Source organism: Rhinoderma darwinii, chromosome 1, assembly GCF_050947455.1.
Source record: "Rhinoderma darwinii isolate aRhiDar2 chromosome 1, aRhiDar2.hap1, whole genome shotgun sequence".
NCBI classification, from domain to species: Eukaryota; Metazoa; Chordata; class Amphibia; order Anura; family Rhinodermatidae; genus Rhinoderma; species Rhinoderma darwinii.
The window spans coordinates 390638551-390710639 of record NC_134687.1 but is presented as its reverse complement, the minus strand read 5'-3'; the positions used below and the strand labels follow the sequence as shown (position 1 = coordinate 390710639).

Genomic DNA, 72089 nt, shown 5'->3' with positions numbered 1-72089 from the left:
GTGTGGGAGCGGCGCATGCGCCGTTCCCACACAGCGGCGTACATGTTAGTGGATGGAACGGGCCCCGTTCGCAGTCCCTATGGGACTGGAGCTGCCGTATTCCATGTCTGTATGTGTCGTTAATCGACACATACAGAAATGGAAAAAAAAATGGCAGCCCCCATAGGGAAGAAAAAGTGTAAAAATAAGAAAAAGTAACACACAAACACACAAATTAATCCAAACGTTTTTAATAAAGCTCTAACATCTTTAACATATAAAAAAAAAAATTGTGGTAACACTGTTCCTTTAAGACACATACAAGTAAACAACTCGCTTAGAATCATACAATTTATTACTCAAAGGGCACATTCAGATGTGGCGAAATTGCTGTTGAATTCCGCTCCGGACAGTCCGCAGTGGAATTCTGCAGCAGCCGTTTTTTACATTTGTTTCTATACATTTTTAGGAAACTTAATTCAGACGTTGCGGAAAATAACAGTGCGGAAATCAGGCTGCGGTGCAGAATTTTCCCTCCGCAGCATGCACATTATGTTGCGGAGAAGAAGCGGAATTTCACTGCGGATTTCAGCCTTTGCAATGCAAAAACTGAAATCTGTGGCAAGTCCGCTGTGATATCTGCAACGTCTGAATTACCTGTCAAATATGCAAATGTTGCTGCAGATTCGTTGCGTAATTGCCCCAAATCTGCACCAACATTTGCAGCGGAAAAATTCCGCCACGTGTGAACATGGCCCTACAGTGGAATACCTCTTGACATATAATTATTTCATGTTCAATGCTCAATTTTATTTCTAAATAATAGGTGCATCATAGGAACTACCACCTTGACAGAGCCCAACAGATCCAATGTAAGTTGGGTCCGTTATAAACGGTGATAACATCATATTAGGATATTTATGCAATTCTCTAATACAGTATATTTCGGGTAAGCTGGCTACACAGTGTACTTTCATCTGAATAACATTATGTTTGTCTGAAAAAGAACAAATGTTTTGTTTCAAAGCCTCTGACACTAGGAAACAAAAGGTAATGAAAAGCAATGTTTTCCAATCATCATTTATATGTAGTAAGGGAATTCCTGTATTCACTTGCTTCACATGGGGAAAAAATCTTGCTGCAACTTGATCTTGGTTCTTTATAAGATGTGGAGTCTGTAGTGAAATCATATAGATACATAACTTAGCAGCTTCATCTACATGCAGACCGTTAACTGACCTGTCCTATGACCTGGTGTACTACCATGAACGTAAGTGGTCAAATATTTCATTAAACAAGTCCACTAGCTCCAAACCATAGACTTATTTAGGCTCAACCCCATAGACTCATTCAGAGACAGTAGAAACTTTAGACTCATTAGCAACTAAAAATTTTTGCAAAAAGATACACTAAAAAGTATGCATCGTTTAACTTACAACAAATTGTAAACTAACACTGATTATAACTTAGAAATAGTGTTTTATAGGTTTGGGATATGCATTCTAAATGAAATAATACGTGGAGCTCCCACTGAAATAAACTCTTATTGACCTTCGAGATTTCTCCCCTCTATATATCTCTCTCTCATACAGGGCAGTTTAGGGTCATGGATAGTTGTTCAAATTCTTTTCTAAAATTTATTTTTTAACTACACTAAGTAGCCAACCCAGTGAAATATATGCCTGGCAGTTTTTCCTTTTACTGTCTTCTGGTGACTGTAAAGTATAAATTATTTTTCCAGATTCTCTAACATTCATTAACCATTCTCAGCAACAGCCATGAATATATATGCATCCATATTACAGCTTATGTTATAGAGTATAATATATCACTACAGTTATTCTGACAAGTTGGAAATTTAACATAATAATATTTGCTAGAAAATTTAATATTAGGATTAAGTAAGAAGTATTGAGTAATGCAAAACATCACCCTACACATTTAGCATCATATATATATATATAATTTAACTTTTCTTAAAAATAAATCTGTATCTTATGTGTGATGCAAAATTCTAAGAAACCTCTCCTCAAACCTATATCAACACTGGTTTTTCTTTTGACCTTTATTTAAAAGTATCTTGTTATCAGTGTCCAGTTGGTTGGAAATAAGAATACAACTGGATATGTAATATATCTTCTTTCATTGCCTTCTTAATTATTTATTAGCTTGCACAATGTATTTAAAGACCCTGTCAGAAAAATACACTGCCACTTTAAGAGGATTCAGCCGTTTCTATTAATAATTACATTGCTGCCCTATTATTGTCTAAGAATAATGAGGGAATTAAAGTTCTAGCCCCCAACCTGAAGCTATCCTGAAATGTTTTCAATTAACTCTTGGCACTAACAGGAAAGCATCAAACCTTTCCCATGCTGAAATATGGAAAGTCTGCAGGGAACATCTCAGCAGGAGAGGAATTTCATTAAAACCAGCACATCATAATTCAACGACTTCTACTCTCACTGAAGCTGCTCTATTGATAAGGACTCCAAGACGATTTTATGGATTTGCAAGAAGAAATGATTTCATAAGATCTTTCCAGGCAGTTTGTTTTGGCATTCAGTCTCTGTTATCCGACCTAATGAAGAAAGAAGAAGAGAGAGAAAGAAAAATGACATTTAAGGTCAACTTTCCAGCATGAAGATATTAAGAAAGAATTACAAGCATCAGGGAAGGACAGATTCCACAAACTTAAATATATTCCATTATTTTTTGTGCTATTTTCTAATAATTCTTCTTTTGATAATCACTCAAGGTCTCCCTGTGTTCCGCATTCTGACAAATTTTCCATTCCATTTGCTTCAAAGCAAGTAAGGGCGGGTTAATATCTGCGTTCGGGTTTCCGTTGCTCTGCTCCATCATAGGAGCAGCACAACGAACATAATGAAAGCTTGGAAACCGTTGAATGACGGAAGCCATAGGTGCCTGACGACACCTGTTGACATACTGCACTATTTTGTATGGCAAAAACAACGGCATCTGTGACAAAATCCCCGAAAGGAGCCTCCTATGCAGATGTGAACAGCCCCTTAATACCTTGGTTTCTTTGCAGCAGTCATGGTTGGCCCTAAACTTTGGTCACAAAAACTAGCTATGAAAATAAGACACACACCACACGTTTTCTTGACTAATCAGAAGTAATTATGTGAGGCAAACACTCTTATCGTTAAAGGAAAGCTCCAACCAAAAGTGAATTCCATATGTCAATCTCTATTTCTTGCTGCTTCTTTCACAGTTCATTCGGAAAGTCTTCAGACACTTTCACTTTTTTCACATTTTGTTATGTTGAGGCCTTGGGCTAAAATAAAAATCATGTTTTTTCCCATTATTCTCCACTCAATACCACCTAATGAGAAAGTTAAAACAGAATGTTAGAAATTTTTGCAAATTTATTAAAAGTGGAAAACTCAAATTTTGCATGGATATAAGTATTCAGACCATTTGCTGTGACACTTGAAATTTAGCTATAGAGGATTCCCATTTCTCTAGATCATCTTTGAAATGTTTCTATACCTTGATTGGAGTCCACCTGTGGGAAATTCATTTGATTGGATATGATTTGGAAACACCTGTCTGTATAAGGTGTCACAGTCTGTGGGAATGTGGACCCACTAGGCCGCACCGCTGTAGCGGGGAGGCAGCTGGCCAAACAACGGAGCACCCCAGCAATCCAAAGTCCTGCACTAGGGTACCTGAATAGTCCAGACAGCGGCCGAGGCTTTGGCGCGGATGGAGGTGGATACAGCAGGTTACGCCAGATGTGGCGGATGACAGCAGGTGCAGCAGGTTACGCCAGATGTGGTGCATCACACTGGACGTGGCAGATGACACTGGACGTGGCAGGAGACACTGGACGTGGCAAACGACAGCAGGTGCAGTGGGACACGACTCCAACACTAACAGGCTCAGGAACAAGAACACAGCACGGGATACAGGATGCAGGTAACAGGGCACGGGTAACAACAGGAACGGGATAACACTAAGGAACCATTTGCAAGACTGACATGGGATAAACTAACAACGCTCAGGCAAGGATTAGAAGGGCAGGGCCCTTTTTATAGTCCAGGGAATCATGGGCTGTGGATGATGATGATTCCATTTGCGCTGGCCCTTTAAGGCCGGGCACGAGCGAGCGTGTGCGCACCCTACGGAACACAGCGGAACGGAGCAGAAGTGAGCACTGGTGTCTCTTGGGAAAGAGAAGCCAGCCAGCGCTCACAGATCCATGGCTGCGGCCGCCGGGGGGTGAGTAAACCCGACAGTCCGCAGCCAAGAACTGCCTGTATAGCTCAGAGACAGGATTGTGTGGATGCACAGATCTGTAAAAGGGTACAAAAAAAATTCTTCCGCACTGAAAGTTCCCAAGGGCACAGTGGCCTCCATAATTCTTAAATGGAAGAAGTCTGGAACCACCAGGACTTTTGCTAGAGCTGTCCGCCCCACCAAACTAAGTAATTGGGTAAGAAGGGCCTTGGTAAGAGAGGTTACCAAGAAACCAATGGTCACTCTGGCTGAGCTCCAAAGATCCTGTGCGCAGATGGGAGAAACTTTCAGAAGGTCAACCATCACTACAGCACTCCACCAATCTGGGCTTTATGGCAGAGTGGCCAGAAAGAAGCCTCTCCACAGTAAAATACACATGAAAGCCCGTATAGAGTTTGCAAAAAAGCACCTAAAGGACTCTCAGACTGTGACAAACAAGATTCTGTGGTCTGATAAAGCCAAGATTTAACTTTTTAGCCTCAATTCTAAGCGTCATGTCTGGAGGAAAGCAGGCACTGCTCATCACCTGCCCAATACCTCCCCTACAGTGAAGCATAATGTTGGTAGCATCATGCTGTAGGTGTGTTTTTCAGCGGCGGGGACAGGGAGATTGGTCAGGGTTGAGGGAAAGATGAATGGAGCAAAGTACAGATATATTCTTAATGAAAACCTTATCCAGCATGATCAGGACCCCAGACTGGGCCGAAGGTTCACCTTCCAACAAGACAATAACCCTAAGCACACAGCCAAGACAACACAGGAGTGGCTTAGGGACAACTCTGTAAATGTCCTTGAGTGGCCCAGCCAGAGCCCCGACTTGAACCCAATCGAGCACCTCTGGAGAGAACTGAAAATGGCTGTCCACCGACAGTCCCCATCCAACCTGACAGAGCTTGAGAGAATCTGGCAGAGAGTCCCCAAATCCAGGTGAACAAACCTTGTGGCATCATGCCCTAGAAGACTGGAGGCTGTTATCACTGTCAAATGCGCTTCAACTAAGTACTGAGTAAAGAGTCTGAATACTTATGTCAATGCAATATTTTAGTTTTTCCTTTTCAATAAATTAGCAAAGATTACTAACATTCTGTTTTCTAACTTTGTCATTATGGGGTATTGAGTGCAGAATGATGGGGAAAAACTTTTTTTATTTTAGCACAAGGCCTCAACATAACATAATGTGAAAAAGTTGAGGGTCTGAAGACTTTCTGAATGCATTGTATATCACTAAATAATACACTGGAGCCGTTGCATAGCAGTAGTATGACTCAGGCTTTGGTGATATCTTTTTTCTTCTTGAGTCAAAGGGGATAAGGCTGTGTCACTCATACAGGCACCAGAACTTCCTGTATGATGAAATTGCTTGGACTGTTCCACACAAGTTCTCCACATGGGGGGGGGGGGTGGACAAACTCCCATCACAGTTACGGCTGATAATTCGACAGGCTTCTGTCACACAGTTATAATTAAAGGAGATCACAGTTCAGCTTCTTTGACTATATACTTATAATCTTTTAGCTAGTTTAGGAGAATATTAAGCTAAGGGATAACACTGTCCTAGCAAGCAGAGTTGATACTAGCCCTAGCTGCTCATGTGGTGTCATCATGGGATTGGTAGCATATTCCTATTGAACCCAACAGAAAATAATTGTGGCATGCTCCATCAGATGCCATATTACAGAGGTGCTCTAACCTAGAAGTAATACGGTGCTGTTAGTACCAAAAGTTACATTGTAATTTAGTAACATAGTTTGTAAGGCTAAAAAAAAAAGACATAAGTCCTTTCAATTCAGCCTTTTATCCTATAATGTTGATCCAGGGAAGGCAACCCCCCCCCCCCCCCCCCCAGGCAAAACCCAATTTTCACTAGGTGACCAAGATCTCCTGATAGAGCCTGAAATTAAGCCTAATAGTGGTTGGCTGAGCCTCTCAGCCTATCAGTGTTAGGGTTCTTCTTGCTCCGGCCACTGAGCCTGCCAGTGCTTTTACTGTGTGGTGTGTGTGCTGAGCGTTTTGAAGGGGACTGACTGAAAATAAAAAGAACTAGGAGGTAGTGGTTGCTGCCCTGTCTGTAGAACTTGTTTGGAGTGGAGCTCAGTGGACAGATAAAGGTGTTTGCCCTTCTTTAACATTCATGGCATATCCACAGGAGCGTCTGTCAAGCTGCGGGATGCAAGTGAGCTTGACAGAGCAGGAGATGCCGTCAAAACAATCCTTCTGCGCTGTGATTGGCCAGTAAGTACAGACTGGTTAATCACAGCGCTTGCCGGCACAGGACCCTCATGATTGGGCTCATGCCAGCATATCCTGCCCCGCAACTCTGCTTTAGAGCTGAGTTGCCGGTTCTGTCACTGTGTCGCTTGACACAGTGACAGTCTAAAGTTCTGACGTGCCTTGTATGTTGGATTGCACCTGCAATCCCGATGTACCAGGCACGTACATCGTCATACAATTAGCGTCATACACTTCTCTCCATTCATTTATTCTGCACATAGTGATCTTGCGTTGTTCACTATGTGCAGTCACATACACACACATTAACGTTACTCAAGTGTCCTGACAATGAATATACATTACCTCCAGCCAGGACGGGATGTGTATTCAGAATCCTGACACTTCGCTAACGTTTGTGGTTGATTTACAGCACAGCAGGCGTAGTGTCGCTGTAAATGACAGTTTACAGCGTAATCTCGCGAGACTACGCCTGCTGTGCTGTAAATCAACCACAAACGTTAGCGAAGTGTCAGGATTCTGAATACACATCCTGGCTGGAGGTAATGTATATTCATTGTCAGGACACTTGAATAACGTTAATGTGTGTGTATGTGACTGCACATAGTGAACAACGCAGGATCACCATGTGCAGAATAAATGAATGGAGAGAAGTGTATGACGCTGATTGTATGACGATGTACGTGCCTGGTACATCGGGATTGCAGGTGCAGGTGTGTGTATATGTGGCTGCACATAGTGATCTAGTAAGATCACTATGTGCAGAATAAATGTATGGGGAGAAGTGTATGACGCTGATTGGTCAGCGTCAAACACTTCACTCCACAACGCCCACTTGGTCAAAAAGTAAAACACGCCCAGTTGGGCATTAAGAAAGTCATTAGCATAAAGCTCATAGGTCATAACTCAAAAATGATAGTTTTTCTAAATAAAAAACACTGCTGTAATCTACATTACAGCGCCGATCATATTATTTAGGAGATAGGGCACTTATAATGTGGTGACAGAGCCTCCTTAAGTGATTCGACAGAGGGCGGGGGATCCCTCTGTCACGCATTGGTGGCCCGTGATCGCATTTGCGGGCCACCGATGGGTTGCCATGGAAGCCGGGGATCTGACAGAGGCCTCAGGCCTGCTATGGCTGTATGCCTATTAGGCTGTGCCAGAGACACATCCTAAAAGACTGCATGTCAGTTTTGCATTGCACTATAGTATACCAAATCATTATATAAGCAGTCAGAAAATCGTATAGTGATTTCTCCTAGTGGGACTTAAAAAAATAATTTAGGAGAGTAAAATCAAGTTTATAAAAAATTTTAAAAAAAGGACACATTAAAAATGTGAACATAAAACCATTTTTTCTTTAAAAAGTGGTTTCATTTTGTAAATGTCCAAAAAAAATAAAAAATACATATACATAGTATTGCCGTGATCGTAACAACCCGAACTATAGAGTTAACATGTTAGTTAAACCGTAGGATAAACAGCGTACAAAAAAAAAAAATGCAAGTAACAATGGCAAAATTCCTTTTTTTTTTCATCCCCTCCACCAAATAATAATAATAATAATAATAATAATAAAAGTTAAGCAATAAATTCCATTTACCCCAAAATGGTACCAATAAAAACTACATCTCATCCCGCAAAATACAAGCTGACATGGCTATATTGGTGCAAAAAACTAATTATTTGAAAAACGTTTTTTTATTGTGCAAAAGTAGTAAAACACCTAGTTATATACTTGGTATCGCCATAATCATATCGACCCATAGAATGAAGGTAACATCTTATTTACACTGAACAGAGAACAGTGTCAATTTAAAACGCAAAAAACATTGGCGAAATTGCTTTTTGTGACATTTCCCCACAGAAAGAGGTGATAAAACTAAAAGGGGTTTTCCCATCTTGGACATTTATGGCATATCCGCAGGATGTCTGAGATACAGCAAAAACCCGGTGACGTGATCAAAGACCAGGGAATCCCTCTGCAGTCAGCCCTGTGGACCTAGAAAGGACCCCAGGGTTGGCTGTTCTGTTTGCCTGCTGTTACGGCACACTATGTGCTACCCTAACAGCAGCCCGTGTCAAAGTGACATAGTGTAATGTATTAGCATACAAGAGTGAGTAATACATTACAAGTAAAACATAAAGTTGAAAGTAAAGTTTTCCCTTTAATGGGATTAAAAAAAAAGTAATAAAAAAATGTAATTATTTTGCTTCAAATATATATTATTGCCCCTACATTACATAAAAACTAAAAACCTACACATGTAAGGTATCTACATGACCATAATAACCTTAAGAATTAAATTAGCAGGTTATTTAGCATGAAACATGAACAGGATAAAAAAGAAAAACGATTCAAAGAATCGTTTTTTTCTACATTCATGCCGTAAAAAGAAATAATTTGTACCCCCAAACTGCGAAAAAAAAGAAAAGAAAATTTCTTCCGCATAAAACAAGGCCTCATACAGCCACGTCAATGAAAAAGAGAGGCAAAAACAGAAAACTTTAGCTGGTCATTAAAGCCTTTTCAGGCCCGGTCATTATGGGGTTAGTATTTTATACCGAGGAATACAAGGCCAGTATAGAGATAGTGTAATAATGTTTGTTTGTTTTTTCACTATAAGAGCAATAAAACGATGAACATTTTTGCAATTGGAATGTGTAATGATGTGTGACTTTAAAGGGGTTGTCTAGTTTAGAAAACCTTTTTTCAAATTAGATTAGGGAATTTTGAGTTAATAGAGGGAGGTCTTCTGTTCAGGATCAGAATGGAGAATTATTACATCTCTCTGGAAGACCTAATGACTTAACAGAAATAAACGTAGATACTACACACACTTTCTAAATCAGGGGTCCCAAACTCAGCCGGGTAAATGGGCCGCACATAGAAAAACTGGGAAGTTGACGGACCGCATTACTTTCAAATTTGATACAATACAAAATGATTGTTAATCAATTAGAACTACTATAACAATACTACATTACTATAATAATACTACATTACTATAGCAATACTACATTACTATAATACTACCTTACTATAACAATACTACATTACTATAATACTACATTACTATAGCAATACTACATTACTATAATAATACTACGTTACTATAATAATACTACATTACTATAACAATACTACATTACTATAATACTACATTACTATAACAATACTACATTACTATAATACTACATTACTATAATAATACTACATTACTATAACAATACTACATTACTAAAATAATACTACATTACTATAATACTACATTACTATAACAATACTACATTACTATAATAATACATTAATATAATACTACTACATTACAACAACAATAATACATTACTATAACAATATTCCATTACTATAATAATACTACATTACTATAACAATATTACATTACTATAATAATACATTAATATAATACTACTACATTACTACAACAATAATACATTACTATAACAATACTGCATTACTATACCAATACTGCATTACTATAATAATACTACATTACTATAATACTACATTACTATAATAATACTACAATTCTATAACAATACTACATTACTATAATAATACTACATTACTATAATAATATAGATTACTATAACAATACTACATTACTATAATACTACATTACTATAATAATACTACAATTCTATAACAATACTACATTACTATAATAATACTACATTACTATAACAATACTACATTACTATAATAATACTACATTACTATAGCAATACTACATTACTATAATAATACTACGTTACTATAATAATACTACATTACTATAACAATACTACATTACTATAATACTACATTACTATAACAATACTACATTACTATAATACTACATTACTATAATAATACTACATTACTATAACAATACTACATTACTAAAATAATACTACATTACTATAATACTACATTACTATAACAATACTACATTACTATAATAATACATTAATATAATACTACTACATTACAACAACAATAATATATTACTATAACAATATTACATTACTATAATAATACTACATTACTATAACAATATTACATTACTATAATAATACATTAATATAATACTACTACATTACTACAACAATAATACATTACTATAACAATACTACATTACTATAACAATACTACATTACTATAATAATACTACATTACTACAATACTACATTACTATAATAATACTACAATTCTATAACAATACTACATTACTATAATAATACTACATTACTATAATAATATAGATTACTATAACAATACTACATTACTATAATAATACTACATTACTATAACAATACTACATTACTATAACAATACTACATTACTATAACAATACTACATTACTATAATAATAGCGCTAGGTTTAAACTTACTGTAAATTTGTGAGTTTACTCCACGTGCTTATTTCAACAATCCAGTCTTCCAGTTAAAGTGTCGCTAAATGAAGTCTGGCGGCTCAGTTGGCAGCGTCTGGCAGACACAAGAATATGAAGATTGGGCAGCCCGTTTTTAGATAGTGCCATAGTGCCCTCTAGATAATGCCACGGTGCCCTCTGTAGATAATGCCACACCCCCTCAGAGGAAGTCACAGTGTCCTCTGTAGATACTGTCCCACACCCACCCCTAGATAATGCCACAGTGTCCTCTGCAGATAATGCCACAGTGCCCTCTGTAGATAATGACACACACCCCCTAGACAATGCCACAGTGCCCTCTGTAGATAATGCCACACATCCCTAGATAATGCCACAGTGCCCTCTGTAAATAATGCCACAGTGCCCTCTATAAATAATGCCACAGTGCCCTCTGTAAATAATGCCACAGTGCCCTCTGTAGATATTGCCACAGTGCTCTCTGTAGATAATGCCACAGTGCCCTCTGTAAATAATGCCACAGTGCCCACTGTTGATAATGCCACCCCCCAGATAATGTCACAGTGTCCTCTGTAGATACTGCCCCACACCCACCCCTAGATAATGCCACAGTGTCCCCTGCAGATAATGCCACACCCCCTCAGAGGATGTCACAGTGTCCTCTGTAGATACTGTCCCACACCCACCCCTAGATAATGCCACAGTGTCCCCTGCAGATAATGCCACAGTGCCCTCTGTAGATAATGACACACACCCCTAGACAATGCCACAGTGCCCTCTGTAGATAATGCCACACATCCCTAGATAATGCCACAGTGCCCTCTGTAAATAATGCCACAGCGCCCTCTATAAGTAATGCCACAGTGCCCTCTGTAAATAATGCCACAGTGCCCACTGTTGATAATGCCACCCGCCAGATAATGTCACAGTGTCCTCTGTAGATACTGCCCCACACCCACCCCTAGATAATGCCACAGTGTCCCCTGCAGATAATGCCACAGTGCCCTCTGTAGATAATGACACACACCACTTAGATAATGTCACAGTGCCCTCTGTAGATAATGACACACACCCCTAGATAATGCCACAGTGCCCTCTATAAATAATGCCACAGTGCCCTCTGTAAATAATGCCACAGTGCCCTCTGCAGATATTGCCACAGTGCCCTCTGTAAATAATGCCAAAGTGTGCACTGTAGATAATGACACACACACACACACACACACACACACATAGATAGTGCCACACATACCCCCCTGTAGATAGCTCCATTGGGGCTCCCTCTAGGAGTGTAATCCCCAGCCAGAGCTTTGCCTAGGTTTAGGCCTGGTATTCCTCTGCTGGAGGAGCCCCTGACGTCACTGTCCATAGACAGTCCTGAGTGTGATGTTCTAGAACTCCGACTGGGACTCCAGTTCAGCTCCTGACATCACTGTCCATATATGGACAGGGATGTCAAGGGCTTCCCCAGAGCAGGAGTCCTGGAGCAGAGCTCTAGTATAGGCTCTGCTCTGGGACTGCGGCTCTGGGGAAGCCCCTGACATCACTGTCTATATATGGACAGTGACTTCAGGGGCTCCTCAAGCAGAAGAAACCATGGCTAGATTGTCGGCAATGCTCTGGCTGGGGTTTCCACTCCTAGACCGAGTCTCAATGGAGCTATCTACAGTGAGGGGTGTTTAGCGCTGTCAACAGGGTGGGGTGTGTGGTCCACTATCTAAAGGGGGGGTGCACTATCTACAGGGGGCTGTGTGGCCATTGCTCACCTACCACCAACGATCCAGTGCGGGAAAGGGACTGCGCTCCTCCATAACGTCATGAAGGAGCGCCGGCACGCTCCTCCTTCGGCCTGCTCTCTCCTCTCCTGAGGGAGCTACGGTGCCACGTGGGCCGCAGATGACAGCCTCAGGGGCCGTATGCGGCCTGCGGGCCGCGTGTTTGAGACCCTTGCTCTAAATAATGGTCGGAGCAGGCGAAGTAAAGAGTCATCCAAAACTCTCCTAAAATTCACAATTAACAATAAAATATATGCTTAGCCGCTCAAATGGCCAAATTAGTCCACAAAAACAAGTCCAATGGTCTGAGAGTAAAATCCCTCTCTTTTTCCACCTTGAGGAACAGTAATGATACGATGTGCCGGCTTGTTAGATGTTGGTTAACTGGGCTTTGTGGTTCTATCGCCAGCTCAATCACTTCAAGAAGACCTGATTTGAGAAAACTGACAAGAGAGTAGCACCGCCAGCATAACGAAGTAATTCAAGGTTTCATTGGTACTCACAATAGGAGATATAAAAACAGCATATAGTAATATGCCACGTTTTATTGCTATATGGGAAAATGAAATTATAGCAAAATATCTCTGTATTTATGATGTTTTCAACTGAGTGTGCAAATAACATTCAATTAATTTCAGGGAACTATATATATAAAAATTTGCATAGATTTATTCGTTTTGTTTTTCCCTTCCTTTGGATAAACACTGCACTATAACCTGCAAAAAAAGTTGCATTGTATTTGTTGTTTGTAATATTTGCTAGTGTGTGTTTATAATATGGTTTTATTTTCACTGATACCCTGTTAAATATTGTTGAATATAATTTTTTTTGTCTATCGTACTAAATAAAAACGTAAAAAAAATGTAATAAAAGTCAGAACATGTGGTAGGAATGTTTTATCATTTCCATATTTATTCATTTTTTTTCCTGTTATTTCTTTGCAGCATGTGTTTTATATTATTAGGATAACAGGGGGAAAAAAAGCAACTGGCTCTCATTCAAGGTATGCATTATTCGTATAAATGGAATTTGCACAATAGAATGACTCATAGTAAATTGTTTTATTTGCAGATGGGAGCAATACAATTGGATCTCTTGAGTCAGTAAAGAATAGTCTATGGGTCTGGCTGTCACTTTGGACACTAAGACACAATAAAAAAAATGCAAAACAACATTATAACAGAAATTGCTATAGATATTGTGTCACATCCAAGAGGTTATCACATATATAGTGCATGGACAAAATTATGTGAACAATGAAGCAGCACATCCATGAGTTTGTTCTGTAATTCCAAGACCTTAGGCATTATTATAAATCTAGATTTGCATCTAAGAGCTGCTGCTCACTTGGGAAGACTTTTTACTAGATTTTGAAACATGGCTGTGGGGATTCTCATCCATTTAGCCAAAACAGTGAAGACCCATTTACACCTAGCAATAATCGTTGTCACGTTGGGTGCGTGGACCCACTGGGCGGTACCGCCTTGACGGTATAGCAGCTGGCCAACAGGGTACAAGTCAAAGTCAATAGTTCGAAAAGGTTTACCTGTGGTAACCTCTGACAGTAGCGAAGACAGGCTCTGATGGGACCTTGGCAGCAGGCGGACACTAGGCGTGGTGTAACAAGGAAGGTGTAGAACACAGCATGACACAACTCCAACTCTAAACGACACTTGATCCAGGATAGCAAGGGACACAGGATACAGGAAGCAGGAACGGGAACACTGCGAACTAGGAAACACTTAAGGGACCATTTGCAGAGAGGAACATAGCTAAACGACTACTATACTCAGGCAATGCAGGAAGGGGCTGGGCCCTTCTTATAGTCCAGGGTGCTCATGGGCTAATTTCGTTATCTAATTCAGTGAAGCGATAGTGAGCGCTGGTGTCTCTTGAGGAGGAGATGAAGGCCAGCGCTCACTGATCCATGGCTGCGGCCGTCAGGAGGTGAGTAAACCTGACGGCCCGCGGCCATGGGTGTTACAATCATTATGATTTTCTCATTTCCAAGTGAGCATAACTAGTATTATCCAGTCTAAATGATAAAAAAAGATCAACGATAAAAGTAGCATTTATCTAAATGAATTGTGCATACCGTACAAAAACTTGGTATTGGTCAATGTATTTGTCGCTTATCCAACATTTACGTACTCTAACGTTTTCAAAGAACCAGACAGGATTCCTTGTAGGTGCTACCCCTCCTGCTACCTTTCCTTCATATAAATTTGTATAATTAGTCTTATTATATGTGAAGCAAATAATGAAGTCAATCATTTAGGAGCAACATTCTCCCAATCATGCTCAAGTCATTGCTGGGGCCACAGGTCACTAAATGCCCGTCTACAAGGGCCAATGATCAGACGAATGAGCGTTCATATGAATGCTAGTTCCCGATCATTGCCCTGTGTAAATAGGGCAACAATCAGCCGACGAATGAGCAAACGCTGTTTGCTTCTTTTATGCAGCCCTAAAAATCATTGTTGTCAGCAGCACATCTCCCCGTGTAAACAGGGGATGTGCTGCTGACAATATGTAAACTGTATGGCGATTGAATGATCGTATTAACAATCGTTCATCCCAATACAGTTTGCATTGGCCCGTATAAAGGACATTAAAAGAGAGAAAATCGACCTGTTATTATCAGCGCTTGTTATTGGTCGGAATGCCCGTGTAAAACAGCCTTAAGGAGCTACTAAGATGTTTTATAAAACTTCACTTACATACTAAATCAGTCCCAATGTAAGACAAGTTGGTTGTTATGGCTTGAGGCTGAATATTTACATGCAAAAAACAAAATAACTGGTCTTGTCTTCTTGTTCATATAAAACATGACCCAACAAGTTAGTCTATGAAAAAATCCCATAAAAAATTATTTATATTTTCCTTATGCAATTTTATTATTATTGTGTTCCCAAGACGGTGCTCCTTCAGTAACAACATTTACAGTGGAAGATGGAAGATTTCCCCATGCCATTACTCTGGATTTAATTATAAGGAAGTTCACATACAAATAGCTCTGAAATAAAAACTGCCACTTCGATTTCATCACACCAAAACCTTGTTGAGATCAAACCTTTGAAAAAAAGAAAAGATTTCTAATCCATTTAGAGCAGCTGAGTGCCAACTCCCAGCGTCTTTGGAGAGTGTCAGGATTAGGATTCCTCAAAGAGCTCCCTCGGATAGTACTTGAACACAGCTTTAAAATAAATAGTTGCAGAATGTAGTCTGAATGATTCCACTCTCCGAACATGGAGACTACTTTAGCAGAATAGTGGAAAGGACTGAGTGAAAGCAATTCCATGTGATCTTTATGCTGGAAGCTGTTGTGTTGCAATGCGGTGGGACAAAAGCTCATGACAAGCGGTTGTCCTATTAGTGCTAAAGAGTACACATTACATGTCAATGAAAGGGCATTAAAATAATTAATATCACATTAAGAGAGAGAGATACAAAAATGAGTTTAATATATACAGAGTCTTCCTAGTGCATTAAACCGTGGTGTTTCTTGCATGTACCAACATATCATGGGTGTGTTTCATGTAATTGCTTTCATTAATTCACATTATTTTCCTACTAGAACTGTAGAAAAACTTTTTAAAGAAACACATCGAAATTATTTGTACAATCCCATAATGTCTATCTGTGCGTGTTACTCATAAATCTGATAATTATATGCACAATTTACATGGAGCAAAAGAACTGGACAGCACTCTGCATTGCATGTAAACAGAAAAAAATATAAAATGGTAAGAGGATCTGTAGAAAAAAACCTATGTGGATCTCTGTATAATATCTGAGGCACATGGAGGCACACTTTGGGCTCATAGTTTTTTTTTTTTTATGGGTGTCCTATTCTTTGGGTGCCCAAATTGGGCACCCATAGAAATCTATGGGTCTATGGTGTGCATGAGACCTTTAGGAAAGGCATTCATTCAATCTCAAAGCAAGATTTCATTTTGTTGAACATTTTCTTGGTCTATCAGAACATTTGTTCCTTTTTTTATTAGGCAGAAAATACTTTTTAAAGTACCAAAATGGAACCAACAAATTTTAATTTTGCAAAACTTTCATAGGTAAAAATAGTCAGAAACTGAGAAAATACATGTAGTTGGTTTAACCAATAGAGTGAGAAAAAAACACACAAAAAGGTCCTTATTGAACTTGATCAATGAATCAACCATCACAAAATTGATTGGCAGAGAGTTCCATAGTCTTACTGGCCTTACAGTAAAGAATCCCTATCTATGATGATGGTGAAACCTTCTTTCCTTTGGATGTAGAGGATGCCCCCTTGTCATGGTTACAGACCTAGGTGTAAAATTATGATTAAAAAGATGTCTGTACTGTCAATTGTTACAACCTACGGGTGGTGGACCCACTGTGCTAATACACCGATGAGAGTAGTGGCTGGCCCAGCGGACCAGGTTAGTATGGTGTAGCGCACCGTGGGTACAGGCACTGGCAGATAATGTCTTGGCAGATGGATGCAGATAAGAAGTCACAGTTCATAATAGGCAGGAAGCCTCAGACTCGTCACAGGAAGTAGGATGCTGACTGGCAGCAGGATGCAGACTGGCAGTGGATAACAGATGACAGGCTGTAGTGGGTAGCTGGATACAGGCTCGTAGCGGATAGCTGAATACAAGCTGATAATAGAAATGTGGATACAGGCTGGTAGCGGACAGCTGGATATAGGCTGGTAACAGATAGGTGGATACAGGCTGATAAAATGAGAGCTAGATACAGGCTGGTAGTGGATAGATGCATACAGGCTGATAACCGAGAGCTGTATACAGGCTGGTAGCGGATAGCTGGATACAGGCTGATAATAGGTGCGGACTGGAATCAGGATATGAACAGGAACCTTTGCATGACACAACATGGTTGCACCAAAGTTGCTTCGACAGGGTGTGTCCAGTGAAGCAGAATAATATACCTGGTGATTGACAGGGATAGGCTGGGGAAGGATTTGGGTTTTCGTGCTCTGGCCCTATAAGATGCAGGAAGTGAGCGCACGCCCACCCTACGGGCATACCCAGCAACACGAGCAGCAAGTGAAAGTGCACGTGCGCGGCAATGTGGAGATACAGGAACCGTACAGCCTGTACCAAAGTTAACTTGGCAGCTGTGCCTGCTGGGAAAGGTAGTACACCGGTGAGCAGAGAGTGCTGGCGTTATATCCTATCATATATTTGTACATTGTAATCAGATCGCCCCTAAGCCGTCTTTTTTCTAAACTGAATAACCCCAAGTTTGATGACCTTTCTTGGTCGTGCAATTCACCCATTCTTTTAGTTACCTTGGTCATTCTCCTCTGCAATCGCTCATGTTCAGCTATGACTTATTATATATAGGTGCCTAAAATTGGGCACAATATTTCATGTGTTGTCTGACTAGTGATTTGTATAGAGGCAAAACTATGTTCTTGTCATGAGCATCTATGCCTCTTGTTGCATCCCATGATTTTATTTGCCCTGGCAGCAGCTTATCCCAAAGTCTTCAGTCGCCATTTAATGCATAATTATAGAATTGGTTTTCTGTCCCAATGAGGATATCATAATATCACATAGACAGAAAATACCCTAAGTTCTAAAATAAATTGTCAGCTGTCAGGTCATCAAACATACGTTTCCACTGAACAAAGTCCAGGTACGTAGCCTGGGGCGTTACTAGGGTCTTAAAAGATCAGGGGCACAAGCCCCAAGACATATATTTAACCCCCCCCAAAAAAATATATATATAATTTTTTTACATACAGTGGAGGAAATAAGTATTTGATCCCTTGCTGATTTTGTAAGTTTGCCCACTGTCAAAGTCATGAACAGTCTAGAATTTTTAGGCTAGGTCAATTTTACCAGTGAGAGATAGATTATCTAAAAAAAAAATAAGAAAATCACATAGTCAAAATTATATATATTTATTTGTATTGTGCACAGAGAAATAAGTATTTGATCCCCTACCAACCATTAAGAGTTCAGCCTCCTCCAGACCAGTTACACGCTCCAAATCAACTTGGTGCCTGCATTAAAGACAGCTGTCTTACATGGTCACCTGTATAAAAGACTCCTGTCCACAGACTCAATTAATCAGTCTGACTCTAACCTCTACAACATGGGCAAGACCAAAGAGCTTTCTAAGGATGTCAGGGACAAGATCATAGACCTGCACAAGGCTGGAATGGGCTACAAAACCATAAGTAAGACGCTGGGTGAGAAGGAGACAACTGTTGGTGCAATAGTATGAAAATGGAAGACATACAAAATGACTGTCAATCGACATCGATCTGGGGCTCCATGCAAAATCTCACCTCGTGGGGTATCCTTGATCCTGAGGAAGGTGAGAGCTCAGCCGAAAACTTCACGGGGGGAACTTGTTAATGATCTCAAGGCAGCTGGGACCACAGTCACCAAGAAAACCATTGGTAACACATCACGCCGTAATGGATTAAAATCCTGCAGTGCCCGCAAGGTCCCCCTGCTCAAGAAGGCACATGTACAGGCCCGTCTGAAGTTTGCAAATGAACATCTGGATGATTCTGAGAGTGATTGGGAGAAGGTGCTGTGGTCAGATGAGACTAAAATTGAGCTCTTTGGCATTAACTCAACTCGCCGTTTTTGGAGGAAGAGAAATGCTGCCTATGACCCAAAGAACACCGTCCCCACTGTCAAGCATGGAGGTGGAAACATTATATTTTGGGGGTGTTTCTCTGCTAAGGGCACAGGACTACTTCACCGCATCAATGGGAGAATGGATGGAGCCATGTACTGTCAAATCCTGAGTGACAACCTCCTTCCCTCCACCAGGACATTAAAAATGGCTCGTGGCTGGGTCTTCCAGCACGACAATTACCTGAAACATACAGCCAAGGCAACAAAGGAGTGGCTCAAAAAGAAGCACATTAAGGTCATGGAGTGGCCTAGCCAGTCTCCAGACCTTAATCCCATCGAAAACTTATGGAGGGAGCTGAAGATCCGAGTTGCCAAGCGACAGCCTCGAAATCTTAATGATTTACAAATGATCTGCAAAGAGGAGTGGGCCAAAATTCCATCTAACATGTGTGCAAACCTCATCATCAACTACTAAAAATGTCTGACTGCTGTGCGTGCCAACAAGGGTTTTGCCACCAAGTATTAAGTCTTGTTTGCCAAAGGGATCAAATACTTATTTCTCTGTGCAAAATGCAAATAAATATATATAATTTTGACTTTTTTTTTAAATATAATCTATCTCTCACTGGTAAAATTAACCTAGCCTAAAAATTCTAGACTGTTCATGACTTTGACAGTGGGCAAACTTACAAAATCAGCAAGGGATCAAATACTTATTTCCTCCACTGTATATATCAGAGATAGCATATCTATAAGACAAAGACTCCAATAGCTACATCGCTGGATAGAATTGGATGCATTGTCTCAGCAGACAGTATCACACATGAGAGACTTAGGGCTCATTCAGATGAGCGTAAATCTCCTCCGTGTGCTGTGCGTTGAAATAACGCACATCACACGGACCCATTGTTTTCAATGGGGCTATTCACACATGCGTGAGTTTTCACGCAGCGAGTGTCCGTTGCGTGAAACTCACTGCATGTCCTATATTAGTGCGTTTTCACGCACCTAGTCGCCCATTGAAGTCAATGGGTGCGTGAAAACAACCGACAGCACACGAACGACATCCGTGTGCTGTCCGTGTTTCACCCATCAATTAAATTGAAAAAAAAAAAAAAAGTGTTTGTAAGTGCGTGAAAAACACACATGCCACACGCAAAGCAAACCGATGCAAAACACAACGCACACGACCAGGTTTACGCACGTTTTTTATGTGCGCAAATTTGTCACGCTCGTGTGAATGTAGCCTTAGATACAGGGCCCCAGCAGTAAGTATTATTGTACTAAACCTCAGGGTCAAATTTGGCATTTCTGGGGCCCCAAGCAAAGTTAATGGCTCGGGGCTCTAATCAAAGACACCTGTAGAGCGTTCCCCACACAATGCCCCATGTACATAGTGTCACAACTCCCCTGTATCATTCCACACACAATCCCCCTGCCATACATCCCTCTTGTAGACAGTCCCATGCACTCCCCTGTAGGTAGTCCCACATACCCACCTTTACTTAGCAGGCAGTATCATACATGACAGGCTTAGATACAGGGCCCCAGCAGTAAGTATCCTTGTACTAACATATGTCCACCCCCCCAAAAAAAAATGTGTGTGCGTGTATGTATTCTTTTTTATGTGTTACTAATTTTTTTTGTGTGTCTGTTTTTTTTACAGGTTCGGTTGTTGGACTACATCGGATTCGAGGACTACTTCGATGCCCAAAAACAGTGGCCCTTCCCATCCTGGTAATGCTAGACTGCTGCTGCTATGTTGTATCTGGCTGGTTATGAAAAATTGGGGGAGGGCCATATAGTTTTTTCCAATTATTAAAAAAATAAATAACCATAACCAGCTAGAAACAACACAGCAGTAGCAGCCTAGCATTATCAGTGTGTGAAGGGCCGCTGTTTTTGGCCTTTCCCAGCCTAATAATACCAGCCTGCAGCCGCCCCAGTGCCCGACCATCGCTACAGATGTCAGGTACTGGATCGCACCCTGCTCTTCCCAGTACCCCTGGTGGCGGTGTGTACCAGGGTAATAATGGGGATTAGTGTTAGCCTCTGCACCGGCTAACACTAAGCCCCGCCTTATTAATGGATGCTGCCAATCGGCCAGCGGCCATTACTAAGGCGTTAGTGATAAAGTTTAAAAGAAAATACAAAGACATAGATCAAATATATTATTGAAATAAAAAAAACCCACACAACCCTCTTTATTTATTGAAAATTAAAAAAAGCTGTCATTGAAGTAGTCCTCGAATCTGACGTAGTCCAACGATCAAACCTGTACAAAAACACAAACACAAAAAAGAAAATATTAGTAACACATGTGGTAAGCTTAGATACAGGGCCCAATTGTGATAAAGTCTGTTAGACCATGTAGCTAAGCCTACCACAAGGTAGGCTTAGATACAGGGCCCCAGCAGACAGTAACCTTATACTGTATAAGATTACAGTCTACTGGGGCTCTGTATCTAAGCCTAATCTGTGGTAAGCTTAGTTACAGAGCCCATCAGACAGGATCAGACATGGGCCATGTATCTAAGCCTACCACATGCCATGATGAAGGACATTTCACGTGTCTGAAACGCGTAGGTGAAATATAAATGCGATACACCCCTTTGTACTTTGATTTATAGTTTTAAATTTGATATGCAATAAAATTGGAACTTTGATTTCTTTTATTCAAGCACAAGCGCTGGATCACAGTTTCTTTTTTCCTGTTATTGACCGCTGGCCGTGCGGAGATCCGAGTGCTATCCGAACAAGAGTCTACAAACGGTGAGCTGGAGGATTCCCCCCCCCCCCTTCCCCATATGGGCCTTGTATCTAAGAATACCATGTGGTAGGCTTAGATACAGCGTCCATGTGTGACACGGTCTGTCAGACCCTGGATCTAAGCCAGGGGTGGGCAAACTTTTTGACTCGCGGGCCACAATGGGTTCTAAAATTTGACAGAGGGGCCGGGCCAGGAGCATTTGGAGGGAGTGTTTGGGCCGGATATACTAAAGCATTAAATGTAGTGTGTGCAAACCTCATAGCACAGTAAGAACACTACAACCCAATTTATTAACTGTCTTTCAAATGTGAAAAATAGCCCTTATCAGTTAATAAATTTGTCTCAAGGAATATGCAAGATATGGCATTTACATACTATTTCGCAGATACTGGGAGAAGGAAATGTAAATAGATTAAAATAACATACGCACTGTGATTTATCAAGAAAAAAGTTCTGTTGACTCTGTAAATTAGCTGCCAACCTCTGAGCAGTAGCCGCCCGTTCTTGTGTTGACTGCTTGCTAGCATAGTTTGCATGCTTCGTGGCAAAGTGACGGCTGATATTGTACTCTTTGAAAACCGAAGGGCTTAATGGTGACGTGAAACGAAGTGAAAATTAAAGTGAAATAAAGAGAAATACGCGCCACATTAACCCCTTAATGACCGGGCCATTTTGCACGTTAATGACCAAGGATTATTTTTTGTTTTTCCACGGTCGCATTCCAAGAGTCGTAACTCTTTTTTTATTCCGTCGACATAGCCGTATAAGGGCTTGTTTTTTCCGGGACGAGTTGTATTTTGTAATTGTACCATTTTTAGATGCTTATAACATATTGATTAACTTTTATTAACTTTATTTTAGGAGAGAATTGAAAATAAGCAGCTATTCCAGCATTAATTTTCACGTTATAAATTTACGCCGTTTACTATGCAGCGTAAATAACATGTTAACTTTATTCTATGGGTCGGCACGATTACAGGGATACCAAATGTGTAAAGGTTTTATATGTTTTTTCTACGTTTGCACAATAAAAACCCTTTTAGAAAAAAATTACTTGTTTTTGCATCGCCGCGTTCCAAGAGGCGTAATTTTTTTATTTTTCCGTCGATGTGGCCGTACGTGGGATTGATTTTTGCGGGACAATGTGTAGTTTTCATTAGTACTATTTTGGGGTACATAGGACTTATAGATGAACTTTTATTTTATTTTTTATGGGGGGAATGGGAGAAAAGAGAGAATTTTGCCGTTGTTTTTTGCGTTTTCTTTGGACGCCGTTCATCCGGCGGTTTAATTAATGTGTTCATTTTATTGGTCAAGTTGTTACGATCGCGGGGATACCATATATGTGTATGTGTGATTTGTTTTGACCGTTTTATTAAATAAAACCACTTTTTGGGGCAAAAAAGTAGTTTTATTTGACTTTGACTGTAATTTTTTTTATTTTTTTTTTCACAAACTTTATTTAACGGTTTTACTTTTTTTTTTTTAGTCCCACCAGGGGACTTCACTATGCGATATGCCGATCGCATATATAATGCTTTGGTATACTTCGTATACCAAAGCATTATTGCCTGTCAGTGTAAAACTGACAGGCAACCTGTTAGGTCATGCCTCTGGCATCGCCTAACAGGCAGATGCTGAAGACAGACCTGGGGGTCTTTGTTAGACCCCCGGCTGTCATGGAAACCCGACGGCGACCCGCGATTTGTTTGCGGGGGCGCCGATCGGGAGACAGAGGGAGTTCCCCCCTCTGTCAAACACATTAAATGCCGCTGTCACTGTTGACAGCGGCATTTAATGGGTTAAACTGCCGGAATCGGCGCGTGCTTCGATTCCGGCAGTTGCAGCAGGAGCCAGGCTGTGTATAACAGCCGTGCTCCTGCCGCTGATCGCGTGGGTAAACTGTCAGTACCCGCGCGATCACAGGACGGATATATCCGTCCTCCTGCGCGAACTAGCAGCTGCTGAGGACGGATATATCTTGGACAAGTTCGGCGGGCCGGATTAAAAAGCCTAACGGGCCGTATGTGGCCCGCGGGCCGTAGTTTGCCCATGTCTGATCTAAGCCTACCACAAGGTAGGCTTAGATACATGACCACAGCAGACAGTAATCTTATACTATATAAGATTCCGGTCTGCTGGGGCCCTGCATACAAGCCTAACATGTGGTAGGCTTAGATACAGGGTCCATGTGTGATACTGTCTGTTAGACCCTGTATCTAAGCCTACCACTAGGTAGGCTTAGATACAGGACCCCAGCAGACTGTAACGTTACACTTACCCTCCTCTTCTGCTCCGGGTGCAGCAGATGTCCCAACACCATCTAGCGTCGTGACATCATCCGCGGCGCACAGCGTCGTGACGTCATGACACAAGAAGACATCAGGAATTCCGCTGTGCTCGGGAAGGAAGATAGATAAGTATGTGTCGTTACTATAGTAACACGGCCCCTGTATTTTATCACATAGGTCCCAGTTACTATTGTAACTTTTCTAGATGTGGTGCGGGCGGCCACAGCCCGGTCGCAATTGCGACTGCTGCAACCCGAATGTGGCAGTCGCCGGGGATCCAGGGCATCGGACCAAAGATCCGGGGCATGGGCACCGAAGGCCCAGTGCTAGCGACGCCCCTGTACGTAGCTCTAGTCAATCTTCCAAAAAAGTATTGGTTCTAATCTATATATCAGTCTACCTAATGCACAATATCATGTTTGTTTAAAGTTGCTTCATTATTATATGTTTTGCTACTCTTATGGACTTTGTAGTTTTTTGAGATGGTCTGATGTCAAATTTCTTTGGGTACTGGTATGCAATGTTCTTTGGGTACTGGTGAAATCTCTACATTATTGCTCTTGTGCTGTGGCTCAAGATTCGACAAATATTTCTGTAATGGCCGCGGTCGCTTCTGTAACGGCTTCTTGCCAGCTTCTCCCACCTCAGAGTCGCCAGCACATGCGGCCATGCTGCTCTGAAGTGTCCTCTAGGGTGCACGCGGTCATCCTCGACCTCAAAAGGCTTGTGCGCGCACATACAAAGAGTTACCTAATTATCCTCAGATCACCCTGGACTATAAAAATGGCCCTACCCTTCCTCCCCTTGCCTGAGCGTTGTTGTATTCCCATCTTAGTCTAGCAAATGGTCCCTCAGTTGTATCCTGCTCCCTGTGTTCCCGTATCCTACTTCCTGTATCCCATAACTGTGCTTGATCGTGAGCTGTATCTAGTGTTGGAGTCATGTTGTGATCTGCCACGTCCAGTGTCGTCTGCCTCGTCTACTGTCGTCTGCCACGTCCAGTGTCATCTACAACGCCAAACATCATCTGTGCCAAGTGTCTACTACACCACGTGCCTGCTTGTCCGAGTATCTGCCAGATCATCTTCCCAGGTACCATTACCCCAGAGACTGTTACTGACTGTTGTTTGGCCAGCTGCTACTCTGCTACGAAAGAGCGGCCTAGTGGGTCCACATAGCCCACCGACGTGACAATTTCTTCATCATACAGTACTTTGCCAGATCATTTGAAGAGGATCTGTCACTAGTTTATTAATGCCATATCTCCTAACTAATCTAATAGGCACTATGATGCGGATAACTACATTGTAAATTGGGTTTCAAAATGTTTATTATTTTCAAAGTTATTAGCTTTTTCCTAATTATGTTCTAGGTTCCACTGAGAAAAAAACGACATTGGTGGCTTCAAACAATGGGGACCTCTTGCAATATCTCTTTATAGGCCCTGACAGATGTTCCTTTCGTGGTATTTTTTAATTGGTTTATTTTTTAATTTTTTTATTTTTTTGGAAAAGAAGGAACAAATACTAGACAGAGGTGAATGATAAAGAAAAGAGAATATACGGATAGGTTAATATGCTTCCTATGAAATTGGCCCCAGTGTGTCTGTGTATGTTTAAGATAGGGAAGTTAGATTGTGGGCCCCATTGGGTACTGGTTGTCACGTTGGGCTCGTGGACCCACTGAGCCATACCGCCTTGGCGGTATGGCAGCTGGCCAACAGGGAGCAGGTTAAAGTCTATAGTTCGTATAGAGTACCTGTGGCAGCTCGGACAGTAGCAAGGCAGACTCGGCTGGGACTAGGCAGCAGGTAGACATGAGGCGTGGTGAAGCAGGACAGGCGTGGATACAGCACAGCACGACTTCAGCTCAGCACGGCACTAGACCACAATAACACGGGATACAAGATATAGGATACAGGAGCAGGGAACTCTGCGAACTGGGAAACACTAGGAGACCATTTGCATAGACAAACTTAGGGTACAACAACAATGCTCAGGCGTGGGAGGAAGGGGCTGACCCCTTCTTATAGTCCAGGGTACTATGGCCAAATTAATCATGAAAGTCCGGTGCGTGCGCTGCCCCTTTAAGAGCGGGGACGAGCGTGTGCACGCACCCTACGGGACCAGGCCGAGGTGAGCGCTAGCGTCTCCTGAGGAGGAGACTGGGGCCAGTGCTTGCAGATCCATGTCTGCGGGCGTCAGGAGGTGAGTGACTATGACGGCCCGTGGCCATGGGCATGACAGTATCCCCCCTCTTACGCCCCCTCTTCTTGGGACCAGAGCGAGAGAGAAACTTCTTCAGAAGGGTAGGAGCATTGAGGTTCTCCTCTGGTCTCTTCAGGACCAAACCCCCTCCAATCCACCAAATAAAAAGTCTTTCCTCTTACTTTCTTGGTCTCCAAGATCTCCTTAACTTCGAAGGTGTCAGAAGGGCCGCTGGAGGCAACCGCAGGGCTAGGAGTCTTGGTAAAGCGGTTCAGAACCACCGGTTTCAGGAGGGAGACATGGAAGGAGTTGGGAATCTTGAGGGTTGGAGGCGACAGGGTTGATCTGCTGCAGGATCTCGAAGGGTCCGAGGAACCTGGCAGCAAACTTGTAAGATGGCACCCTCAGTCGGATATTACTGGAGGACAGCCAGACCTTCATGCCAGGGAGAAACTGAGGCGGTTCTCTTCTACTTTTGTCCGCCTTCCGTTTCATGTGGCCGACCGCCAGCAGGATGGAGGATTGTGTCTGCTGCCAGATCTGCAGAAAGTCCCTAAAAGCAGTGTCAGCAGCTGGTACCTTGGACGTATCGGCACCGGGAGAGGAATTTGTGGGTGCTGGCCATAGACAATAAAGAACAGTGTCTTCCTTGTGGACTCACTGGTATGATTATTGTAGGAAAATTCAGCCCACGGGAGCAACTGCACCCAGTCATCATGCTGTTTGGAGAGGAAATGGCGTAGGTAGTTCTCCAAGATCTGATTCATCCTCTCGACCTGACCATTGGACTGAGGATGGTACGCTGAAGAAAAGTCCAACTTTACACCTAGGAGTCCGCAGAGGGCTCTCCAGAACTTCGAGGTGAACTGAACCCCCCGATCAGACACAATATGCTGCGGCAAGCCGTGCAGGCGGAAGATGTGTTGGATGAAAAGTTTGGCCAGTTGAGGAGCAGAAGGAAGACCGGTCAGAGGAACGAAGTGGGCCATCTTCGAAAATCGGTCCACCACCACCCAGACAGTATTGCATCCAGCAGAGAGAGGCAGGTCAGTGATGAAGTCCATAGCTATATGCTGCCAGGGAGCATCTGGCACAGGCAATGGCTGGAGCAGGCCAGCAGGTCTGGAGTGTTGTTGGAGTCTTGTTAGTTGCACACACTGAACAGGAAGACACATTGTCCATAATGTCTTTGGGCAACGTGGGCCACCAGAAATGACGTGCAATCATATCTTGGGTCTTATGGGTACCTGCGTGACCTGCCAGTCTAGAGGAGTGTTCCCAGCGGAGGATTCTCCCTCTGTCAGCCAGGTGCACAAAAATCTTCCCTGGAGGAATGTCCCCAACTTGCAGGGGGTTGACAGAGACAATGGATCAATAATGTTCTGTGGAATCTCCATGGTGTCTTCTGTCTCGAAAGACCTGGACAAGGCATCGGCCCCCACATTTTTGTCAGCCGAGCGATAATGGAGCACAAACTGGAACCTGGTAAAAAACAGCGAATACCTGGCCTGATGAGGATTCAGTCGTTCGGCCGTCTGGAGATAAGTGAGGTTCTTGTGGTCCGTAAAAATTAGGAAAGGATGAGCTGCGCCCTCTAGTAGATGTCTCCACTCCTCCAGAGCCAATTTGATGGCCAGTAACTCCCAACCCCAATCGAGTAGTTGCGTTCTGCGGAAGAGAAGAGCTTAGAGAAATATCCACATACCATTGACTTGCCATTGGAACCTCTCTGGAGCAGGAGTGCGCCAGCACCGACAGAGGATGTGTCCACCTCAAACGAGAACTTTAGGGAAACATCTGGATGATGGAGGATAGAGGCTGACGTGAAGGCATTCTTCAGGCTATTGAATGCGGACTCTGCCTCAGGAGTCCACACCTTGGCGTTTATGCACTTTTTGGTGAGGTTAGAGATGGGAGAAGTCAGTGAGGAGAAGTTTGGAATAAACAATCTGTAAAAATTGGCGAATCCCAGAAAGCGCTGTATGGCCCTCAATCCTTGAGGACGTGGCCATTACAGGACGGACTTTACCTTTTCAGCATCCATCTCGAGGCCTCGATTCGAGACGATGTAGCCCAGGAAGTGTAGAGTATCTCTCTCAAACACGCACTTCTCCAACTTGGCGTACAGACGATTCTCCCTTAACCGCAGCAAAACTTGACGGACATGTCTCTGATGAGTCATAGGATCTGGAGAAAAAATCAAGATGTCATCAAGATAGACCACAGCACAAACATAGAGGAGGTCACAGAAGATGTCATTAACAAACTCCTGGAAGACCGCAGGAGCATTACACAGGCCGAAGGGCATTACTAGGTACTCATAGTGTCCATCACGGGTGTTAAATGCAGTCTTCCATTCGTCACCCCGGCGAATCCAGATTAGGTTGTAAGCCCCACGCAGGTCCAGCTTGGAAAAAATCTTGGCACCACGTATATGATCAAACAGTTCTGAGATAAGAGGCAACGGATACTTATTTTTCACCGTGATCTGATTGAGATACTGGTAGTTGATACAGGGACGTAGAGAACCATCCTTTTTCTTGACGAAGAAGAACCCGGCTCCTGCCGGAGAGGAAGATTTCCGTATGGAGCCCCTCTCCAAGTTCTCCTTAACATAGGCGGACATGGACTGAGTCTCTGGTAAGGAGAGAGGATATACCCTACCACGGGGAAGGGATGCACCAGGAATCAGCCCAATAGGGCAGTCATACGCCTGGTGTGGGGGCAGCGTCTCCGCCTCCCTCTTGCTGAAGACATCCGAAAATGCAGAATAATGACCAGGCAATCCTGCCAATGACTGAGGCAGAGGAGACTGAGCCAAACTAATTTGTCCCAGGCAACGGTTGTGACACTCGGGGACCCACTGGAGAACCTCTCCAGAGTTCCAGTCCAGGACTGGGGCATGTAATCGGAGCCAAGGCAGGCCCAGCAGCACGGGATAAACGGCCTTGGACAAGACAAAGAACGATAACAACTCGGAGTGAAGGGCTCCCACTTCCCACCAAGCCTCAGCTTGGTCACAGCAGTAACTGGATCTGACAGAGGTAGTCCATTCACAGATGCAACAGGAGGTGTAGTCTGAGGAACAGTACTGCCAGGAGGTGTAGTAGGAGGAACGGCAGTTTGTGCCTCCTGCCAATGTGCGAGAATGTTCAAGGCCTGGAGGAGTTGATCCTGTCGAGACCAGAGGTCCAGCATATCCGACCGCATCTCTTTTGACGTCGTCATGGTCTTGGATTGACCAGCGGGGTCCATGGCCTGAGCGTACTGTCACATTGGGTTCGTGGACCCACTGAGCCGTACCGCAGCTGGCCAACAGGGCGCAGGTTAAAGTCTACAGTTCGTATAGAATACCTGTGGCAGCTCGGACAGTAGCAAGGCAGGCTCGGCTGGGACTAGGCAGCAGGTAGACGTGAGGCGTGGTAAAGCAGGACAGGCGTAGATACAGCACAGCATGACTTCAGCTCAGCACGGCACTAGACCAGGATAACACGGGATACAGGATATAGGATACAGGAGCAGGGAACACTGGGAACAGGGAAACACTAGGAAACCATTTGCATAGACAAACTTAGGGTACGACAATAACGCTCAGGCGTGGGAGGAAGGGGCTGACCCCTTCTTATAGTCCAGGGTACTATGGCCAAATTAATCATGAAAGTCTGGTGCGCGCGTTGCCCCTTTAAGAGCGGGCACGAGCATGCGCGCGCACCCTACAGGACCCGGCCGAGGTGAGCGCTGGCGTCTCCTGAGGAAGAGACTCGGGCCAGCGCTCGCAGATCCATGGCTGCGGGCGTCAGGAGGTGAGTGAGCCTGACGGCCCGCGGCATCATTACCCACTATTTTTTTTAAAACATTCTTTCAGCAGCTATTCCATTCCCTTTCTGGCATGCAGGAAGGATTTCATGTTTTTTCTTTGAAATTAATAATTTTCTGAAAATAACCTTACAAAATGTGATTTTGCGGTGATATCATTTCTTTATGCTACATTCTATGATCAATCTTCATATGTGCCAAGAAAAACAAATCATGCAGCTAAATTAAGAGGTAAGAATATTTGTGTTACTGTTATCTACCACTAGACATGTTTTATATTACATGTGTGGTCCAATGCTAAGTTTATATAGGTTTATTCAGCCAACGGATATAGTCTAGGCGATTTCCGAAAAAGTAATGAAAATCATGTCAAGCATCATGCTCCTTGGGGGAACTTTCCTTTTCCCAGTAGAAAATCTTATTGCAATAGATGCTGCTTAGAAGGCCCTTGCTTCACTAAAACTGCAAATGAGTATACGCAAAGTATTTATAGTTAACAAATGCTGACACTGCCGTCTATTGACAACCTAGCTGCCAGTACGTGTCCTAGAACTTCATTAACTCACATTTCTTTTGCAGGTAATTGGGAAGAGAAGAATGATTCATGGTTTACCTATAAATATTGCCAAAAATAGTGTTTTGCTCTTTGGTCTGAATACATGAAGAAAGTGATATGGACAAAGCTCATTCACTAACAGTTTTCCACTGTAATTATTAATTAGTGAGTCTGGGTGACCTTTATCCCAGGTTAACGGACCATGCTATATACAGCAACCATCAGAGCCAGCATTCACCCTCAAACACAAAGGACCTCCAGTGATCCTGTGGCCATTGGAAAGTATGGAAAGGTGTTCCATTACTGCTATGTTTTTTGATGAAGGCATTGCTCAGATGTTGCTTTCCCAAATGACATCACTGTCCTTCAACAAGGCCCCATGAACCAGACCCTTCTATAGCAGCAACAACCTCCTATACAGTCCACAATCCACCTGGAGATTCTTGCCATTTTCCTTGAATGGCCCTGGCTGTTTTGCCTATGAAGCTAGCCTAGTATGGATGTGCCTCAGCCCCATCTCATGTGCCTAGCCAAGTGAAGCCTTATGCAAGATACATTCTATCAACAGGGTTAAATATCTATGCCTCATTTGGCAAGGCTAAATAGTGCCCTACATGTCACTAACAACATGGGCCCAAGCTGGACTGGTGCGATTTTAACCTCCACTATGGTCATACACCCTCATGCAGTGACTTAGAAAATTCAAGATGTATCACTCAAATGTACCTTAAAGGAATATTCACATCTTGACATTTATGCATATACACAGGATATGGAGAGGTGGCCAGAAATTACGGAAACAGCTGAGCTCATTGTGTTCTGCTGTTTACATAATTCCCACAGAAGGGAATAAGAGTTACTGAACAGCCGAGCACAGCAAGCTTGGGGGTTTCTATAATTCCCAGCCCTTTCCATTGATTCTCTGCCTAGAAACAGCGGCCAGCAACCACCTCACCAGGCAGGATGGAGTCAGGGGACTCCCGTTCTGGTCATAACTGCAGGTCCCAGAGACGGGACCCACATCTGTTAGACACTTATGGCATATCCTGTGGATATGCCATAAATATCAAAATGGTAATAACACTTTAAAGGTAGTCTTAATGTGTAGTTGCATGTTTCTGGAGGACCATTATCCGCTGCAAACAAAGGGATGGCGGTCTTGTCATATCCTTCTGGTTCTCTCCAGTGATATAAATGCCAATGTCATTGCTCCCACATTAAGTCTGCTATTGCTTTACTATTTTCTTACTTATATGTTTGCAAGTTGTGCCGATACAGTATTGACAGAATTGGGCTTTCCAATGAATTTTAACTAGTCTTTCGTCTGTGTTATAGTCTCCTATGAACTAATTGTAGGTGCCAGTATAACCCGGGTGGAGGTAACCTTGAAATGTCCCCCTATTTATGCTTGTCCGAGCAGTACTGTTGTACAACCCTTTTCATATTATTTTTACTGAATATTTATGATCCACATTTATCTTCATAGTTTGATTTGTGGATGTATACAATTTGTGCAACTCTAACCTTCTTTCTTACCATTATATACTTAAAACCCAATAGAAATTATTAAAACATAAAACTATTGGGATTGTCCATAGCAGATAATAGGATTCCAGCTGTCAGCTTTCTAGCTGGTTTAGGAATTAAAAGAATTTGTATGATCACTTTGTATAGGCAATTACCCCTCCATTATCGATTTGCCTACTAGAGTTTCCTTAGAAATGTTTGTTTTACCTTTAGTAACTGCTTGCCCTTATTGAATATTAACACTGCTTCTGTAAATAAAGCCACAAACATCATCTATAGTTAAAATAACTTGGTGACTCCGCAACGAATGAGCCATAATGCCTTACTTATGTCAGTAGGGGGATTCTACCTACTTTCTACTGAATTTGAATTTAAGGCATGAAACTGATGATTTGTTGCATCCTCTGCATTTATATGGGGACACTTTATTATATCCCTAGACATGTTTTCAGGCACTTGATGCATAGCTGCTTTTATATTGCCTTTTCTCTTCTTTAAGGCTTATGAGATCCCTATACATACAATGCTAACCCTCGGAAGGCCTACTCACCCCTAGCCTCCCATCCCCCCTGCAGCCTTTTTTGGATGTGCACTTTTCAGCAGCTTAGAGGAGAGAATTGGAGACTGAAATAAGGAGACAGATCTAGAAAGAGAAGGAGAAAAGAAGAAAAAATCTTGCTGACACGGGGCATAACTTAATTTTCACGGTGCCGGGACAGCTGTATCGTGTAATCTGCCATGGCATGCCATTAAAACTTCAATGCCTTTACTGACCCAGAAGGGAAATTCAGACCGTGGAGAGTCTTTTGAAAAGAAGTGGTGATCTTTCACGATTTATGAGCTTGTCTTAAAGAAACAGACTCTACTCACTTTAAATTAATCGCCTCTTTCAGGGTACATTGAATTTGGGGGTCTTACTTCTGAGAACTGTGAAAACCTTGCTTGTGAAAAGCACAATGATCACCAATGTAATAATTTTCATTTCATTTATGTATCCTGCTGAAACAACACTTACACAATTTAACACAAAAGGTGCATTAAATTCCATTAATGTGAGTCAGTTTTAGAACAAATCTCTGAGCATAAGGCACACAAATATTTGCATAACTTGGGTGCCTGTAAAGAGAAACATATCACATGTATATAGATTAAGTTTTTACTGTTAAATAATCCCAAACTATTATGTCTAAATTACATAAAAAGGGTAAGACCACACAGCCCATGAAAAAATGTAATAAAAAGGGATCAAAAAGTTGCATGTACCCCAAAAATGTACCAATAAAAACTACAGCTCACTCGACGGAAAAATAAAAAAGTTGACGACACAGAACAATTATTTCTTTAACAAATGGTTTCTTCTTTGTAAAAGTAGTAAAACAAAAAAAAATAAAAATTTGGTATCGCGTAATCATGTTGACCCACAAAATAAAGTTAACATGTTGGTTTTTACCACATGGTGAACACCGCAAATAAAATAAAAAAAAATAAAAAAAAGAGCAATGGAGTAATCACTGTTTTTTTTTTTTACCATTCCACCCCACAAAGATTTTTTTTTCCAGTTTCCCAGTAAATTACACTACCGTTCAAAAGTTTAGGGTCACTTAGAAATTTCCTTATTTTTGAAAGGAAAGCACAGTTTTTTTCAATGATAACATTAAATTAATCAGAAATACACTCTATACATTGTTAATGTGCTAAATGACTATTCTAGCTGCAAACGTCTGGTTTTTAATGCAATATCTACATAGATGTATAGAGGCCCATTTCCAGCAACCATCACTCCAGTGTTCTAATGGTACATTGTGTTTGCTAACTGTGTTAGAAGGCTAATGGATGACTAGAAAACACTTGAAACCCCTTGTGCAATTATGTTAGCACCGCTGTAAACAGTTTTGCTGTTTAGAGGAGCTATAAAACTGACCTTCCTTTGAGCTAGTTGAGAATCTGGAGCATTACATTTGTGGGTTCGATTAAACTCTCAAAATGGCTAGAAAAAGAGAGCTTTCATGTGAAACTCGACAGTCTATTCTTGTTCTTAGAAATGAAGGCTATTCCATGCGAGAAATTGCCAAGATACTGAAGATTTCCCACAACGGTGTGTACTACTCCCTTCAGAGGACAGCACACACAGGCTCTAACCAGAGTAGAAAGAGAAGTGCGAGGCCCCGCTGCACAACTGAGCAACAAGACAAGTACATTAGAGTCTCTAGTTTTAGAAATAGACGCCTCACAGGTCCTCAACTGGCAGCTTCATTAAATAGTACCCGCAAAACGCCAGTGTCAACGTCTACAGTGAATAGGCGACTCCGGGATGCTGGCCTTCAGGGCAGAGTGGCAAAGAAAAAGCCATATCTGAGACTGGCTAATAAAAGGAAAAGATTAATATGGGCAAAAGCACACAGACATTGGACAGAGGAAGATTGGAAAAAAGTGTTATGGACAGACCAATCGAAGTTTGAGGTGTTTGGATCACACAGAAGAACATTTGTGAGACGCAGAACAACTGAAAAGATGCTGGAAGAGGGCCTGACGCCATCTGTCAAGCATGGTGGAGGTAATGTGATGGTCTGGGGTTGCTTTGGTGCTGGTAAAGTGGGAGATTTGTACAAGGTAAAAGGGATTTTGAATAAGGAAGGCTATCACTCCATTTTGCCATGCCATACCCTGTGGACAGCGCTTGATTGGAGCCAATTTCATCCTACAACAGGACAATGACCCAAAGCACACCTCCAAATTATGCAAGAACTATTTAGGGAAGAAGCAGGCAGCTGGTATTCTATCTGTAATGGAGTGGCCAGCGCAGTCACCAGATCTCAACCCCATAGAGCTGTTGTGGGAGCAGCTTGACAGTATAGTACGCAAGAAGTGCCCATCAAGCCAATCCAACTTGTGGGAGGGCCTTCTGGAAGCATGGGTTGAAATTTCTCCCGATTACCTCAGCAAATTAACAGCTGGAATGCCAAAGATCTGCAATGCTGTAATTGCTGCAAATGGAGCATTCTTTAACGAAAGCAAAGTTTGAAGGAGAAAATTATTATTTCAAATAGAAATCATTATTTCTAACCTTGTCAATGTCTTGACTATATTTTCTAGTCATTTTGCAACTCATTTGATAAATATAAGTGTGAATTTTCATGGAAAACACAAAATTTTCTGGGTGACCCCAAACTTTTGAACGGTAGTGTATATCTTACAATAAATGGTTCCGTGAAAAACTACAACTCGTCCTGCAAAAAACAAGCCCTCATATGGCTATATCGACGGAAAAATAAAAAACTTAGCTTTTGGAATGCGGGGAGCAAAAAACTAAATTGAAAAAATGAAAAATGGCTGCAACAGCAAGGAGTTTACACTCTCATAATAACTACCTTGTTAAACAAAAGAAATGGCAGTTATAGGAGGTGTTGTGATGCGGAGGAAATGTTAAAGTTCTTTTCTCTCTTTAACTAAATAATGGAGCTTCAAAGGGCTTATGATCAGTGGGAAGTGAAGATATTTTCTCTTTCTTACATTTATAAATGGCTGACAAAGCACAACATTCAAGCCACAGAGTAATATTATCTTGTTTCTTTTACAAACAATTATTGGGTGTCCAAATCTGAGCATTAGATCTTTGCATTTCATTCGGCGTATAATATTATAGTATGTGTAAAAGCTGCAGTATATGACAAGTAATTAAAGGCTATCTACACCCTCGAAAGCTATTTAAAAAAATAATAATAATCATGTCTGTCAGTGTGTTTGGTGAAACTTTCTAATTTGTTTTTAGTTTAGTTTTTAGCTGTATCGTGCGCTGAGACCTGAATCTGTCAAGTCAGCGGGAGTGACGGGTTCAGTGACAGCGGGTCCTGCGTGTCCGATCCACCTGTAATCTAACACATCTAGGTTATCAACTTAGATGTGATCGGTAAGGCCTCGTGCACACTTCCAACACCGTTTCATGGCCGTTTTTGAGGGATCCGTGTGCCCGTTTTAGCGGCCGTGTGCACTCCGTGTTTCCGAGCGCCGAGCATGGTACTGTCCAGGGTGCTGAAAGAGCATGGTTGTTCAGCGCTAGTCACTGTACAGGGTGCTGAAAGAGTCAATGGACTGCACTGATCGGCGGTAACTCTTTGGCTGGATTCACGCGAGCACATTACGTCCGTAATGGACAGAACGTATTTCGGCCACTAATCCCGGACCGAACTCACTGCAGGGAGCCTGGCTCCTAGCATCATAGTTATGTACGATGCTAGGAGTCCCTGCCTCGCTGCAGGACAACTGTCCCGTACTGTAATCATGTTTTCATTACGGGACAGTAGTTCCACGCAGAGGCAGGGACCCCTAGCATCGTACATAACTATGATGCTAGGAGCCCGGCTCCCTGCAGTGAGTTTGGTCCGGGATTAGTGGCCGAAATACGTTCCGTCCATTACGGACGTAATGTGCTCGTGCCTATCCAGCCTTTCAGCACCCTGGACAGTGACTAGCGCTGAAGAATTACCATGCTCGGCGCTCGGAAAATACAATTTGAATTAAATAAAAAAATAAGTTCATACTTACTTTCCTCCTGTCCGGCCTCTAGGGATGACGTTTCATCCCATGTCACCGCTGCAGCCAATCACAGGCTGTAGTGGCGGTCACGCACGTCAGGATGACATCAGAAGGCCGGCCTCCAGGGATGAGGCTTCATCCCACGTGACCGCCTCTGCAGCCAATCACAGGCTGCAGCGGCCCCTGCAGCCATTCACAGGCTGCCGCATCATACAGGAAGGTCGGATTGGAGGAAGAAGAGGGACTCGTCACCAAGACAACGACCGGGTACGTATGAACTGCTTTTTATTTTATTTTTAATCAACAGCCTCTTTTCTCTATCAGTGATTGATAGAGACAAGTGGCTGCCGATTAGTATAATATATCTGTAATGTAAATAGTGGTTCAGAATGCACTAGACCAAAGTAGGTGCACGAATAGGGTCCCAACCCAATCGTATTTAAAGAAGTATTCGGCACACAAAATAAGGTTTTGAAATGCTTCAGATTTATTTTGCAGTTGTATTTGATGCCAGAGGCTTAGTGCGTGTGACGTTTCGGTCGGGAAAAGACCTTCATCAGGCACTATTGGTGTAAATTATATTACAAGTAATTATATTTGCATCATATAAATATGTATATAACATGTATATCATATACCATAATATAAAGGAAAAAAAGAAAAATTCTTGTAAAAAAGGGAAATAAAATGAAATAAGAACAGAGTCTATAACAAAAGTACATATAAAGCTCCTACGTCGTATACATTTTCATATCATACACATCATACGATAGGTAATGTAAGGGCATATTTATACAAGTATATGTACATAGGTGGATGACATCCTAACTCAGGGGACAACATCCCTGTTTAAAGCAAAGGTATAATGTAGTACCTGGTAGAATATCTAATAGAAATTGTATAGAATATTGGCACAGTATACTGAATAAGAACATCCTTTATAGTGCAACATGCCGCATAGGTTCAAAGAGCGGAAAACTATAAGTAGGTAAAAGGAAACATGAATAGATAGTCAAGTTTCTCGTGGATTTTTATATACTGTATATATCTGGTCTCGGTATATAAAGAGAAGAAGAAGAAAAAAGAAAATAGAAAAGTTGTTCTATAGGTATGCTAAGTAGATATCATTCATGGCATGGTGTCAAGTTAGTAGAAAATGCATATTTGCATGTAGTATCTATCAGGTCTGTGAGAAGTGAAACTTAATATGTGGATTACCATGTGGTATGGTACCTCATGTATTCTGAGGGCTGTATGTGTGCTGTCAGAGAAATGTATGATTGCCCCCTGGTGTATCCGTACAATTGTTCTATAGTATATGCGTGTGCTGTTTTGAAATAGCTGAATCCCGCTGTGGTTGTGTCATGATCCCTATAGAGTAAAAAATTGCATCTTGTAGCAGACTACTGCAGTCTTACCTTTGTCCTACTGGTCGCTGGTGTATCCAGTCATTGGCGCTATCGTCCGTATGGCGGTTAACCGCTATTTTTGGCGCTAATTGTAGTGGGCAAGTCCGCTGTTTAAATGCTAGAACTGTGGGTTGGGCGGTAGGCGGTCCTCAGTGTGCGTTGTGCGGTCAGCGTCACAAATTGGGCGTTGTATTGTGAGGCCGGAGGAAAGCTGAGGGCGTGAAGCTGTGAGGGATGACGTAATCGATGGGGGGCGTGTCGTTCAGAAGACAGTCTCTAGTGTCGTAAGTCTGGCTTGTAGTAGGGTCTAATCAGATCGGGAGTAATGTTTTCCTGATGTACTGTATCGTGGTTTGTCGTGGCATAGTAATATCTCACACTATGTCAGCAAAAAGGATAGTGAGTGTTACTGTAGCTGTATTAGCTCAGATCAGGGGTGGTGTTATCATATCTTGCACTGTCTCATGAAATAGGATATTATAAAGGAATGGTATCGTGGTTTGTCGTGGCATGGTAATATTTCACATTATATCAGCAAAAAGGATAGTGAGTGTGACTGTAGCTGTATTAGCCCAGATATGGGGTGGTGTTATCCAAACTTGCACTGTCTCATGAAATAGGATATTATAAAGAAATGGTATCATATCAGTTTGGTATACACTTGTTGTGAGTGTGCAGGGATGTGTAGTTTGTCATTATGTTGCAGGGTGCATTTTTATTTGTATGCAGTAATATTCTTTCAGTATACATATATCGTATGTATGTCCCAATGAGTCACATAATAATCAGGACCTAATACTCTCAAGGATACCGTAGCCTGGATTTGTCGGATGGAGGTGGTTTGTCACCATATAACAGATCAGCGTGTCTGGCGTGGGATAATAAAAGAGACATTAGTATGGGGTATGGAGGAACATAAAGGAACATTTCTAGTCGTCATTATATGCACTTCTCTAAGGTTATTCTTTTATTATATAAAGCTACTGACTTCATATTCCCTATTCAGGTCTCGGGGCTCCAATGTTTGTAACCTGTGGATCCAGTATGCTTCCCTACGTTTCAGAGTCTTAATTCTATCTCCTCCTGGGGGCCGGTATATGTTCTATGACCTGAAATTGCAATTGTGAGATGTTGTGTTTTCTTGATAGGAAGTGTACTGGGATTGGCAGTAGTGTTTTGTTGCAGCGTATGTTGCTTTTGTGTTGTCCAATTCTATCCCGTACGCATTGTGTTGTTTCTCCAACGTATGCCAGTCCACATGGGCATTTTATCATGTATATAACATAATTAGTATTACAAGTAAAATATTCCTTCACTGGTATACGTTGGCCAGTTTGTGGATGTTGCATTGCGTCTCCCTTTATCACATGGGAGCACTGTAAGCAAGATCGGCAAGGAAAAGTCCTTTTCTTAGGAGTGTTGAGGAAGGTTTGTCTTGGAGGTCTCTTGGCTGAGCCCAAGTCTGCTTTTACCAATTTGTCTCTAAGGTTCTGTGGTCTTTTAGTACATGGGAGAAATGGGGTTTGGAACTCTGTAACTTTAGGGTACGCTTCTTTTAGGAGGGACCAGTGTTTCCTGATGATGTGGTGGACTTTATATGCACAGGGATGGTACGTGTGTACAAATGGTATACATTTTGGTTTATCCCTGGCCCTGTTACTGACTGTATTTTGTTGTGCTTCCAATAATGTTTTGATAGGGTAACCTCTGTCCCTAAATTTTTGGGTCATGTTAGCGGTTCTCATGGCCCTATTGTCAGTATCGTCCACTATCGTGGTAACCATGGTGTCCAGGAAACTGATCCTTGATTTGTCATAATTTAGCGTGAATTGTAGTTCTGGCCAAACGCTATTGAGATACATCGTGAACTCCAGTAACGATTCACTCATACCCTTCCATAAACAAAAGATATCGTCTATATATCTTTTCCACAGTAGCACTTGTTTATTAATACAGTTGTTGGATATGCAAAACATTCCTCAAAATAGGCCATGAAGCAGTTTGCATATGGTGGTGCCACGTTGGACCCCATAGCAGTACCCCTTTGTTGGATGAAATATGTATCCTCGAAAAGGAAATAATTATTAGTTAAGATAATCGTGAGTAGATCAGAGCTGAGGTATATAATATTTGTATCTTTGCCTGCTTTGGTCAGTATTTCCTTGACTGCTGACAACCCTTTTGAATGTTCGATAGAAGTGTAAAGACTACATACATCTAGGGTCACTAGAATAGTGTCTGGAGGGAGTTCGTCCAGTGTGTGGATTGTTTCTAGAAAATTTGATGTGTCTAACAAAAAGGATCTTGTATTCTTCACTAGGGGAGTAAGTCCCAGGTTTGAGGCATCCTTTTGGTCCACAGCCTCCTCAATGCCCGCGTCGTTCATTCTCTGCTTATGCTTCAATGACAGACCTGTGTCGATACTCAGTGAGGTATCGACACAGGTCTGTCTGCATAATAACGCTTGTGCACGAGAGTGTGTCAAAGAGAGAAAACAGTATGATGAAAAGCAGAACTTCCAGCCGGCCAGAATTAGGGGGAATAGGAACAAATGTGTTACAATTTTTGACAGAATGTATATTAGGAAGTTTAATTAATTTTTAGATAATGTATTAGAACAAAAATTTTCTATCCCTGGAAAACCCCTTTAAGGACCACATGACCTGGCTGTTGGCTGTGAATGTCAATGAAAATGGTTTACAACGGAAACAATAATAGAGCAGCACTTGTTCAAACTGCGTTCAAAATTGTGTGTTGTCTACTAAAATACAAGATATTCATAATGAATCCAAACTACTTCACAAGTTAGTTTCATATACTTTGTCATGGCCATCCAATAATCCAGAATATTTGATAATTCGGCATTAGAGGAATTTTACTGTAGTAATAATAATTATGTTTATATTATAAATGTATAAAGATCTTCTGAATCATGACGCACAGTTATACATAAAGGTAACTAGTGCAATTACATAAACATCTCCTATTATTTCTTTGCAGGCTTACCAGCTGGGAGATCCACACATGTACCAGAATATTTCAACCATTATGCCAATATTTCAACCATTACGCTGCGGAATTCTGTGCGGAAATTCCGCAGCATTTACAGTAGCAGCAAAGTTAATGAGATTTAGAAAATCTCATGCCCACATTGTGGAAAAAAAATGCACAAAATTCAAGCAGAAAGTGTTCCTCCGGTGCGAATTTCAATTCCGCAGCATGTCAATTTATGCTGCGTGTTCTGTGCGGAGATGCTGGGTCTTTGGCCCATAGGCTTCAATGGGGATCATAAATTCCGCAACAATTGAATTTTGTTAAAAACCTCTGGAAATCAGCATGTGCACATATACTTTGCTATAATCAATGCTTAACACTAAATCCGCAGGTAAAACCGCTGCGGAAAAAAAATGCAGCAATATGCTCAGCAAAAACGCACTATTTGGTGCGGATTTTTGTGATAGATTTACCAGCGTTATTTTAAGATTCCACTGCAGATTTCCTGTTGTAGAAAATCTGCAGCGTATCCTGTGTGAGAACATACACTTATTGATGCCATCCATGCTCACTGGAGCATGGTGGCTCAGTAATTACCACCTGTCTTGCCATGCTGTAGTCCTGGGTTCAAACCCACAGCATCTGCAAAAGCTTGTATATACTCTTTGTGTTTTCTTAAAGTACTCTGGTTTCCTAAAAACATCCTGATAGGTGAATTGTCTCTAGAATGTGTAATCCTATGGGTATGTTCACGTGCACAAGTAAAAACGGCTGAAAATTACAGAGCAGTTTTCAATGGTAAACTGCCTCTGATTTTCAGTCATTTTTGAAGCAGAAAACGTTTTTTGTAGGGTAAGGCCACACGGTGTGTCGTTGACGCGGTTTTCTTGCATTGAAAACCGCATGCGGTCAACTGCATGTGTTTTTTGTCTCTGTAAGGCCTTATTCACACGGACGTGTCCGTTTTGCACGGGCAAAAAACGCTGTGTTTTGCGTGCGCAAAAGGTCCGTGTGGCATCAGCATATGGTGCGTGGCTGCGTGATTTTCGCACAGCCGGCATCATTATGACACTGTTTTTATGTTTACAAACAGAAAAGCACGTGGTGCTTATCTGTTTTCATTTATTTATTTTACTACTGTAGCGCACATCACGCGCGGCACCCGGAAGTGCTTCCGTGTGCCGCGCGTGATTTGCAAGCACCCATTGACTTCAATGGGTGCATGCTGAGCGAAACACGGGCAAATATAGGACATGTCTTGAGTTTCACGCAGCGCACATACGCTGTGTGAAATTCACTCACAGTCTGAACGGCCCCATTCACTAACATAGGTCCGTGCGAGGCGCGTGAAAATCACGTGCGTATCACGGACGTATAACTCGTTTCTTGTGAACATAGCCTAATGCTGCAGTTCTGTTGTGTTTTTACAGGAAACAATTGATGGACATAGTTTTTCCCCGTGTTGAAGTTTGTTAGGCGCTGCCTGTATATAGTTTATTACTAGGCATTGCAGAACTGTTAAAACCGAAAACACAGAGAAAAAGGAGTCGTGCACTATTAGAATATAATTTGCCAAAGGCATAGAAAAATAAATTTTATTTGACAATACAGGTTACATATAGATTAAAAAGTAGACTACAAATCAGGCAACTGTATATTTCCAAATAACGTAGGAGAACAAGGAGGAACCACTTCTATATAGCACAGTAAAAGGAAGAAAACTTCCAACAGAGGATATAGTGTGAACTGTTGCTGAGACAAAAGTTAAGTGACAATGAATAAAGCAAAGGCAGGAGGCCAGAATACGGTATCTAAGTAGATCGCATAACCGGCACAACCAGGCTTATAGTAACGTAGGTAAGAAGCAAAGTATAAACTAGACATTTATCAATAACAGCAGTCATGCTTGCTAGTATACAGAGCACTAAATAGCAAGTTCAAAAAGTCACTAAACCTAAGTAAGGCACATAGATATTCCCAGAGTATAAATATAGGTGTGGGAACTAAGTAGATTACTGTAGAGCACAGCAAGTAAAATTACTAACCCATGTGGTTCCTACGATCCAGTAGCATTCCAAATGAGGAGAAACCCCAACGCGCGTTTCGCGTGGATGGCTTTTTCAAGGGGTATACCTGTATTGTCAAATAACATTTATTTTTCTATGCCTTTGGCAAATTATATTCTAATAGTGCACGACTCCTTATTCTCTGTGTTTTCGAATGTATTTTGGAGTTTCTATTCTGACATCAGGGAGGTCTAAATCCGCACTCACTGGTGACCTAACCATTATAACAATTTTTCCTGTTGAGACATATGTTTATATTATTGCAGAACTGTTAGCAAAAACGCAAGCAGTTCAGCAACAACATTGGCAGCGCGGTCATTAACTGCATGCGGTCGGACATTATGAAGATGCGGTCAACCGCATAAAACACATTGTAATATAATAGCAGCAGTCTGTCCATAACAAACATTTCACCATTGACTTCTATTGAAAAATGGCATAAACGCACCGTGTGGCCGTACCCTTACGCCTCATTCACACGACAGGGTCCGAGTGTCAGCCGATAAAATCGGCCGTTTTGGGAAGTTTTTCCCGGCCGGTTTGCATCCGTTTTGCATCCGTGCCGATTCCGTTTCGGGCCGTGTTGCCGTTTTTAACGGCCGATTTTGACCTGTTTTGCATCCGTTTTTTTTCCCTGTCCGTTTTAAAATCGGATGAATTTCATTTAAATTTGTTGCCACACACAGCCCTCTGTAGATAATGCCACACAGCACCCTGTAGGTATTGCCACCCAGGCCCCTGTTGGTAATGCCACCCAGCCCCCTGCAGGTAATGCCACCAATCCCCCTGCAGGTAATGCCACCCAGCCCCTGCAGGTAATGCCACTCAGCCCCCTGCAGGTAATGTCACCCAGCCCCCTGCAGGTAATGCCACCCTGCCCCTTGTAGGTAATGCCACCCAGCTCTCTGTATGTAATGCCACCAAGTCCCCTGTAGGTAATGCCACCAAGTCCCCTGTAGGTAATGCCACACAGCCCCCTGTAGGTAATGCCACACAGCCCCCTGTTGGTAATTCCACCCAGCCCCCTGTTGGCAATGCCACCCTGCCCCCTGTAGGTAATGCCACACAGCCCCCTGTAGGTAATGCCACACAGCCCCCTGTTGGTAATTCCACCCAGACCCCTGTTGGCAATGCCACCCTGCCCCCTGTAGGTAATGCCACCCTGCCCCTGTAGGTAATGCCACCCTGCCCACTGTAGGTAATGCCAACCTGCCCCCTGTAGGTAATGTCACCCAGCCCCCTGTAGGTAATGCCATCCAGCCCCCTGTTGGTAATGCCACCCAGCCACCTGCAGGTAATGCCACCCACTCCCCTGCAGGTAATGCCACCCAGCCCCCTGCAGGTAATGCCACCAAGCCCCCTGCATGTAATGCCACCCAGTCTCATGTAGGTAATGCCACCCAGCCTCCTGCATGTAATGCCACCCAGCCCCCTGCAGGTAATGCCACCCAGCCCCCTGCAGGTAATGCCACCCTGCCCCTTGTAGGTAATGCCACCCAGCTCCCTGTATGTAATGCCACCAAGTCCCCTGTAGGTAATACCACCCAGCCCCCTGTAGGTAATGCCACCCAGCCCCCTGTTGGTAATTTCACCCAGCCCCCTGCAGGCAATGCCACCATGTCCCCTGTAGGTAATGCCACCCAGCCCCCTGTAGGTAATGCCACCCAGCTCCCTTTATGAAATGCCACCAAGTCCCCTGTAGGTAATGCCACCCAGCTCCCTGTATGTAATGCCACCAAGTCCCCTGTAGGTGATGCCACCAAGTCCCCTGTAGGTAATGCCACACAGCCCCCTGTAGGTTGCACCCCCCCCCCCTTCCAGGAGAAATCACTGACTTCAATGTCCATATATGGACAGTTTAGTCACTGACTTCTCCTGGAGAGGAATCCCCGGCCACAGGGTCGGGGATTCCGCTTCTGAAGTGAGTGACGTCACTGTGTCCATATATGGACAGTGTAGTCACTCACTTCTCCTGTAGCGGAATCCCCAATCCCCGGCCGGGGATTGGAGATTCCGACTTCTACAGGGAGCAAAAAAAGACCCTCCTCCTCCTCACATGCACTCTGCATGCCGGGTAAACGGCTGAAAATATTGCATGTCCCATTTTTTGATGGCCAGGTTTCCCGGGCCATCAAAATATCGGTCGTGTGAATAGCCCTATTAGGGGTCTATTGATCCTAATGCAGCCGGGTGACGGCCGATTTATGAACGGCCGTCACCCGGCCAGGAAACCCTGTCGTGTGAATAAGTGCTTAGGCTTTTTTTTTTTTTTGCCGTTTTGGGAGCTGTTTTTCAATTGACCCTATGAAAAACAGCTCCAAAAACGGCTGAAGAAGTGACATGCTCCTTCTTTTTATGCTGCGTTTTTTACGCTCCATTTTTCAAAACAGCGGTGTAAAAAAACGCCCCGTCTGAACTAAACGCCATTTTTCCCATTGTTTTCAATGGGAAGGTCTCTGTTGGCATTTCAGCAGCATTTTTCAAGACGTATTTTGAGACGTTAAGGGTATGTTCACACGGCGGGGGTCCGTAACGGCTGAAATTACGGGGATGTTTCAGCCTGAAAACATCCCCGTAATTTCAGCCGTACCGGCATGTGCAGGCGCTTGAACGCCGCGTCAATTACGGCCGTAATTAGCGCTGCTATTCATTGGAGTCAATGAATAGCGGCTCCAATTACGGCCAAAGAAGTGACAGGTCACTTCTTTGACGCGGGCGTCTAGTTACGCGCCGTCATTTGACAGCGGCGCGTAAATATACGCCTCGTGTGAACAGACAAACGTCTGCCCATTGCTTTCAATGGGCAGATGTTTGTCAGCGCTATTGAGGCGCTATTTTCAGACGTAATTCGGGGCCAAAACGCCCGAATTACGTCCGTAAATAGGCCGTGTGAACATACCCTAACACCCCGAAATACGCCTGAAAACACTGCATGTGACTATACCCTATGTTCACACACTGCAGATTTGTTGCAGCAATTTCTGCAACAAATCTTCCTCATATCTTATGAGTTCTGCAATACTTTTTTGCTGTAAATAAATAATAAGTAATAGTGGGAGATTATCCCAGGCCACACTGCTGCTAGTATCAGTAGGTAATAGTATCTTCCTTCTAGGCTAAGGGACCTGCATTCTTTTTCACATCTGTGTGGGGGAAGGGCTTAACAAAATGTGCAGCTAGAGTTGTTATTGCAAGTAGAATAACATGCAGGGTAGCTCATGTAGTTGTTATGAATAATATTATTATCATCCTTATCATGATTATTAGCATCATTACAAATATTAATGTTTTCAGTAATAAGAATATAATTTAATGCAAAATGTAGAAAATGCAAATCCAACAAATAGTTAATGTTGGTAATGCTAGTGTTCAATTAAAATGGAATTATGGGATTAAATGCTGTTGGCTTCATGTGACACAAACATAAAGATTTTACACACCCATAATACCACATTTCACACCTAACGTCTTAAAACTGTACAGTAAGGCTGGATTCACACGAGCATGTTTCGGTCCGTAAAGGACGGAACGAATTTCGGCCGCAAGTCCCGGACCGAACACACTGCAGGGAGCCGGGCTCCTAGCATCATAGTTATATACGATGCTAGGAGTCCCTGCCTCTCCGCGGAACTACTGTCTCGTACTGAAAACATGATTACAGTACGGGACAGATGTCCCGCAGCGAGTCAGGGACTCCTAGCATCGTACATAACTATGATGCTAGGAGCCCGGCTCCCTGCAGTGTGTTCGGTCCGGGACTTGCGGCCGAAATACGATCCGTCCTTTACGGACCGAACATGCTCGTGTGAATCCAGCCTAATAAACTAAATCTTCTCAATGCACAAGAATTCCCTTCAATCACTTCCTATGGAGATGGCATGTAGTGGGCCACTGCACAGAAGAACATTCCCCTCTTCCCTCAGAAAGACACTATACAAATAGAAAAAATGGCGCTATATAGAATTATTTCTTATCTCATCTGGAGTTCTATGATCCCACACGGAATCAAAGAAGCTCAAGCAAAACATTCAGGGTATGTTCACACGGCTTATTTTCGGACGTTTTTCGGCCCGTAAACGGCTGAAAAACGGCCGAAAAATCAGAAGCAGAACGTCTCCAAAAATCTGCCCATTGATTTCAATGGGAAAAACTGAGTTCTGTTCTGATGGGGCGTTTTTTTACGCGGCCGTTTTGAAAAAACAGCGCTTAAAAAGACGCCCCGTAAAAAGAAGTGCATGTCACTTCTTCAGCTGATTTTGGAGCCGTTTTTCATTGACTCTATAGCAAAACAGCTCCAAAAACGGCTGTGAAAAACACGAGTTTGCTTAAAAAACATCTGAAAATTAGGAGCTGTTTTCCCTTGAAAACAGCTCCATATTTTCAGAAGTTTTTTAGTAAGAGTGTGAATATACCCTCATAATGTACATAGCAAAAAAAAAAAAAAGAGGGAAAAATGTAAGGTTTTAGGCTCTGTTCACACTGACTATTTTGGCGCTGATTTTGATGTGGAAACCGCATTGGAATCAGCCAAAAAACTTCTGAAAACGCCCCCGAAATCACAGGGAAAAAAGCGGTATGTCCTTTCCTGCCGCGGTTTCCACCTCTGACCTCTCATTGAAATCAATGAGAGGCAGAAAACACCCGCGGCGCTCGTCTCCGTTTTTTGCCCATGTGTCCTTGCAGTAGCTTCAATGGCCGCGGGCGAAAAAAACAGTGTGAAAACCGCTGCAAACAAACTCAGGCAGGTCAAAATCTGCCTCAAAATTCCTGAAGGCATTCTGAGGCGGATTTTGTCTGCCTGCAAAAAACTCAGCGTGAACAGGGCCTAAGGTTTAACCTGTAAGCCTTGAGCTCCCTGCTCCACCATTTACTACGTAAAGCCAGCTGTGAGCAGCTTGGTGCGGACAGACGCAATTCGGTGACTTCATTGTGCCTGTTTGGGCCAAACCACACACAGCACAGACCGGAGACCTGTTGAGGGATCTCCTCCAATCGTCGTGGAAACGGGGCTAGGTGAGTTTTTCTTTTTATTAGGCACTATGAAGGGATTCTACTGGGTATGGAAGCATTATACTGTGTGATAGCACTATGGGGCATTATACTGTGTATGGGGCATTATACTGTGTGGGGGCACTATAGGGCATTGTACTGTGTGGTGGGCAATATGGGGCATTATCCTGTGTGGGGGCAATATGGGGCATTATACTGTGTGAAGGTAATATGGGGAAACATACTGTGTGGGGGGCACTATGGGGGCATTATACTGTTTGATGGGCACTGTGTGGTATTATACTGTGTGGCTAGCACTATCGGGCATTATACTGTGTGTGGGAGGCACTATAGGGGCATTATACTGTGTAGGGTGGAACTATGGGGCTTGATACTGTGTGATGTTTACTATGGGGAATTATACTGTGTGGGGGCACCATAGGGCATTATATTGTTTGGGGGGCAGCTATGGGGGCATTACACTTTATGATGGGCACTATGGGGCATTATACTGTGTGGGAGGCACTATTGGGGGAATTTTACTGTCCGATGTGCACTATGTGGCATTATACTGTGTGTGTGTGTGTGTGTGTGTGTGTGTGTGTGTGTGTGTGTGTGTGTCACTATAGGGGAATTTTACAGTGGGGGGGCAGCTATGGGGGCATTATACGGTGTGAAGGGAACTATGGGGCATTATACTGTGTGTGGGGTACTATGGTGGCATTATACAGTGTGATGGGCACTATGGGGCATTATAATGTGTGATGGGCACTATGGGGCAATATACTGTGTGGAGGCCACTATGGGGGCAATATACTGTGTGATAGGCACTATGGGGCATTATACTGTTTGGGGCCACTATTTAAACAAGATGGCCCACAATCAAATGTTTCACCCAAAAGCACATTACACTTTTAACTTCTGAAAATAAATTTCCCCATGCACAAATAAACTAACTTTCAGCTTCCGATCTATTATATTTCGATTACTCTTCTCCTGTTTGTGAATTTTCCTTTACAGAGCCAATTGGGATGTCCTGTTGTTCCTACCACATGACTACCAATTCTAACTTGGGAACTACAGTTCCCAAAATGGACCTGTGTCTTTTCCCGTCTGCAGGCATCTCATTCCTTACAGGTATAAGGTTTATTATAGGCAAGCCCCATATATATTTAATTGGTGTTTCAAGTGGATCTTCTTGTGCGCCTGCTCGGCTGCAGCCGCCAAACAGCCGAGCGGCGGACAGCGATTGTATGAGAGAGAGACACAGTCTTCTCTGCTCACACTCGCCCGTGCATTGGTGCAGTGAGGACGGGGATACCGCGCATGCATAAAATTCAGTGCACAGGGAGAACCAGCTAATCAATAGAAAGCAAGTGGGGACAAACAGTCTATGCTTGACCGCCATGTTAAGAACTACTGGAGAACGTGTCCAGTAGCAATGAATGTAAAATAATGACTTGCTATGACTTTTTGAGGGGGTTAAGTACTAAAACAAAGATACATGTGATAAAATAGAGTGTAATTAGGAATATTATTTATTTTATACATAGAACACACTGAGCCATCAATACTATCATGGAAATACCCCTTTAATGGCTCATTTCCCTTTACTTGTAAGGCCAGATTTACATGCACTTTTTGGTGCGTTGTTTGATGCAGGTTTTTTAGCCAAATCTAGGATTGGATCCATATTTTACAGCCATTTTTTGTTAAACGTGTGAACATACCCCATCAGTGAATCCAGCCAAACACACACATGTGTAAGCAAGAAAACCTATAAATTCTGGTGTTTGATAGAACAGAACCAATTGTCCTGAAACACATATAGATTTGATCATGTAAAATTGAACAGCTAGGTGGTGAATGGAAAGATTATTTATTAAGTTCAACTAAGTGAAAGAAGAATGTAAATTTTTAGACTAGTTTATTGCTGGTTTGTTGGGTTCATAGATAACAGCCCCCTCCCTAGTCTGGGTTTCGACTAAAAACTGTTACAGTGGGGTGTTTTAAGCTAAATAGGCTCATATATCAGCTACGTGGTGCAAATGAAAACCATGTGTCAGGGAAAGCCAGTGAAGGAAATTGGTGAAGGCAGGTGGCGTGAGGGTTAAGGTCATGGAGCTAGCTGGCAAAATATAAATTTAAAAAAAGGTAGACTATTACATGAAGGGTGAAAATTATAATTACTAAGAATTTTCCTAAGTCTTAAATATTTGCATAATACACATTTTTCAATGTTGGGTATAGTTATTTTATAACTGATGTCAAGGGTGGACAATTTGCACAAATATAATATCTATTATTACTATTTTATTTATAGGAGATAAAGGCAGTGACCCAGTTAGTAAGAGCACATTAATGATTCTGCATGAACTAGTCATACATCTGTCATATGAGTGAATTCAGATATGAAGTTTACTAGCTATTAGATTGTGGAAAAGATAAGGCTAGGAGGTTGTAGCAAATCTAATTCTGAGAGAAAAGGTTTGAAGAAGTTTTCTTACAAATACATATATCTCCTATCCACAGAATAGGGGATACATGTGTGATTGCTGGCGGTCCGACTGCTGGCAACCCCACAGATGAGGAGAACAGTGGACCGAAAGTCCCCCAAAAGTGCTCCTTGAGAATGGAGCACTGGTGCCCATGCTCGACCAGTGCTCCATTCATTTCTATTGAGCTTCCGGACACAGCGGTCCCGGAAGTCCCCCACAAATGAACATTCTCATGGACCCCATCGGGGGATTTTTGGCCCCCCGTTCTCCCCATCGCTGGGGGTCCCAGCGGTCACACATGTATCCCCTATCCCATGGATAGGCGATACATGTGTTTTGTGGGACAACCCCTTTAAGATATAGTATAAAGACCAGAGACTGAGAAGCTAGGAAACAAGATGCATTTTCAGAAGACTCTTAAAAGTATACATGTTAATTCTAAGGCCCTGTTCACACAGAGTTTTTTTTACACGTTTTTTTTTATGCGGAAACCGCATCGGAAAAAGCTCCATAAACGACTGAAAATGCCTCCCATTGATTTCAATGGGAATTGGAGGTGTTTTTTCCCGCGAGCAGAAAAACCGTCTCGCGGGATAAAGAAGCGATATGCCCTATCTTTGGGCATTTACGTCTCTGACCACCCATTGACATCAATGGGAGGCAGAGAAAGAGTTTTTGCTCAATGGCCGCGGGCGAAAAAACACAGCGAAAAATGCAGCAAACAGCGTTTAGGCAGATCAAAATCTAGATCCAGATGGAATTTTGAGGCAGAATTTTCTGCCTGCAAAAAACTCAGTGTGAACAGAGCCTAATAGTGGTAGAAATGAGAAAATACAGAGCCCCTCTTCCCCCATAGCACTGATTAAAAGGCTGGGATCTATCTAGCCACATATCGGAATATATGACACTCCAAGGCTATGTACACCATTGAAATGCCCCCCATAGCTGCCCCCACAGTATAATGCTCCCCATAGCTTCCACCACACAGCACAATGCCCCCCATAACTGCCATCCACACAGTATAATGCCCCCACAGTATAATGCCCCCCATAGCTGCCCCCACAGTATAATGCCACCCATAGCTGCCCCATATAGTATAATGCTCCCCATAAAGTATAATGCCCCCATAGCTGCCCCCACAGTAAAATGCCCCCACAGTATAATGCCACCCATAGCTGCCCCATACAGTATAATGCAGTATAATGCTTCCTATACAGTTTAATGCCCCCATACATTATAATGCTCCCACACAGTATAATGCTCCCCATATCTGCCCCATACAGTATAATTTCCCCTATAGAATATAATGCTCCTATAGCTGCTAACATATCAGCCCCCTCCCATACCCAGTATAATTCACCCATTTGTGCATAAAAGAAAATTAATAAAATAATTACTTACCTATCCCCATTCCCACGATGAGTGGAGGAGATCCTTCTCCTCCTTTGGCCTGTGCTATGAGTGATTTGGGGCAGACAGGCGAGACAACGTCACTACATCCCGCGTGTCTTCGCCGAACCGCTCATGGCTCGCGGCACAGTGAATGCTGGAGCATGGAGCCATCAGCGCTGTGTGGCAATGGGCTTAGGGGCCCGTTCGCAACTGCGACCGTTGCGACCCCTATAGCTACGCCACTGGCTGTGCAGATAACGGCAACTCCTCCTCATTTAAGGGAAACAATCTGAATTGTATATGTAAAGGATCTGCCAGGCACAGCTTCTGTGTCAACGCCCATAGGTAATCAGTCTGCACCTGCTTCTATGTCTGTGAGACTGACTCCATCTTTCACCACTCAGGATGGCAGGCTTAGGAGTGGGAGAGCCTATCACAGCCTGGCCAGACGGAGCTGCTCCCGCCCTCTGTCTATTTATACCTGCCTTTACTGTTCCTCCTTGCTTGTGATTCTTCTCGTTTGGTTTCCTGGCCCTGCTGCAGCTTCCTGAGGCTGTCCAGGCTTTTGAGGTCCTTAAGAAGTGCTTTATCTCGGCCCCGGTGCTGGTTCAGCCCAACCAAATGGAACCATTTATCGTGGAGGTTGACGCATCCGAGGTGGGAGTGGGGGCTGTCTTGTCCCAGGGTACCAGGTCTCTCACCCATCTCCGTCCCTGTGCCTACTTCTCCAGGAAGTTTTCGCCCACTGAGAGTAACTATGATATTGGCAACCGTGAACTCTTAGCCATTAAATGGGCATTTGAAGAGTGGCGCCACTTCCTGGAGGGGGCTAGGCACCAGGTAACGGTCCTTACCGACCACAAGAATCTGATTTTCCTAGAATCTGCCCGGAGGCTAAACCCGAGACAAGCTCGATGGGCGTTATTTTTTACCAGATTCAACTTTTTGGTTACCTATAGGGCTGGGTCTAAAAATATTAAGGCTGATGCACTGTCGCGTAGCTTCATGGCCAGCCCTCCTTCGGAGGAAGATCCTGCTTGTATTTTGCCTCCAGGTATAATCATTTCCTCGATTGATTCTGATTTAGTCTCTGAAATTGCGGCTGATCAAGGTTCAGCTCCCGGGAACCTTCCTGAGAACAAGCTGTTTGTTCCCCTGCAATTCCGGCTAAGGGTACTTAGGGAAAATCATGACTCCGCACTATCTGGTCATCCAGGTATCCTGGGTACCAAGCACCTCATTGCCAGAAACTATTGGTGGCCTGGGTTGCCTAAAGACGTTAAGGCCTACGTCGCCGCTTGTGAGGTTTGTGCTAGGTCCAAGATTCCCAGGTCCCGACCAGCGGGCTTACTACGTTCTTTGCCCATTCCCCAGAGACCTTGGACCCATATCTCCATGGATTTTATCACCAATTTGCCTCCATCTCAAGGCAAGTCGGTGGTGTGGGTTGTAGTAGACCGCTTCAGTAAGATGTGCCACTTTGTGCCCCTCAAGAAACTACCCAATGCTAAGACGTTAGCTACCTTGTTTGTCAAACACATTCTGCGTCTCCATGGGGTCCCTGTCAATATTGTTTCGGACAGAGGGGTACAATTTGTTTCATTGTTTTAGAGAGCCTTCTGTAAAAAGTTGGAGATTGATCTGTCCTTCTCCTCTGCCTTCCATCCTGAAACTAATGGCCAAGCGGAGAGGACTAATCAGTCTCTAGAACAATATTTAAGGTGTTTTATCTCTGACTGTCAATATGATTGGGTCTCATTCATTCCCCTCGCCAAATTTTCCCTTAATAACCGGGTCAGTAACTCGTCAAACGTCTCCCCCTTTTTCTGTAATTTTGGGTTTAATGTACGGTTCTCCTCCATTTCACCTGGTAGTTCCAACAATCCCGAGGTAGAGGTCGTTCATCGGGAACTGTGCACAGTCTGGGCCCAGGTTCAGAAGAACCTAGAGGCGTCCCAGAGCATACAAAAAACTCAGGCAGATAGAAGACGTTCTGCTAACCCCTTGTTTATGGTCGGGGATCTGGTGTGGCTATCGTCTAAGAACTTGCGCCTTAAGGTCCCGTCCAAGAAGTTTGCTCCCCGGTTTATAGGGCCGTACAAGGTCATTGAAGTCCTCAATCCTGTTTCCTTCCGACTGGAGTTGCCCCCATCTTTTCGAGTACACAACGTGTTTCATGCCTCCCTCCTTAAACGCTGCTCCCCGTCCTTGCCTCCATCGAGGAAACCTCCTGTCCCCGTTCTCACCCCTGAGGGGGTGGAATTCGAGGTGGCCAAGATTGTGGACAGCAAGATGGTCCAAGGCTCCCTCCAGTACCTTGTCCATTGGAGAGGATACGGGCCTGAGGAGAGGACTTGGGTACCCGCCCGGGATGTTCACGCTGGGGTATTGGTCAGGAGGTTCCACCTTTGTTTCCCCAATAAACCAGGTCCACCTAGAAAGGGTCCGGCGGCCCCTCATAAAAGGGGGGGGGGGTACTGTAAAGGATCTGCCAGGCACAGCTTCTGTGTCAACGCCCATAGGTAATCAGTCTGCACCTGCTTCTATGTCTGTAAGACTGACTCCATCTTCCACCACTCAGGATGGCAGGCTTAGGAGTGGGAGAGCCTATCACAGCCTGGCCAGATGGAGCTGCTCCCGCCCTCTGTCTATTTATACCTGCCTTTCCTGTTCCTCCTTGCTTTTGATTCTTCTCGTTTCGTTTCCTGGCCCTGCTGCAGCTTCTGAACTATTTGACCCTGCTTCATACTGACCCGGGCTTACTGACTACTCTCCTGCTCTGCGTTTGGTACCTCGTACACTCCTGGTTTGACTCGGCTTGTTCACTACTCTCCTGCTCTGCGTTTGGTACCTCGTACACTCCTGGTTTGACTCGGCTTGTTCACTACTCTCCTGCTCTGCGTTTGGTACCTCGTACACTCCTGTTTTGACTCGGCTCGTTCACCACTCTTGTTGCTCACGGTGTTGCCGTGGGCAACTGCCCCATTTCCCTTAGCTTTGTGTACCCTTGTCTGTTTGTCTGTCGTGCACTTACTGAGCGTAGGGACCATCGCCCAGTTGTACCCCGTCGCCTAGGGCGGGTCGTTGCAAGTAGGCAGGGACTGAGTGGCGGGTAGATTAGGGCTCACTTGTCTGTTTCCCTACCCCCATCATTACAGTATAAAGTCATCTTAAAAGACAAGGGAGCACTCCCTCCGATTGGAAAAAGGTTCAATTTCCAGAGACAAGTTGTGAAGCTCTGGAATAGTCTGCATGAGGAGATGATCACTTCAAAAACGGCTTAGACGATTTCCCACAACAAAATAACATCTATTCTTGTTTAAATGTTGATACAGTCTGATCGCTAATCTCTTGTAAAGGGGTTGTCCGAGATAAAATGACTGTGTTAATGCTTGTAATTTATTAATGTAAATACATTTATAATATACTTAAATTTTTCCAAATTGGCCCCTTTTCCAGATGCTGCCGTGGGGTACTTGACAGGTGACGTCACTCTCTGGCCACTGTGTTGATCTTCAATTCTCTTCCGGGTATACGACACGTCACTTGTGACGTGCCGTGTATGGGCTGTTCTGTTATACCGCCCGTAACGCGCATGCGCGGAAAAGCAGGGACCGTGCATGCACGTTAAAGGCAGTACAACAAAACAGCCCATACACGGCACATCACAACTGACGTGTCGCATACCAGGAAAAGAGTTGAAGATCAACACAGCGGCGAGAGAGTGACGTCACCCGTCAAGTACCCCATGCCAGTATCTGGAAACGGGGCCAATTTGGAAAATGTAAGTATATTACAAATGTATTTACATTAATAAATTACAAGAATTAACACATAGTTATTTTATCTCAGGAAAACCCCTTTAAGGCAGATAGGGTTTTTTTTGCATTTTTCTGGATCAATAGGAAGAAATAATGTTCTAAAATGTTTCCCTCCCCCTTCTTTTTATACACATCCTCTCCCTTCCCCTGGTTGAATTTGATGGACATATATCTTTTCTTAACTGTACTAACTATGTGATCGTATTTACAATCCATTTGGATTCTTCACTTCTAGAGGTCATTGGGGGACCCAGTGGTCGGTTTCCCACCAATCAGTAAGTTTCGTCATATTTTTTAATAATATGTCATAGCTGGGAGAATACCTTTAAATAGCTGCTTTTGCTGAACAAAACAATAGAATGTTTTCAATGAAATTGGGGACAAAATAGATGTCAATTATCGTTTACTTGTAAAGACCCTTTAACACTGGGCGATTATCGGGCAGACAAGCGTTCATATAACGCTCATTGCCGATAATTGCCCTGTGTAAACAGGGCAGCGATCAGCAGATGAACAAGCAAACGCTCGATCATCTGCTGGTTGTATCGTTTTAAAAACTAAAATATTATTGTTGTCGGCAGCTCAACTCTCTGTGTAAACAGGAAGACGCACTGCCGACATGATAATAATGTATGGGGACGAGCGATCAGAGTAACGACCGCTCGTCCCCATCCTTAGCTCCGTGTGACAGGAGCAAACGAGCGTCGATCATCGATGTCTCGTTGATCGGCGCTCGCTGCATCGGCCTATTGTCGGCCGGTGTAAAAGGCCCTTAAGTCTTACAATAATACACATTTCTTTAAAAATTGCTCTTGTATGAAATCCATGTTAATTTTTACGCTTTGTTCCCCTTGTGCATAACTTGACCTACAAAAAAAATAATTACAAAATGGTATATGAATTTTTTTAATCTGAGAATCTAACACTATGGTTTTGATAATATGAATGGGCTAGCATAAAAAGTCAATGCTTCACATAGCAACAAAGAAACACTGATTTTCTGCATAAGTTGGTAACCCGTAACTCATTTGTCCAGAAAGAGTTTATGGTTCTCGTAAAACACCAATTACTGATTTAGCATAACTGGTAGTTTTTTTTTGTTTTTTTCTTCGTAACTCAATGCTGCCATGATGACTACTCCCATTGGTATGTTAAAGTGAAGCAGCAATTAGGAATGTTAGAACCTATCAGTAAACAGGCCTAGACAGAGTACTGCTAAGAGTTAATTGTTTGAAGGGGGCACTGCTTTATTAAAGTGACACCAGAGGCCATGGGCCAAATTTCACTCAGTTGTTTTGTGCAAGGAATTCACTCTTTATGTTGTCTCTTTTCATCAGTGAAAACAGTCTTTGCTCTTTGGGCCTAGGGAACTATTGAGGTACAGTCTTAGTGAAAAGAATGCAAACTTGGGTCATAAATATGTTAAATTGGTGTGTGGGTTTAAGTAGTTTTGTAAAGTGAATAGAAAAGAAACTAAGACTAATTAATGCATATGAATTGGTGTGAAAAAAATAATTCACCTCAGGACATAAAATAATACTGAGTACAGCTTATGGGGTCAAAGTTGGCTTGTTGTGCTGTATGCATTTATACAGCATATAGAAGAAATGAATGTAGACATATATTAGTTATGTGCTTACCATATCATAACCAACAGTATCAAAATAATAAAAAACCACAAAGGCAAATAGACTATACCAATAAATATACCACAATACATCAAGCAGACTATCTGTATAAACATACAGGGATCTATTAGTCGCATATTATTTCTTTGAGGGGGATTTCTAACTGAGTGCAGAACACTTACTTAGAAAAAACAGGTGGTCATTAAATAAGTGTAGTATGTAGGAGCAAGTAAATATAGATACAGATATTGCTTTTATTAACCCCTTAAGGACACATTCGCCTAATGAACCAGGCCGTTTTTTCCTAATCTGACATGTTACTTTATGTGATAATAACTTTGGAATGCTTTTATTTTTTCAAGCGATTCTGAGATTGTTTTCTCATGACACATTTTAAGTTAAGTTAGTGGCAAAATTTGGTCGATACATTCAGTGTTTATTTTTGAAAAATACCTAAATTTAGAGAAAATTTAGAGAAAATTAGCATTTTTCTCAATTTAAATGTGTCTACTTGTAAAACAGATAGTAATACTGCACAAAATAGTTACTAGTTCACATATCACATATGTCAACTTTAGATTGGCATTGTTTTTTGAACGTCCTTTTATTTTTCCTGGAAGTTACAAGGCTTAGAACTTTAGCAGCAATTTCTCACATTTTAAAGAAAATTTCAAAAGGCTATTTTTTCAGAGACCAGTTCAGTTCTGAAGTGGCTTTGAGGGCCTTATATATTAGAAACCCCCTATAAATAACCCCATTTTAAAAACTGTACTCCTCAAAGTATTCAAAACAGCATTTAGAACGTTTCACAGAAATTACAGCAATGTGGAGGTGAAATTTACAAATGTAATTTTTTTTGCAGAAAATCTGTTTTAGTTCATTTTTTTTCTGTAACACAGAAGGTTCAACCAGAGAAACGCAACTCAATATTTATTTGCCCAGATTCTGCAATTTTTAGAAATATCCCACATGTGGCCCTAGTGTGCTAATGGACTGAAGCACGGGCCTCAGAAGCAAAAGAGCACATAGTGGATTTTGGAGCCTCCATTTTATTAGAATATATTTTAGGCACCATGTCAGGTTTGAAGAGGTTTTGTGGTGCCAAAACAGTGGAACCACGCCCCCAAAAAAATACACCATTTGGCAAACTACACCTCTCAAGGAATTTATCAAGGGGTATAGTGAGCATTTTAACCCCACAGTTTTTTTTGCTGAATTTTGTGGAATTAGGATGTAAAAATAAAAAACTTCAAAATTTACAAGGTGTAAAGGAGAAAAAGCACCCCAACATTTGATAAGCAATTTCTCCCGATTACGGCAATACCCCATATGTGGTGATAAACTGCTGTATGGACCCACGGCAGGGCTCAGAAAGGAGGGAGCGCTATTTGGCTTTTGGAGCTCGAGTTTTGCTGGAATGGTTTTCGGGTGCCATGTTACATTTGCAAAGCCCCTGCGGGACCAAATCAGTGGAATCCACCCAAAGGTGACCCCATTTTGGAAACTACAGCCCTGAAGGAATTTATCAAGGGGTATAGTGAGTATTTTGACCCCACATGTTTTTTACTCAATTTAGTGGAATTAGGCTGTGAAATTGCAAATTACATTTTTTTCTGATACAACGTGGAAATTTTTAATTTTTACAAGGAAGAAAAGAGAAAAAGCACCCCAACATTTGAAAAGCAATTTCTCCCAATTTTACGGCAATACCCAATATGGGGTCATAAACTGCTATTTGGACACATGGCAGGGCTCAGAAAGGCAGGAGCGCTATTTGGCATGCAGATTTTGCTGGCTTGGTTTTCGGGCACCATGTTGCATTTGCAAAACCCTGAGGTACCCTGAGTACACATCAAACTTATCGAGAATTTCACAAGAAAAACAATGGTGTGCTTGGTTTTAACGTTACTTTATTCTTTCATGAGTTATTTACAAGTTTCTGACCACTTATAAAATGTGTTCAAAGTGCTGCCCATTGTGTTGGATTTTCAATGCAACCCTCTTCTCCCACTCTTCACACACTGATAGCAACACCGCAGAAGAAATGCTAGCACAGGCTTCCAGTAACCGTAGTTTCAGTTGCTGTACATCTCGTATCTTCACAGCATAGACAATTGCCTTCAGATGACCCCAAAGATAAAAGTCTAAGGGGGTCAGATCGGGAGGCATTTCTTCAGTGTGTGAAGAGTGGGAGAAGAGGGTTGCATTGACAATCCAACACAATGGGCAGCACTTTGAACACATTTTATAAGTGGTCAGAAACTTGTAAATAACTCATGAAAGAGTAAAGTAACGTTAAAACCAAGCACACCATTGTTTTTCTTGTGAAATTCTCGATAAGTTTTATGTGTCACATGACCCTCTTCCCATTGAAAAAACTAAAGTTGGATACAAAATGGCCGACTTCAAAATGGCCGCCATGGTCAACACCCAGCTTGAAAAGTTTCCCCCCTCCCATATACTAATGTGCCACAAACAGGAAGTTAATATCACCAACCATTCCCATTTTATTTAGGTGTATCCATATAAATGACCCACCCTGTATATACTTGTATTCCTCATAAAATAACAATTGAGCTTCTTTACTTAGAGCTTTGTTTTGTTTTGTTTTTTGCCTTTGCTCTGTTATTCCTCTTGGAAATGTATGAATAATAAGTGTCAGAGTGTGTATGAACTCTTAACAAGTGTAATGGCAATGCCCAGTTGTCAATTTATTCATATATAAATTGTTCTGCAACTTTTAATGTCTTTCCTGTTTCCATTCCTTACCATTTTCAACATCTCTGCTTGTTAACAGGAAATGAAAACATTCTTTATGTCCTGAAAACCAGGCTTGATCATGTCTAACCAACACAGGTGCAGGACTCATTATTTCGATACATTTTTGGGCCTGTTCACATCTGTGTTGGATGCTCCATTAGGGGCCTCTGTCGCAAACATTACTGTCAATCATAGGGCAGCATGCTGCACTATTGTTTCCGGTAAAACGTGGAAACGCCGATAAAGAACAGAGAGAATCCATTAAAGTCAATGGATTCCTCCGGCCGCTGGTGGCGTCCGTGTTGCAACAGAACTGTTGCACCCGGCATTCCTTTGTTCTGTCCTCTGACGGAACAGAACAACTGAATGCCCCGACGCAGATATGAATAGGGCCTAACAAACCATTTGACGGGTCCACTTTACAATACAAGCACCTCTGTCAATGAGACATCGGCCCACCCCTAAACAACGTTGCATGGCTAAGGGCTCATTCAGACAAGCGTGAATCTCGTCCGTGTGCTGTGCGTTGAAATCACGCACAGCATACGGCCCCATTGATTTCAATGGGGCCATTCACACATGCGTGAGTTTTCATGCAGTGAGTGTCCATTGCGTGAAACTCACTGCATGTCCCATATTGGTACGTTTTCACGCACCTAGTCGCCCATTGAAGTAAATTGGTGCGTGAAAACTACGGACAACACATGGATGTCCGTGTTTTACGCATCAATTACATTGAAAACAAAAAAAATAAGTGCTTGCAAGTGCGTGAAAAACACATGCCACACGCAAAGCACACTGATGCAAAACGCACACGGACAAATGTACGCTTGTTTTTTACGCGCGTAAATCTGTCACGCTCTTGTAAATGTAGCCTTACACCTTCAGCACAGCAGAGTTCTGATAGTATACATTACTGGGTCATGTACAAACAATTGTAAATCTCCCCTGCGCAATGACATGTGTTTGTACACAGTTGGACCAGGCATTAACCCCTTCCCCTTGCTTGCATTCTGGGCCCTAATGATCAAGCCATTTTTTACGTTTTTCCATCGTCTCATTCGAAGAGCTATAACTATTTTTGCGTCAACATAGCTGTATAAGGTCTTGTTTTATGCCGGACAAGTTGTATTTTTTAATTGCACCATTTTGGGGGACATATTATTGATTGATTAACTTTTATTAACTTTTTTTTGGGGGGGATTGAAAAAAACCTGAAATTTCGCCACTTTTTTTGCATCCTAAATCTACGCCGTTTACCTGTGGTATAAATAACACAATAACTTTATTCAGTGGGTTGTTACGATTGCAACGATACCAAATTTGTATGTTTTACTACTTACACAGTAAAAACACTTTTTTTTCTAAATTATTTGTTTTTGTGTCTCCATATTTGAAGAGCCATAACGTTTTTATTGTTCCACCGATGCGGTTGTATGAGGGCTTTTTTTTTTTTGCGGGGTGACTTGTAGTTTTTATTGGTACCATTTTGGAGTAGATGCGACTTTTTGATCACTTTTTATCACATTTTTTTCAGTCAGTATTCACAGAAAACAGCAATTTTTCCATCGTTTTTTATTTTATTTTTTACGGCGTTCACCGTGCGTTTAAATAATGTAATAGCTTTATAGTCGGAGTCGTTACAGACGTGGCGATACCAAATATGTGTAACTTTTTTGCTTCATTTTGTTTTTTTAATAGTAAAGCATTTTGTAAGGGAAAAAAGTGGGTTTTTAATTTTTTTCAAATTTTTTAAATTAACTTTATTAAACTTTTTTTTACTAGTCCCACTAGGGGACTTTATTATAAAAGCGATCGGATGATCGCATATTACACTGCAATACTTCTGTATTGCAGTGTATTACTGCCTGTCTGTTTAAAACGAACAGGCATCTGCTAGGACATGCCTCCGGCATGATCTAGCGGGCATTCATTACTGGCAGAACTGGGGGCCTTTATTAGGGTCCCGGCTGCCATCGGAGACACAGACACTCGGTGATCTTATCGCCAGGTGCCGGTGGGATGAGAGGGAGCTCCCTTCCTCTCTCCAAAACCACTCGCTATCGAGCGCCGCATCTGAGGGGTTAAACGGGTGAGATCGATACTGATATCGATCTCACCCGTTCGAGCAGGGATGTCCCCAGCCCACAGCTACCTCTGGTAGCTGAGAGCAGGGAGATTTGACAGCTCCCTGCTCTGTTTATTTATTATGATGCAGCGCCGCGGAAAGGTGTATGCATGAGAATAAAGCCCATTAGTGGCCGCCGTGAAAAGGCCTATCAGCGGTCATTAAGGGGTTAATATCATCCTATGTTTGCCAATTTTTAGATTTTAGAATTTTGAAAGAAGGAAGCTCTCTCCTTGTGTCTCATTGTGAAAGATTTTGTTCTACATAAATTGTTTACGAGACTATTATATGCATATCTGCAGACTAATGTCACATCCACAAAAATGTAGACTTCAGACAGGAATGGCACCATGGTGTCTGTAGGTTCCTCACCACATGCATGGGCGTGATGTTGTAAACTTTAACACTCACCATCTGTCAGAAAGAATCTAGAAGTATAATTCAAGGCCAAGACTCTTGCCTATTAGTTCCTCGCCCTGTTGTCAGCTTTCACACTGAACATATTATTCTTCTGTAGATCGCCAGTACTTTTAAGAAGATGTGTGAAACATTTTTGAACACTGCCCAGAATGGTCATCCCTTAATATTTTCCATATTAAAATTCCTTATACTAAGAAAGTTATTTGTTTACTTGTCGGCCAGTGCAAAATCCATCTTAATAATAAAAATAAAATTTTTTCAGTAATTCTCCTTGTAGAAAGGTTTTACGTTTGAATGTAAATTCTATTTCCAGGATTCTTTACATAATTAAAAAAAAAAAAAACTTGGGACTTACTATTTTCACAAACTAAAAGCCCAATAATTCTAAAAAATGTTTGTAAAAATCATTAAAAAAAAAAAAACTTATCTGCCACAAAGTTTCAAAAAGGCAGAATGGTCTAAACCTGAAAAATAAACCATAATGTGATTTATTTATACTTACATAAAAAAAAACCTTGTGTAGAAAAAAACCGTAGGTTCTGTTGGTGTTGTTCATAGTAAACAAACATAACTGCTACTACTTTCTACTGCACAAAAAGCAGTAAACTGGTTGCTTGTTATGGGCAAACATTCCCTTTTTGTCTGAACTAATTTTAGAAATGAGGCACACTGTGTATCTGTATAGTACAATGTTGTTGCATGTTGGGCACTTGTGATTGACAAATACTGTATAAAATGTTGACCATGGTGGCCATTTTGAAGTCGGCCATTTTGTATCCAACTTTAGTTTTTTCAATGGGAAGAGGGTCATGTGACACATCAAACTTATCGAGAATTTCACAAGAAAAACAATGGTGTGCTTGGTTTTAATGTTACTTTATTCTTTCATGAGTTATTTACAAGTTTCTGACCACTTATAAAATGTGTTCAAAGTGCTGCCCATTGTGTTGGATTGTCATTGCAACCCTCTTCTCCCACTCTTCACACACTGATAGCAACACTGCAGAAGAAATGCTAGCACAGGCTTCCAGTATCCGTAGTTTCAGTTGCTGCACATCTCGTATCTTCACAGCATAGACAATTGCCTTCAGATGACCCCAAAGATAAAAGTCTAAGGGGGTCAGATCGGGAGGCATTTCTTCTGCGTATCCCAGAGGTTGAGAGAACAACAATGACAGGAATGACAGCAAGAGGTGTGCAGAGGTGAACCTCTGCACGGACGGTTTGTATGATTGGAAGAAAGGCGTGTAGTGATCTATTCTGTACGGCAAATGAAATTGGACATCACATCCCGAGCAACCAGTGTCAACACAAACCATCAGAAGGCGTTTGCACAACATTGGGCTACGAGCCAGACGTCCAGCTACAGGTGTTCCATTGGCCACACGCCACCGCTCTCAAAGGTTATCATGGTGCACAGCAAGATGGAATTGGAGGCTGGAATGGAGGTCTATCCTCTTTAGCAATGAGTCCTGCTTTTGCATCGGACGAAATGATAGCCGGAGATTGGTCTGGAGATCACTTGGGCGACACCATGAAGAGGTCTTTACAAGGGAATGTCACACCGGTCCTAATCCCAGGATTATGGTGTGGTGTGGGATGGCATAATGTAGGATAGCTGGACTTCTCTAGTTTTAATTTCAGGTACAATAACAGCTCGGCAATAGATTGATTTGGTCGTAGAACCAGTGGTATGGCCATTTTTGCAAAGTCTCCCAGAAGGCTTTTTTCAACAGGCCAACGCCAGGCCGCGTGTTGCTCGTGCAATGTATACAGCCTGTGTGGCCTAAATATGCTACCACGGCCTGCAGCGTCTCTGGACTTGTCTCCCATCGAGCACATCTGGGACGTTATTGGTCGGCAATTGCAAAGGACGCTGCCAGCAGCCAATGTTGATGATTTGCATGCACCAGTACATTCAGCATGGCATAACATTCCTCAGACAACCACTAATAACCTCATTGATAGCATGCCAAGGCGTGTAAGTGCATGTATTTCTGTGCTCATTCTCAATATTGAATAAATCAAGATGTTTGGAATATTTTGTTTCCATTTTTTTATCATTTGCATATCATTAACATGTCTATCAATCCTGTGATTTCCACAATTCCAAAACTTTTCCTACTTGGTGTTGCAATTTCAATGTTGAGTGTATATAATCGAACTATGCTAGTTATATACAACAACATATACAGAAGGCTATGTCTGTTATACAGGCTTTAATGCAGTACAAATTGCAAGGCTGTAATGACCGATAACACTATTTCTGTATTTCCAAACATAGAGGTAAAACATTTTGGCAAAAAGAAACATTTGAAAGACTTCAATGAAAAGATTTCTGTGCCGGCAAATATATATTTTTTAAATTAAGTCGTAGATTGTTGTAATTAAAATGTTGTGAAACCCACATCATCCACTTCTAAAGTCCTGAATTTGCCAGGGTGTACCATAAAATGAGGCTTGTCCTCACAGTACTGAGGCAACCACCACAAATGACTCTCCAATTAGGAAAACCTATAAACATTACTGTTTCATGATGTGGTGCGAGTACAGTCAAATTGCGGTTGTATTTCTAATAAATAGACCTGCATGTCAATACCTCAACTCGTAAAGAAATGAGGAGGTGATCCTCTACTTATGCAGTGAAGGCTAAATCAGTAAGCATTCATCAAAAGGTTTTTTTTATGTGGCAGGCTATGTTAGCAGATTCTATCCAAGTGGATATTGGACCCTTATGAGTGACAGATTTCTCACATCTAACGTTTTTTTAAAACAAATATGGAAACCACGTTTGTGGTTTTACTGCTAAAAGTATCAAAAGCCATAAATAATATATCAGGTAAAGTTAACTTACTTGGCTCAAAGTGAAAATGTGGAATGCCATGTTTGGAATGGCATTTATGTAACATGCTATGCAGTTGAGTGCTAAGGTTTTTTTTTTAATATAATTTATTATTCTGACACCTAGCTCCTATTATAAAAAAAAAACACACGCCTGTGGCACTATGTTGGTATATTGTACTATGTACTATGTAGGTCTGCTTCCTATTTGGATAGGAATGGGGGTATCATAATCATCCGGGGGTGGTCAAGAGAGAGTAGCAAGTAGATAGTTTGTTTACAAGGGCCCTGACAGGAATAGATGATCTCAAAAGGGGTTTGGGCTCAAGTTAAATTGCTTTTGGGGGAAGGGAGCAAGAAAATGTGATAACTGTATCTTTGCCATGAGTCTAAAGGGTGGAGGATACGAAGGGTATCAAGGTCAATATTAGTCAACCAATGGCCATTAGAGGAAAAAAATATCATGCCCAGGAGGTGCTCCGTGAGTGCCAGATATGTAAAAAGCTATCCATATATCCCAAAGAAAAGGCTTAATTGCCTAAAATAGGGAATAGGGGCGAGTGGGAGGGAGAAATGAGATTATGCAAAAAAAATACATTTACAGACTCAGAGAGTAGATCCTATTGTGGGGTGTGACATGAGGTGGAGGAGAGCAGAGTGAGCCACCCATAGTAGGGAATCTAACAGAATTGAGGAGAGAGCCTGTTCCAGGGTAACCTAGCTTTTAAAGGGACTATGTCTGCACCAGTCTATTACTCTTTGAAGGTGGATTGCTCCATAGTATTTCTGGAGGTTTGTCAGGCCCAGCCTGCCTCTAAACTTGGGGTATGTGAGTGTACCATTGGAGATGCGGACTGACTTGTCAGCCCAAATAAATCTATTAAGGTTTCTCTATACGTGCCAAAAAGGTCATGTAATTGCATTTAAAGGTAGAGGACAGTTACCATGGGATCAATACACCTAAGTATTTTAATGCAGAGTCAGCCCAGTGAAATGGGAAAGATGAGGATAAGGTAATGAGTTGATAATTTGGGAGGGAAATATTGGGGCTTCAGATTTTTGGAAATAAATTTTGAATTTGGACACCTCATTGAACATAGACAATTTCGAGAGCAGGTTAGGAAATGAGATAACCGGTGACCGTGAACAGTATGTCATCTGCATATCCAGCTACCTTGAGCTCAGTCCTTCCGATCCTAAAGCCACAGACATCTGGGTTTGAAGGAATTCATTTCAATAAGGGCTCTAAGACAAGAATGAAAATCAAGGTTGAGAGGAGGCAAACCTTTCACGTCCCGTTCAAGATATTTATTGTGGAGGAGAGGGTACCATTAACCCAGACCACTGTGAAAAAGAGTGAATAGAGGGAAGAGATCCAAGATTTCATGTTGGAATCCAAGTCTACATGCTGGAGGACCTTGATGATGAGGGGCAAGGACATGTGGTCAAAGGCATTTTCTGCATAATCTTTAGATGACAAATTTGAATACAGAAGCGCTGAGGTTTATGGATACATTGGTAGTATTGTTACGGACTTCCTTAGTGGGGACAAAGCTAACATAATCCGGATGGATAAATCCTGGAATGTGTGGGGCAAGGTGTGAAGACAGGACTTTTGCAAATGACATCAAGTCCAGAGTCAACGCAGCCGTTTACCAGGACATTTTACAGCACTTCAAGCCTCCCTGTGCAGACAAGCTTTATGGAGATGCGGATTTAATTTTCCAGCAGGACGTGGCAACTGCCCACACTGCCAAAAGTACCAATACCTGTTTACTAACCACAGTATCACTGTTGCTTGAATGGCCAGCAAACTCGCCTGACCTAAACCCCATAGAGAATCTATGGTATATTGTCAAGAGGAAGGTGAGAGACACCAGACCCAACAATGCAGACGAGCTGAAGGCCGCTATCAAAGCAACCTGGGCTTCCATAACACCTCAGCAGTGCCACAGGCTGATCGCCTCCATGCCACGCCGCATTGATGCAGTAATTCATGCAAAAGGAACCCCGACCAAGTATTGAGTGCATATACTGTACATACTTTTCAGAAGGCCTACATTTCGGTATTAAAAATCATTTTTGAAATTAGGCTTATATAATATTCTAATTTTTTGAGACACAAAATTTTGGGTTTTCATTAACTGTTACCATAATCATCAACATTAAAATAAAAAAATGCTGGAAATAGATCACTCTGTGTGTAATGAATCTATAGAATATATGAGTTTCACTTTTTTTATTGAATTACTGAAATAAATAAACTTTTTGATGATATTCTAATTAATTGAGAAGGACTAGAATATATATTCACACACTGTATATGAGAAGGAGTAGGTGAGATGTGGTTGATGTTGCTCTTTATGATTAAAGGCAATCTGTCACCAGATTTATGCTGCCTTATCTCAGGGCAGCATAAAGTAGTGACAGCCAACCTGATTTCAGAGGTCTGTCACTTGTTAATATGGTGTAGTTTTCATAAAATTACCTTTTACCAGTTGCAGCGCAAGCTGAGCGCAGCGTGCTCCCCCTGCTGCTGATTGACCGCTTTCTTCCTATTACTGTGCATAGAGAAGAAAGCTGTCAATCAGTGGCGATGGGTGGGATTATTTGGCATATAATGAATATGGAGGACTCCAGAATTAGCGCGTGCACATCATTCGGAGGACTCCTGGCTCGGCTCGCAATGAACCGGATAAATTCTGATTTTCTGAAAACGACATCATATTGACAAGTGACACATCTATGAAATCAGGGTTTCCGGCAGTACTTTATGCTTCCCTAGGATAGGGCAGCATAAAGCCGGTGACAGATTCCACTTAAATTAGGTCAAGTATGACTAGAACTTTAAAAATAAGCATAATTGTATTTGTGTTTACTGTAAATACTGTGCCATTCCCACACCTCCAGTACCCTTACTTAGCGGTGACTGGCTGCCACAATCACATGACATGAACACATCACATCATTGTGTAAGCAAGGTAAACAGATGACTGGGGACAGTGCGGTGCGGTAATGTCACAAAATTACTAAGATAAGTACATTACAATTTGATCTATTTTTAAACTAAAGTCCTATTAAACAAATTTTAATATCTCAGAAAACCCCTTTGACAACCTTCCCCAGTGGTCGCTACTTACTATGCTTCCCGCTGACCATTCTGCTCACATAGTTACATAGTTAGTACGGCTGAAAAAAGACACATGTCCATCAAGTTCAACCAAGGGACGGGAAAAGGGAAGTAAAAATGTCTACACATAGGAGCTGATATTTTTTTGTTCTAGGAAGTTATCTAAGCCTTTTTTTAAAGCCATCTACTGTCCCTGCTGTGACCAGCTCCTGCGGTAGACTATTCCATAAATTCACAGTAAAGAAGGCTTGTCACCTCTGCAGGTTGAACCTTTCTTTTTCCAGATGGAGTTAGAGCCCCCTTGTTTTTTGAGGGGGTTTTACATGGAACTATGCAAATGCCTTCGGTTTTTAGGAGGTTTTGCTGTGTTTTGTATTACATTGACTGCCCAGGATTTGAATATTAGTCTATTGTCTTAAATTATATGTATGCATTTTGTATGGATATGAATATTTATTTTTCTACAAAGAACATATATGAATGGTTGAGGACCCTACAACATAGCCTTTAGTAATCCTTGTATACACAGATAAGGATTATGATGCTCTCTAGTCAGATAGAGAGGGAGAGTAGACTTCAATTCCCTGTTTATTTGCTCACCACTTACTAAAGCAGCACTTTTCTATTCCCCATGCAATGAAAGGAAAGCAAACCATAAAAGGAGACTTGACCTTTTTTCATTTGTACATCATAAATCAGGCGTTAAAGCAATGGAGAAAACTGCAAAAAGGTTAAAGGTGACAGGAGGTTACAGAGAGGTGACAATGTGGCAAACATCAAAAGGAGGAGCTAAGCATATTAACTCTTCTCTGTCTAAACAATTATAGGCATACAATGACTGTTCCCAGTATAATGTGAGGAGGAAAAATAAAGGCTAATGAAAAAATAAGCTAAAATCAATCATAAATGAGAAAACTCGATTGTATAATACTGTACATCTCACACATTACAAAACATCAGAGAGCAAAATAAATGAATACGACCACTTATAATCCTCTGGTTCTGACTTTAGATGAAAATGTTCTTTAATTTTACTACATATTTTCTAAAAATCTCTCATGTCACTTTCGTTGAAAGAGCTTATTTTCCACTTTACCTTTGTTGTATGTTACATTTTATTTATAGTGTTCACAGCAGTAACATATTCTCATGTTTCAAAATTATTTTCAGCTTATGTTTAGTTGCAGCAGCCAGGCTCATCTTTCTGACCAACCGCTACATCAACGCCTCTACCCTGTGCCAATCACTACACTGGTTGCCCATCCCCTTCAGAATGAAATTCAAACTTATAAGGGTATGTTCACACGCAGTGAGCAAAAACGTCTGAAAATACGGAGCTGTTTTCAGGCGAAAACAGCTCCTGATTTTCAGATGTTTTTTTGACAACTCACGTTTTTCGCGGCTTTTTTTACAGACGTTTTTGTAGCTGTTTTTCAATGGAGTAAATGAAAAATTCCTCCAAAAACGTCCCAAGATGTGTCCTGCACTTCTTTTGACGAGCCGTCATTTTACGCGCCGTATTTTGACAGCGACGCGTAAAATAAAGGCTCGTGGGAACAGAACATCGTAATTCCCATTGAAAGCAATGAGCAGATGTTTGTAGGCGTGTAAGGGGCGTTTTTTCAGGCTTAATTCGAGGCGTAAAACGCCCGAATTACGTCTGAAACCACTGCGTGTGAACATACCCTTATTGTCACCCACAAATCTCTCCCCAGTGCTGCACCTCCTTACATCTCCCTCATCTCTGTCTACCACCCTACCCGTGCTCTACGTTCTGCCAACGACCTTAGATTAAAATCCTCTCTTATCCGAACCTCCCACTCCCGTCTCCAAGACTTCTCTCGTGCTGCACTAGTCCACTGGAATGCGCTACCACAGACAATCAGATTAATTCCCAATATTCACAGCTTTAAACGTGCCCTGAAAACACATCTGTTTAGGCAGGCCTATAACATTCCCTAATCTGACTGCTTTCCTTGGACCCATTAGAAGGGCCGGACTGCCCATCTGGAAATTCTGGTAAATGCCAGTTCGGTCGGTGTACGCTGTGGGCCGCTTCCTGCTCACCTCTTCCTCTCACTAGGAAGCGCTAGCCTGTCATCATGCCGCTCTGCTGTGTGGCACACTGGCCTCTGCACCAAGCAAGCAGCCTGCTGCCAAGCCAGTGTTGCCAGCTGTCATAAATTTATTTTTCACGGCCGTGTCCCGGCCCCTCCTCCTCAACCACTGACACAGCTTCCTCAGTTCTCTGTCTCTGTTCTAAGCCCCGCCTCCTCTGTAATTGGCCCCACCCCACCCCTCCATACTCTAACCCTATCACTGTGCAGCTTCTTGCTGCTCTGCGTGAGCATGTATTCCCAGCCTTTTGTCTACAGTGCAGCGGTGGATTTACTGCTCACACGGAGCTAAGCTGACAAATGAGTCAGTCTAGCATCTTCATAGGAAAGTGTGTCCATCCTCAGTCCTCTCCAGTCTCCACAAGTAGGTAAATAAATAAAGAAAGTAAATATGCAAAAAAAATTACTGTGTTATCCCCTTCCCCTCACTCACAGCATGCCCAGACACCTGTAGAACTTCAGGACCTGCTGGGAGTTGAGGTTTCCCCCCACAGTTTGCATTAAAGGGGTTGTCTAGTCCATAAAAATGTATGGCCTATCCTCAGGATAGGCCATCAATAGCTGATGGGTCAGGCTCCCAATCCCGGGCCCCTCGCCGATCAGCAGTTTTGAAGGGGCTGCAGCGCTCGTACGAGTGGTGCTTCCCCTTCATTTCTACTTGCTCTCTGTGAATCGCTGACATGGATGTAGCGGTGATTCACAGTAATACAGCCGCCTTCTCCCATTCGCTTCAATGAGATCAGGCTGCAATACTGTGAATCGCCGCTACAGCCATGTCAGCGATTAACAGAGAGCAAGTAGAAATGAAGGGGAAACAGCACTCGTACGAGCGCTGCGGCCACTTTAAAACAGCTGATCGGCAGGGTTCCCGGGAGTGGGACCTCGACCCATGAGCTATTGATGGCCTTTCCTGAGGATACGCCATCTATTTTTAGGGACTG

General features: G+C 42.4%; 1 long non-coding RNA gene across 1 annotated transcript; it reads left to right on the top strand.

The window, feature by feature from the left end:
• The first annotated feature begins 13605 nt into the window (after window positions 1–13605).
• LOC142742521 (uncharacterized) lies at window positions 13606–33145 on the top strand. Its single transcript, XR_012881402.1, has 3 exons — window positions 13606–13650; window positions 21937–22027; window positions 32922–33145. It is a non-coding gene; the product is annotated as an uncharacterized LOC142742521 (long non-coding RNA).
• The last annotated feature ends 38944 nt before the right edge of the window (window positions 33146–72089 follow it).